This window comes from Hakea prostrata, chromosome 1 (genome assembly GCF_041222555.1).
Source record: "Hakea prostrata isolate BN-2017 chromosome 1, UWA_Hpros_2, whole genome shotgun sequence".
NCBI classification, from domain to species: domain Eukaryota; kingdom Viridiplantae; phylum Streptophyta; class Magnoliopsida; order Proteales; family Proteaceae; genus Hakea; species Hakea prostrata.
The window spans coordinates 67,134,846-67,196,294 of NC_142600.1; the positions used below are offsets into that span (position 1 = coordinate 67,134,846).

A 61,449-nucleotide genomic window follows, 5' to 3' on the forward strand; every position below is an offset into this window, starting at 1 on the left:
GATCAAGAATTTTTAGGGTTTACAATTTGTGTACTTTCCCTTGCAAACGTTGGCCGCTACACAGAGGGAAAGATCAAGATTTTTTAAGGAAAGATCAAGAATTTTTAGGGTTTACAATTTGTTGTGTACTTTCCCTTGCAAACGTCAGCCGCTACACAGAGGGAAAGATCAAGATTTTTTAGGGTTTACGGGGGTATCTTTCCCGTAATAAACATTAGCGATGGTAGAACCAGAAAAAAAAAAAAAAAAAAAAAAAAAAAGAAGAAAATAAACATGGAGATTATGTATGTAAAAAATTTTAATTAAAAAAGGGCAAATTGGTCATAAAATGATAATCTGTCCTTAAATTGACTTTTTCTATAGATCGGCGGCTAGCGTGCAAAGTCTCAGTTATTTTGGACTAAAAATGACATAAAGCAAACCTCAGGGGGTCTAGATGAAAATTACCCTAAAAAAAATTATTCTTGGAGGAAGGCAAAAATAATATGTTAATATGGTAGGAAGATTACATTATATGTTATATATATGAAAGAAATGCCTTCCATGCACTTCTTCATGAATAAAATCATGAATAATATCATGAAACTTACTGGAAGGCAAAAAGGATCTAATTAATAAGCTCATGAGGAACTAGAACCGAACTTGCAACAGGACTGACTGAAACACAATCAAATTTAGTGAACATGTTTTGGGTTCATCACTTGAAGCTCAATGGGTTTGGTGTGGTTTGGGCTAATTCTCCAATAAACTCTTAAGTGCTAGACCTCATTTGAAACAAAACAATCCCAAAATGAAAGACCCAACTCGGTAAAAATGGATAACCATTTTATTTTTCCAGATTAAATTTCATTGAGCAAAAGCCTCAAAGTAGATGAAGGGCTATTTACAATGATATTGACTGGTTTGTCCCACCAGGCTTTGTTTTTCCAAAAAAATATATCCCCCCAGACTCAACAGCACAACGTAATGTCATGGTTTGCCCCATAAGAATAGAGGACGTCTGTGTTTTTCTTTTCTTTTTTGGTTCAAATAGATTTTATTCAGGAGCAGAGCTCGAAGAAGAAATGATACAAAGATCTTTCAACCACAGAATAGAAATATGCACCAAAGTCGTGCTCCTAGCCGACATGATCTTCTTAGATAGGTTATCAGCTATTAAGTTTGCCAACCTAGAAACATGCTCAAAAGCACATGACCCAAATCTAATCTTAAGATACATCATCTAAAATTGGCCTAAATGAGGTATGAGAGGACCGTTGGCTTAGAAATCGGCTAAAGTTCAAAACCATCTATGAGGTGCAGTACGTGTGTAGTGCCGTCTTCTTTTAATTTTTCAGCAACGTCAACTTAAATTAAGCAATCTAGAGAAAGCTATGGATACAATGTATGGTGAAGGAGACTACCACCAAACCTTAGATAAAGAGAATATTCTCAGAACCCTTAGCCAAAAAATATGCTAAAATGTTTTCTAACGTGTGGATAAAAGAGAATTTTAAAGAATGAAAGGTATTTATAAACTTCAAATTTCATCCAACAAACTGCAGCTCGGCCAATCTAAAGAGACAACTTGCTTGTTTAGTGTCATAACCAAGGTCCGACATGTTGCTCCATGTCGCCGTGACCGTGGCGACACGGATGTAACATATTTTATAAAAAAAAAAAAATTCACTTCAGTATACAATATACTGAGTGCTATGTCAATGGCATTAAATGCCTTTACTTTTAATTTATATTTAAAACAAAAAACAAAAAATAAAATATCATCAACATGGTTGCAGCAAAACATGCAATTATCAAATCAGTTTTCAACTTTTACAAAAAAAATCTATTTTTTAATGACATCGTCTTCTTAGTTCTTAGCTTCTTCAGTTCTTCTCGATTTTACAGGAGAAGAAATGGGAGACCGAAGAAATGGGTTTTACAGTTTTACACTTTTACTTAGAATTGCTGATATGCAGGTGGAACCGTGGAAGGCACAGCAAAGACCGAACCTTATGCTAACCAATTCCACAGCCAAGCGACAGAAGGGCAACGCCTTCTACAGTTCTATCGTAGTCCGACCCAAGAGTAGCAGCACTGCAGCAGTAGCAGAAACTGACTTTCTTTTTTCTTCTTCTCTCTGCAACCCAGTCTCTTTCCGGCCAAAACCCACCCAGTTCCTCTCTTTTTATGCAATATCGTCGATTATGGGCGAAATCTCGACCGTCGGTGATATATCGCCGACTTAATGTAACTTTCGGTGTCGCTGGAGGGTTTCGTGTCGCCCCCCAGCGACACGACGATAAATCGCCCCGTGTCGGCAATAAATCGCCGACACAAGCTACTATGGTCATAACGTCATCTTGATCATCATGTTATTAGCATTAAATTTTTAGTTTGTTTTTGAGAAAAAATAACATTTTTGGGAGGTGAAATAAAAGTTGTCTACGACAAAAGAGGTGGAACATGCCACCAACTCTGATTTAAGCCAAAGAACCTAGCTTCACGAGCTAAATGGTCTGTATCAGCACTTTTAGTGTGTTGTGTTGCTCAAATTATGTTTTGCTTTAAATAGATGGAAAGAGGCTGATATTGTTTCAAAATTAAAAAACATTTTACTAAAGATATATCAAACGTATTTTTTTAAATACAACATCTATTTTACCTAATGATTATCAAAAGGTCCTTATAATATAGTAGAAGTACAATCTGAACCCTTCATCTTTTAAAGTTACTGTTACCTTCGTACTTAACAGTGTTAAGTGTCCGTTAAGTATTCATGTAAATGGTCCATTTTAGCCTTCGTTTTAATTACCCATTAAATTGAAAAATAGAAAAGAAAAACTCAAAATATAAGAAGATTCACCCATGTTCAATTTTGAAAACCCAATTTCTTCTTCTTTAGAAATCATCTTTGCGATTAAATAGGGAAGAATGAGTGCATTAAACGCTGAGAGGATTATAAGAAACAAAGAAGATTGTACAATTGAAGAACACTCAGATGATAAGTGTTAGGGATAATGGATGCACGACCACGAACAGAGAAGAACACAAGCAAAACACACAAGGGGAATTTAACATGGTTTGGCAAAATCCTGCCTACGTCCATCAGAAAGAAAAAAAGAGTTCCACCATTTCCAAGAAACCTCACACCACTCTCACACCTACAAAGTATTACCCTTTGCTTTCATGTCTACTAGGTTATCTCACAGAGACTATTTATAAGAAAACCTAAACCCTAATCCCAATGTAATTACAAGTTTAACCCAGTACTAGTAATTGACCCAAACCCTATTTCAATTACAAATACAATCAAAATCATAATTACATGGACTCACAGAATACAAGACACCCAAACCCTACAATCTCCTCATTGGCTTGAAGTCTGCAAACCACCTTGAAGAAAACCGTTGATGATGTCTCTCTGCAATCATTTGTCTCTGCGTATCCACCACACTTTACCGCATGGCCCACATCCCCTCCAAGAATGCTTTTGTTACCGCCATCACTAAACCAGCATGGCGCACACCCCCCCCCCCACCTGGGGTGTCCCGTATAGCTCATCACCGCTATACGACGTGACGTGGCTCCATCTCTCCTGTCATAGCCGGCTCCGAGAGATCAATGCCACTCACCAAATCCAAAGCAAAAGTCACTCGCTTCTTTCCAGGTTTTCCCTCGTTTTGCGCCTGAACAACCTGCAAATTTTGTCTACTTGTACCATTGCCAAAGTGTCAACTAGAGCTCCACCTGTTTCAACACTCCCTACAAGCTTGTACAACTTACTAATCATCTTTCCTTGCATCACAACCATTGATCCCTTGAAACCCTGAGAACTCCACCTTCAGATGACCATCTGAAACTTTTAGAATTTAGAGTACTCAATGAAATCAGATTCTTCCGTAGATCTGGCACATGTCTAACCCCAGTCAAAGTTCGCACAATCCCATCAAACATGCGAATCAGCACAGTCCCAACTCCGACAACCCTGCTTTCCGCATTATTTGCCATCTTGATTGTACCACCTTCACATGCATGATATGTAGCAAACTGATTCCTGACTGAACACATGTGAAAAGAACACCCAAAATCTAAAATCCAATCTGAAGTATTCAAACCTGATGCTGAAGTCAGAAGGACATCATCACTGAATAAGACAGCAATAGATGATTCATCACTCTCCCCGTCCTTCCTTTTCCTATCCTCCTTACACCTTAGACAATCTTTCCTTATATGACCTTCCTCTTTGCAATAGTAACAATTTACTTTGCGACCAGCAGACTTTGAGCGACCCCTTGACTTGCTAGACCCCTCCATTCTCCAATTTGATCTTCCTTTACTATGACCACCCCTTACAACCAAGGCACTACTTTCATCTGACTCCCTATTACTGCTATTTTTCCGCCGTGTTTCATTCATCAGCAATGCAGTAATAACATCGTCAAGTCTCAAAGTATCCTTAACAAAAAGTAATGTGGTCACAATGTGATCAAATGACTGAGGCAATGATGCCAACAAAAGTAACGCCTTATCTTCCTCCTTGATGTCCTCATCAAGAGCCGAAAACTCCGTCAAAATCCTATTGAACTCATCCAGGTGCTTGTCAAAATTTGCTCACTCTAACAACCGAATGCCATATAACTTTTTCTTTAAAAACAACCGATTTGTCAATGACTTGGACTTGTACCTGCTCTCCAGCTTTGCCCAGACTCCTTTTGGATCTGCCAACCCGATGACTTCACGAAGAACATTATCCGCAAGATACAATTGAATCTTACTATTTGCTAGATCCCTCAACTCTTGCCAATCATCTTCCTTTATCGCCTCTAGCTTTTCTGATTTTTTTCTGAGAACCTTAACAGTCCCTTCCCGCGTAAGGATGTTCTTCACCCGTTGTTGCCACAAGGTGAAATCGTTATGACCATTAAAAAGTTCTATGGAGAAATTAGAACTCTTCACCGCCATCTGATTTGTGCCCTTCATACCCGTCAACAATCCAAAAAACATGTTCGATGATCTCTATACGAACTTATAAAATCAATACCAATGGAGCGAAATCTTCTCGATCCGTCTCTTCCATTGAGTCTGGAATGCCCAAAAACCTTAGGAACACTTAATTCTGTACAAAAAACATTCACACAGAATCCTGTGGAAACAATCAGTACGATACGATCCGATAATAAAAAAAAAAACAAAAAGAAAATTCCTTTTTCTTTTTTCCGTCTTTCTCCCACCGAATCTTCCTTTCTTTTTAATCTCTTCCATTCCACTTTTTCCACGCCAAACTCAGCTTTTCAATTTTTTTTTCTCAGACGAATGTAATAATCATTACATTCAAACCAAAGTAAAAAAAAACATAAAAAAACCACGAACAATCTTGACGATCCAAAACCGGAACGCTCAAAACTTCTCCTCCTCTTTTTTTCTCTCTCTTTGAGCCAATCCGCTCAAATCATAAGAAATAAAAAAGATAAAAAAAAAAACTTCACGATTCTAGATCTAAAATCGTACCTTCGATCAATCCATTGAAGCTTTCTCCGTTCTCCTGACACCTATCCACTCCTTTCTGGATCTTCGCACACCTCCGGCGACGATCCACCAAACCTTGCTCTGATGCCACTTGTTAGGGATAATGGATGCACAACCACGAACAGAGAAGAACACAAGCAAAACACACAAGGGGAATTTAACGTGGTTCGGCAAAACCCTGCCTACGTCCACCAGAGAGAAAAAAAGAGTTTCACTATTTCCAGGAAACCTCACACCACTCTCACATCCACAAAGTATAAGTTATCCCATAGAGACTATTTATAGGAAAACCTAAAACCCTAATCCCAATGTAATTACAAGTTTAACCCAGTACTAGTAATTGACCCAAACCCTATTTCAATTACAAATACAATCAAAATCATAATTACATGGACCCACAGAATACAAGACACCCAAACCCAACAATAAGGATAGAATAGACATTGGGTTTATTGGATTTGCTGTAAATTTTCAAGTTCCCCAACCTGTTTTTACCTGGAGCTTAAATAATTTTCCTATGGTGCAAAGATGGGGATTTCCAACTAACTTCAAATTTTCACCGATTCTAGCTGAAAATTAGTAGATAACAGAAGCTTTCTAATAAATTTGTTGTTTTCTAGGTTCAACTCATGAACAATCCCCAGAAATCCAAACTCCTCACGGTAGTTCTTTAAGTTTGTTTTGATCAAGCTATTGGAACCAAAAACTTTTCAGGAGTTACCCCCATTAAAGGAGGAATTTCACCAATCAACCCCAACCCAGAAAGCCTCAACTCCAAAATATTCCGAAGTTTCTCTAAATTTCTAGTATCAAGTGCAACATTTCAGTAATATGAGCAAGTAGACACAAACAATAATTTATTTTTTCATTTTCCATTCCCTCTCTTTTGTAACCTATGGGTTCTAGAGGTCCCCTAGGCTGTATGTTAAGGTCTCTGAGATATATTACCTAGGAACTCTCATGGGTATATGGTGTTCTTTTTATTGAAACTATATTGTTTCTTTCTCTCCATACAAAATAGCAAGTTATTATAAAAAGAGACACACCAAGGCTTGGTTGTTTCATCGAACATAAAATAAAAAAATAAAAGAATTGCAAAGGTAAAGTATAGAGTATTGGGGTGAAAACTTCTATTCTTAGGCCTAAGGGGCTTGCTACCTAGATCTTCTTGGTCCATTTGCAAGAAAGAAAAGTATGCTAGTGGGACTTTGCACTATTGCCTCATAATTCAAATATAGGTGATGTGGATGTCCATTGAGAGAGTATTACCTTACTAGTAGTCGTGCATTCAAGAAATGCTTGAAGGATAATTTTACAATAAAATTCCATTGAGGTTCAATTTGAAAAAAATATGTAGATTCAATGTTAGAACAACTAACATTAGTTAATAATTTGGGGGGGGGGGGGTAACAGTAAACTAACACAAACAATAGGGTTTTCAAAAATTACAAGGTATAAGGTAGAAATTTCATGGCAGTATCGGGAGACGAGTAATTATCTCTAATTTTAGCATTGATTTCCAAAAAGTAGGTCAAATCGAATACGGAAAAGAGCCTTAAAACCATAATAAGTCATTAAAATCAGATCAAGTCAAACCCATAAAGTGTTGAATTGGGTAGCATTCACACAAAGGTGTTTCAAGATCCAAGCCCAAACCAACAAATCCAAAACCAAACCTACCATTTGACAAATTTGAATTCACACCTTGGAGAAACTCTTTTAATGATAACCTAGTAAGTTATAGGAGTCCGTGACATGTAATATTCTAATCCAATGATTAAGATTAATCTAAATTTAGACTAAAATATTACACATAGTTAAATCCTATAATTTATTCGATATACATCGGGAGGTCCCCTCCAATTTATTTTCTTTTAGAGCCATACTAATCTATAGAGAATGAAAAGATTTTACAAAAAAAAAAAAGGAGAAATTTTCAGTGCCATCCCCTGAATTACCCCGTATTATTAATCTTATCTCTTAAGTTACCAATTTAATTCGACCCTCTCCTATTAACATTGTTAGTCTTAGTTAGTTTTTATTTATTTATTTTCATTAACCAACATTGTTAAGGAAAGAAAATGACAAACGAGAAGAAAATAAAGTGTCAAAATATAATCATGAATATTCAAAAATGAAAGAAGAAGAATAGTCATAAATGATAAAGACAAAAATGAATTGAATGTAAGATTTTACTTTCAAGAGTAATCTTGACTTTGTGAAGAATTTAACTAAATTAAGTCACCACTTAACTTTAATCTTATAATAGGAGTGAGTGCCCCTAATGTGTTTTTTTATTTATCATTCACATTAATTTTAGAGAATAATTCAACCAAAGAAATTTCTGAGTAAGGAAAAGGGAACCAATATGGCAATATCCAAAGGTAAAAAATTAGGAACAAAAATAAACAATAATTGATAAAAAAATATTTAATGGAGTCTTCGGAAGTAGGTGTGATGTGTCGACTGTTGAAAATGGTGGTGTTGTCCGTAACCGACCCCCGTTGCGCACTCTTTCCTATCTGTGACACCTCTCTACTGATCTTCCTTCCTGCTGGTAATGATTCAGCATTATCTTTCTCAAGTTTTAATTCTGTCTCTATTTATTTTTTCTTTCCGTTTGATGTGATGAAATATGAGTTCCTGCTTGCATTTTCTCTTGGTTTGTTAATTTTCAATTTGTGTTTTTTGATATGGCAGATCTAAGAAAATCCTGCTTGATTTGGGAATGTTCGTTTGATATATAGCATGCTTAAAACCCTAATTTTCTTTTGGGAAATTGGAGACTTCTTTCATGTATGAATTGAACTCTTGGTTATTAGGATTTGCGTTTGTTAACTGCGGTAACGTTTGAAAGAGCAGATTTCTGGGATAGCAGCTGGTTTATTCTTCATTTTTGATATTCTGAATATGCTTGGTGAGGAATTTAAGGCTCAGTGGGTTTCTTGATGTGATTTTGCTTTTTTTCTTTTTGGGTGGGATCGAGGTTTGTCTGTTCGACTGTTTCTGAGGAGAAAGTTTAGAGGTTAGATTGTATTCTATGGCGTCTCCTCTATTTCAGATGGAGGACCAAACGGATGAGGATTTCTTCGATAAGCTAGTCGATGATGATGAGTTCCCGGTTACAGAATCTGGACCTGGTTTGGTCAAAGTTGAGGACTCAGATGAGTTGAAAGCATTTCGAAACCTGAGCATTAGTGAGGCTGGCACTCGAGTGGATCATTCTGGCGGCGAATCAGGGGTTGTTGACAAAGAATTAAAGCAATCAGAAGATTCTGTTGCATCCTCTGCAGATGCACCTGGACTGGACAATTTGGTTCTACAGGAGTCTGCTCCTCTTGTTTCCTCCGATTCGTTTGCTTTTGAAAATGAGATTGAGACCAACGATGTTGCAGCCTCTGCAGGTGTATCTGAAAAGGATAAATTAGTTTCGAAAGAGGGCGTCAGTCATTCATCCACTGATTCTTTTGCATTTGACAGTGGGCTTGCTGCAAATGTTGTTGTTGACGAGGCAGATGTTTCGTTAAATTCCACAAATAGCAAAAGCAGTGGGTCTAGGGGTGCAAGCATAAAGCAGGTTCAATGGACTGAATTTCAGACTGATTTGACTCAGCAACGTGGCAGTGGGTTTGGGTCATTCTCAGACTTCTTTGACGAGTTAGGAGAAAATGCGGATCCATTTGAGAAGTTGGACAATAATCCAACCACTGATTCAAAGAAAAAAACATCTACCGCAGCAGAAAACGAATCCCCAGATTTGACATCTGTTAACCCTGTGCAGCATCAAGAAGGTGTAACATATGGCAATGCCGTGGAAGGAACTACCAGCGGGCAGGATATGTATGATAGCCAGTACTGGGAAAACCTTTATCCTGGGTGGAAGTACGACCCTAGTACTGGGGAGTGGCATCAGGTGGATGTGTATGATGCAAATGCAAATAACCAGGATGGTTTTGAAAACAAGGCCCAGGCAACAGGTGGTGGTGAAGTTGTTTCTGACCAGATATCAGAGGTTTCCTATCTACAGCAGACATCACAATCGGTTGCAGGGACCATGACTGAGGGTTGCACAACTAGTACCGTCTCTAACTGGAATCAGCTCCCACAAGGGAGCACTGAGTATCCCCCTCATATGGTTTTTGATCCTCAGTACCCTGGTTGGTACTATGATACAATTGCCCAAGAATGGCGCCTCTTGGATTCTTATACACAAACTGTTCAGTCAACAGGTACAGATAGTGGCAGTTTCCCCCCTGACAAGGACCAAAGCCTCTACGGGGATTATAGCCAAGTTAAGGATTATGGATCACAGGTCATGCATGGCGATAACCAAGTTCAGAATTGGTCTGGGACCCCAAATTTCTACGGTCAACAAACTGTGAGTTCATGGCAGCCTGATGTTGTTGCTAAGAGTGAGGATGTGGCTAATTTTACTGAAAACCCACAATCAGGAGGCTTCTATGGGTCTCATGGTCTTGTAAATAATTATACTGATCAGTCAATGGGTGTTAAGTCTGTTGGTGCTATTCCTTCATATGACCAAACAGGTCACAGTAATTATGGCAGTGAGGGGATGGTTGGATTTCATACTTTTGTTCCTTCTGGGAATTCCTCTCATCAGATTACCCAAAAGAAGATGGAGCAGAACCAAATGGTGCATTTCTCGAATGATTACCATGGCAGTCAGCTATCAAATTCTACTGAGCAGCCATTTCAGATGACCACACATCATTCTTACATTCCCCACGAGGGAAGGTCATCAGCAGGACGGCCCCCACATGCTCTAGTTACGTTTGGCTTTGGCGGAAAACTTGTAGTCATGAAAGGGAGTGGTCATTACTCTACCAACTCAGCATTTGGAAGCCAGGTTAGGTCCTGAGCAATTAAACTTGTACAGTTCCAATATTCAAGTTAGTATGTATGAAGCATTGCAGCTATTAATCTTCTTCAATTTATGTTTATTTTTTGTGAAGGACTCTATAGGAGGCTCTATTTTTGTACTTAATCTATGCGAAGTTGTCATGGAGAAAATTAATGCTGCCACAATTGGGGTTGTTGCTTGTGAATACTTTCGTACCTTGTGCCAGCAGTCGTTTCCTGGCCCTTTGGCTGGGGGGAACTCTGGAACTAAAGAATTAAATAAATGGATTGATGAAAGGATTGCATACTGTGAATCACCCAACATGGATTATAGGAAAGGTGAACTTTTGAGGCTGCTTCTCTCGTTGTTGAAAATTGCTTGTCAACATTATGGGAAACTGCGATCTCCTTTTGGCACCGACCCAGCCCAGAAGGTATCAAACCCTCATTCATCGCATGCCCTGACCATATTTTTTTTTACAGCAAGGTTATCTTGTTGTCTTCATTCATTATCAAATCTTTTGTTTTTCTTTTCTTTGGATGAATTCGTTCATTGTTAAGTTGTATGCCATAAACTTTGCAAATTATCTTCTTATCTTATTGTGAGTTTAGCTATTTATTCTATATATAATTATTTGCATTTTATGTCAGATGTTGAAAATGCTATTATTTTGAAAGCTTTTGTTTGTACTGATGGTCCTCCATGAGTCCATGTGCAATTTGCTTTGTTGTGGTATTTATTGTTTATTAGCGTTTCTACTTTCAGTATTTGCTTGTTGCATTCATGGTCCAAATTTCAGTTTCCCCTGGACCGAGACAAGACATATAGGGCGAACCATTTTTCCGTGGTTTTGACTGGATGATGTAAACCAAGTCTAAGATTAGGGGTATTTTAGTAACTTCCCCAGTTTGCCCAGGAAATTACAGCAAAAGGGGGAAAGGTTTTGGGGTTTCTAAGGGGATTTATGGCCTGCTGAAACTGAATTCCTGATCTGAATCCTATGGTAATTAGAATTCCAGATTCGAAATTTGAATTCAAATGTCAAACTAGGATTTCGGTTAGGGTTGGGAAAGGGGAAAGGGCTTGCTGTTTCTGCAATTCAGAGCTAGGGGTGCAACTGTCTGCAATTCAGAATCTAGGTTTGGTGGTTCAAGGGCTAAGGTGTTAGGAACTTAGGGTTTTTCTTGAAGTTTAGAAATTCTGCAGAACTTCTTGAAGAAGATGAGGTGCAGGATTTTTCCAAGTCATGAATAAGCAGATTTGGGCACATAATACTAAGCAGACTTAGGAAAATTAAGTTATGACTATAACCTAGCACTAGGGGTGACCAAAAGGAAAGGGAAAAGAGGTTTAACGGGGCTGGGGTTTAGGATCTGCAGGTGAAGGGTTTACAAGGGTGCTGTGGGTAAGAGAGAGGGGTGGGGAGCCCGCGGGTGCTAATGGGGAAGTGGGAGGAGGGCTGGGGAGGTTGTGGGGCTTGGGCAATGCCTTAGGGTAGTTATGGGGTAGGGGGAATGCTACTGTTAAGGTACAGCAGCAAGGGGAAGGGGGTTCTAGGGTTGCACAAGCAAGGGAACAGGGGGGGAGGGCTGCGGACAAGGGGGAAGGCTGGGATTGGGGGTGGGGGCTTCTCTTACTTCCTTGGATGCTTTGATGAAGGCTTGAAGGCTTTGATGATGACTTGAAAGCTGCTGGATTGTTGAAGAAGATGAAGAATCTTGAACAAAACACTCAACCAAGGCCTACCCAAACAAGGAGACCCTGGTCCTCAACTCAATTGATTTTATTAATCATCAAAACTGAATTTTACATTACTAGAATATGCTATTTATAGCCTGAAAATGAAAGATTGACTGGGGTTGGGAATCCCTAAGATATAAGAATCCCAACTCTAGACCAAAACACTCAAATTGGAGTCTGATTACTACAAGACCACAACCATAGGATTGGAATCTTGTAAAGACACTTGACTTGGGACTCGAGCTACGCTTCCAAGTAAAAGCAAACTCTAAAGAATAGAACTTCTTTGGCTAAGGAATCTTATCTTATCCACAACTAACTCAACACAACGTAAACTCTCAAATAACTTTCAAACTACTTAAACAAAAACAAAAAGTAGACCCATGATCCTTGGATTGAGGGGAATCTATCCAGACCCATATTGAACCCTAAAAAGGGGCTGGAGAATGACCAAAATACCTTGGGTGCATTTGGCCAGCTTGGATTGGCCATTTGGATTTGGATTTTGGGACCCAATTAGGGGGGGGGGGTCCTTGTGTTCACATCACCAGACCAGCCCAGCCAGCTTATAAATGCCTGTATCTCACTTGAGTTATGTGAAATTTCGCATTACTCGAGCCCTACTGCTGGCGATATTTCGACGGGAATCTGCCATTTGTAGCTCTTTCAACCTCATTCTTACTCAGAATCTAACACTCGTTTGTCTTCCTTCACATTATTTGCTGCTCCTTTGGGTATTTTTGAAGATTCAAAGTAAGACTTGTTCAGAACTCTTTCAACCTCATTCTCTTTCAAGATCTAACACTCTTTTGTCTTCCTTCACATTATTTGCTGCTCCTTTGGGTATTTTTGAAGATTCAATGCAAGATTTGTTCAGAACTCCCAAATTTTAGATTTTTTCTTCGTTGATGGCTTAAATGATGTTGAACTGCTTTGCTCTTAATATCTGTTCAGTCTAGAAGGTTGATCCATGATTATGTGTTATTACTTGTATTAAGTGTCAAAATTTAATGAATTTGCCGAAGTGGTATTCCATCTGATCAATGTGTGATTAATCAACAAATTTCTTGGTATAAATCACCTTTTCATTGTTTACCTGTATAAGACTTTCATAATCCCTGCTTATTGGTTTACACACAGTACTGAGTCTACTGCTATTAGTATTAAGTATTAACTACTTGTTAATAAATAAAAGAGGGACTATAAAAGTCAATTTAGCAAATATTGTATCCTTAATTTAAACAGTTTGTTATGGATTTTCTTCTCATAAAAAAGAAAAATAATTAAACAAGCCTAATGCTAAACATTCCCCCCTCCACAAAAAAAGTTCAAAAAGGTTTTTGTATATCCATCTAAATTGAAAGCTCAATGCTAAAACGAGACTAGACAACTATTGAAAACGGACTTGAAAGTAAAATTATTATATTTAGGGTAATTTTCATATGGACCCCCTGAGGTTTGGTCTATGTCATTTTTAGTCCAAAAAAATGAGACTTTGCATCTACCTCCCCTGTTCTATAGAAAAAGTCAATTTAAGGACAAATTATCACTTCTATGATGAATTTACCCGTATCCTTTTTTTTTTAAATTTAAATTATTTTATTATTACATTTTAAGGGGTTAAAGTTTATTAATTTACAAAATCAAACCCTCCTTCATTACCCATTATTCTTTAAGAATACCAAATAGGGCAACTTAGAATCACCAACCAAATCGGAAACTCAATCCTAAACTTCGGAGTGGAAGATAGCAGAAGGCGGGTTCTCTAGATGTTGGCAAACAGGCATGAGAAGGAGCATCATTCCCTGCTGGAGATCCTTTACTAAAATCCGCTAATGTGTTAATGAATCCTGTCCAAGGCGATTGAGATGTGGAATGAATTCTGCTGATGTGCACGGAGTTTAGATGAAATCAGGGTGGACCTTAGGGCTGCTGTCTCTCATGCCACTGCATAATTGGGGGTTCACAACAACTTTGACAAATTGGTGTAAGAGCTGGCAGATCATCCACTCTTCCCTGAAGCAGAGCAGGTTAACATTGAAAAGTTGTGTCAAGTGCGACGGTTTGTAGAAAAAAAAGTAATGAGATGATGAGTGCCGCAAATGCTCCACGATCTACTGCAAAAAACATTCAGCAGTGAAACCCCAGAAAACCTCAACACATCTTTTACATTCGCCACTTCAAAATGGAAAAGCTGCGTCTGTTGCTAGTTGCAAGAACCAGAACACCAAAAACTTCGATTAACAGACTAGAACTTTTCCTTGAATCTATTTAAAGACAACAAAAAATGGGAAACAACAAAAGAACAATGGCTGCAAATGTGCATTACAACTAATAGTGTCTCATACTCAAGAAAGAGTACTAATTACTTGAAGGAGAGAATCACATTTCAGGGAAAGAACTTAGATGAACTTGGAGAAAAATCTTACCTGAAAATGAAGCACTGGTTGGAGAGAGAGAAGAGAGGGTTATGAAGGAGGGTTTGATTTTGTAAATTAATAAACTTTAACCCCTTAAAATGTAAAAATAAAAAATTTTAAATTAAAAAAAAAGAAAGGGCAAATTCGTCATAGAAGTGATAATTTGTCCTTAAATTGACTTTTTCCTTAGTACAGGGGAGGTAGATGCAAAGTCTCAGTTTTTTTGGACTAAAAATGACATAGATCAAACCTCAGGGGGTCCAAATGAAAATTACCCTTATATTTATATCAAAGTATAAGCTGCATATTCATTTTTCTTGCCATCCAGCCAAAGTTCTCTATAAGAGGTCTCGTAGAGACTTCCCATTTCCCATAATTGGGGGAATTTGCAAAATATTTTTTTTGTCAAGGATCAATATTAGCTAAATTGGCATGTGAATTATGGCTGAAGATGAAAGCAGAAGAGTGGGGAATGCATGGTTTCTGAAGAGGGTTTACAGAATTGTTGTGAAGTCCTCAAAACAGTAAGCTGTATTTATATTTTATAGAATTTTAAACTTAACAGATTACAACTAGGAAACTGATTAAATAATAGATTAGGACTCTGCTAAGTGAGTCCTAATTACAATAGGACTCAAAAACCATATCCATTCCTGTCGTGAATTAGCGCCTGGCACTAATTCACGATGGTCCTTTTCTTGGACCATTCTGTCCTTTCCATCTCTTCTGCTGTGCTCAAACTATTTTCATATTTCCTTAGGCATGCAACATTGAGTGCATTTTCCATCTCTTCTGCCATACTCATGTGAGGAAGATAGCTTTCATGCTTTAATATGTGTATGGTGTAAATATATTGTTCTAACATGTTGTGAATTCATGGAAAAGATTTGGGATCTTGTAATGCTACTTGGATAGGATAATAAAGTGGGTTGAGACTTTGGATTGTGTATATACACATACATCCCCCCCCCCCCCCCGGTGTTCTTTGATGCTTATGTTATGGCCTTAATGGGTACCTGTTACCTGATTTGACTTGCTTATCTGTGTATATTTGTTTTGACTTAATGTATTGGGAAATTTGATTTCTCCTTGTTTAACTTCAAAATTTCATGGGAGCTGAAAAATGGACTGAATTTCTCATTACCTGTGGTGAAAAGATAGCTGTCTTATTGTGGTTGGATGGGCCTCCACTGGATCAGTATACTTATATGTTAATTCTTTTCTGAAAGGGAAACTTCATTCTTTTGAAATATGTATAAAACAAGAGGATGGTTTTTTATTATTATTATTTTTTTAATAATTTGTTATATATTGCTCTATTGTGTTTTCCTTCAGTCTGGTGTGAGTTTGCCTTTTTGCATTTCAAAAGGTGCTTGGAGTCTCGTTTTCAAACGTTCATTATAATATGGGGAACTGACATTCCCTCTTCTTTTTTTTAATCTTCTCATAGGTTATGTTAAAATTTCTTCTTCATGTCACCCAATAAATCAGAATTGGAAATCATCCGTCAAACCTTTATTTGTTTCTCGAAATCGCCCTGCTCAAGCAGTTTGTGCTTTATTTATTGTTGATTTATTTTAATCTCTGTTGCTTTTGAGTAATACTTAGATTGGCTCTCTTATTTGTCTTTCTTTCAAATCCTTATTTTCCCTGGTAAACCTATTCATCAAGACCCTTCAGATTTAGAAGTATGCTCTTTGGCCTTCATTTGGATTTCTCCCTTCTTTTAATAGGAAACAGACCGTCCTGAAGCAGCAGTAGCTAAGCTTTTTGCATCTGCTAAAAGAAATGGTCCTCAATCAAGTCATTATGGTGCCCTTACTCACTGCTTGCAAAACATGCTGTCTGAAGGACAGATTCAGGTTTGTCGCAACTCTTAAACAGTTATTATTTCCTGACATAATGCCTAGAATTTGTCTTATAAATGCCATTTTTGTTTTAGGCTACCGCTGTTGAGGTACAAAGCCTTCTTGTCTCTGGTAGAACAAAAGAGGCTCTTCTATGTGCACAAGAAGGTCAGTTGTGGGGACCTGCGCTCGTTCTTGCTGCACAACTAGGCGATCAGGTTCATATAATGGATTTAACTTTCTGCTTTCCAGCAGTCAAGATGTTTGGAATGAAGTTAGCATGTTATTACTGAAGAAATAGGTCTTTGAGTTTTCCAGATGTTAGTGTGTGGGGAAGAAAATCCTACTGGGATATCTAATTGCAGCTGATGTTCTTGTCTCCTTTTGTATCAATGCAGTTTTATGTTGATACTGTGAAGCAAATGGCCCAACGCCAATTAATAGCTGGGTCACCTTTACGGACGTTATGCCTATTAATTGCAGGGCAACCTGCGGATGTGTTTACAACAGACAGCGGAACTATCAGTGGCACACTTCAGGTCTGTTGAACATCTTAATAGATTGTTGGTGATGCTTCAATTTAAACGTTTCTCTAGACATTGGTTTTCACATCATTTTTCTTTTCTGGCTATGCGTGGTGGACATGTAAATAATAGTGTCTGAAATTTTATTTATCCTTGGCAGTATATAACTATTGTGTGGATTATAAGATGCAGTTTGAAGCGTGCTTAAAATTGAAATTTTACATTTTGAGCAGCCTTTCATGTCTATTTTGTGTGCTATAAACTATGAAGATACTTTGGGATATCTTTGCTTCACTGATTTTATAAAGTTTCGAATGGGCAGCAGGGTAAATCCAACAGTATGCTAGATGACTGGGAAGAGAATTTGGCCATTATAACAGCGAATCCAACAAAAGGTGATGAGCTTGTAATTATTCATCTTGGAGATAGCTTGTTGAAGGAGAGAGGCGAGGTAGAATCTTCTTATTTTGATGATCTTTTTTGGTCATTTTGCCCCCTACATGTCAATGTTCTGGAAATCTCTACTATCTAATGCTAAAAAGATGTTAATTTTGACTGTATTACATGTTTAATGATACAGATTTCTGCGGCTCATACTTGCTACTTGGTTGCTGATGCAAACTTTGAGTCATATTCGGATAGTGCAAGACTGTGTCTCATTGGTGCAGACCACTGGAAATACCCTCGAACATATGCTAGCCCTGAGGCTATTCAGGTATTTAGTGATTCTGCTTGTTCTCAAAATTTCCACTATTTACTGGGCATTATTTGCTTCTTTTTTTTTTTGGATGAATAAAAAATATTCATTACCAAAGGAAGAAGGGGGAGGGAAATACAAAGAGAACTAAGAGGGCTCAATATGCAGCATCAAGCCTTAGAAAAAACCTAAAAGGGCGCACTGAGAAAAAAGATACAAAGCATTAGGTATGGAGCAGAATACAAGGCAAAGAGGCCAAGCTCGATTGAGTCAAACTTAGAAACCTCACTATTTCTTTTTCTCCTTAACTTGGCAAGAATCGCAGGTGGCAAAGCATTGAATTAGAGGGGTTTCTTGAGCTAGATGCTACCAAAGTGACTCAGGCAAAATCATAGGATTTGAAAGTTGCAGTAGCATGGCCCAAGAGGGCTATTTCAGTTGTTGCAAGACTGGCAAAGAATTCAGAAGCCCTAATATCAGCAGTATCAGAAGAAGAGGTTGCAGAAGGGACAAAATCTTCATCTTCATCGCAAACAGGGTCTTCAACAGAGTTGACTTTAGAAGCTTCGCATCGATCAGCAGCAACAGCAGTTGTGGGGAGATCAAAGCATAGCACACCAGGGGTGGTAGGGGTAGGGAAGGAGGACTCGAGACTGCTCTCAGCATGGCGAGAAAAGAAGCAGGAAGAAAGGCAGATAGAGGAAGAAAAGTAGGCAGAAGTCGGGGGGGGGGGGGGGAGAGAGTGGGAGAAGGAAAAGAGAGATGGAATGAGAGGGAAGAGAGAGATAGAACCGAAGAGAAAAGATTCGTTCACACCAGGAGGAGTGAGAGAAGGAAGAGAGACCGAATGAGAGAGAAGAAAGGAAGAGAGAATGTGAGAGATAGAACAGGCAGACTTCCCTTCTCCTAGCGGGATTCTCCTGCTCTGGCTCTCAGTCATTCTCAAACAATGGGGAGAGAAGAGAGGGAGTGAGAGAGAACGAGAGAGACAGAGAGACAGAGAGACAACATGAGGGGGGCAGAGAGAGAGAAGAGACGGTAGAGAGGGAATAGAGACAGAGAGGTGGTTTACTGGTAAATCTTTTCTCTCAGAGGTTGCTTTGGCTTCCGACCATCTCGGGCAGATTAGAGAGAGGCTCCAGCTCTTGGCCATCTCAGGCTGATCAGAGAGAGAAGGAAGAGAGTGAGTGAGAGAGAATGAGAAAGAGAGAGAGAGACAGAAGAAGAGAGAGTGAAAGAAGAGACTGTCTAAAGGGAAAAGAGGGAAGAGAGAGAGAGAGAGAGACAGTGTGTGGGATTGGGGGGGTGTCGCAGGCAAGAGGGAAGGGAAGAAGGGTTAGAAAGAATAGGTGCAGTGTTGGGGGATTTGTACCTACTTGTTAGGGAGAGAAGGAATTGAAAAACTTGCAGCAACATCAGAGCAACAACAGCTGCCGCAGGCATCCTTCCTCAGGAAACCCAGGACTCCACTATTTCACCTTCAATCTCAAGTTTGTTTATTAGTCAATTCTGTCCTCTTTACAAGCAATGGTCTATACTTTATAGTCTTACAAGAATTAACTCGTACTAGGACTCAACATTGAAGGTAATTCAGTGTAGGACTCTCGTTCTAACAGGGACTCTACCTTTAACTCATCCTAGGATGATTAAAATTACCAAACATGAGTAGGACTTGACTCCTTATAGAACTTGAACTACAAGTAGGGGAATCTTTCTCTAATTGGGACTCCTAAGTTGACTAGGATTCTTCAATAACTTGATCAAAAGTAAAAAAAGTTCTAAAACAAAAGGAAGGTTGGAATCCTACTACTAACATGCTGGACCCGACTAACCCTAATTGGACTCATCTATAACAGATCAAAATTACCAAAATGCCCTTATGTGAAAATTCTTGTAGGCCTGTAGGGTGTTGGACTGCCACCCTAGGCCCTGTCTGGGCTCCTGGAGTGACCCTGGATCTGGTTCACATCACAGCAACAATGGCCAAGTTTGTTGAAGTGACATCAACCTAAGAATTCTTTATGGTGGCTTGTAGAATTCAAGCCAAGGTGCATCGCGTATCAGATTCTTGTGCATTAAATGGATGTCAATGATCTTGTGTCTATGAACAGTTGCCTTCTCATTTTCCAGCTGCTTGTTCTGTCTTCCATTTGCTTCATAATTGGTCAATTAAATTCTTTGAAGATTTGGCTGTTTTCGATTTTAAGATACTAGGCAGTAGAATTCTCCATTACTTTATATTCAATGCGAATTTCATTGGGTACTTTTTGGAAAATATCGTCTGAACTTAGTTTACTGAAAATCTGGGCAGAGGACAGAATTATATGAATACGCAAAAGTGCTTGGGAATTCTCAGTCCGTCCTGCTGCCATTTCAGCCGTATAAGCTTATCTATGCCCACATGCTAGCTGAAGTGGGGAAGGTTTCAGATGCATTGAAGTAAGTCGATGTTCCTCTTCTGTTGCACTCTGCACTTTGCGTTCTTGTTTCTTATCATGGTGTGGTATCCCAGGTACTGTCAAGCAATACTGAAGTCGCTGAGAACTGGTCGAGCACCTGAAGTGGAGACATGGAAACAGTTAGTATATTCCCTTGAAGAGCGTATAAAAAACCACCAGCAGGTATCCATCTACCAATCCTCTTCAGAACTATTAATGTCTTCATTGATCAAGCTGGTTGTATTGATTGCTTATCAATGTTGTGTTTTATAGGGTGGATATAGCCGTAACTTGGCTCCTGGAAAGCTGGTGGGTAAATTGCTACCATTGATCGACAGTACCATTACTCGAGTGATTGGAACCCCCCCACCACCTCCTGCGCCAACAGGATTACAGAATTTTGTCCAGAATAATGAGCACGATCATACTCCAGTCGTTCCAAGAGTAGCAAATAGTCAATCAACTATGGCTATGTCATCATTGATACCCTCAGCATCCATGGAGCCCATAAATGAATGGAAGGGTGATAATAGAACGATGATACCAAATAGAAGCATTTCTGAGCCAAACTTTGGCAGGACCCCGAACCAGGTTGGTATATCCTTTGAGGTGAAGTGGATCCTAATTTCTGAGAATATGCTTTGAGGGCACATGTACTAGGTGGTAACTGTGGTAAAGCCACATCCCAAGCATGTCTAGGTGACCCTGATTATCCACATGGCATTTTCAAAAGGGTGTTACTATCACATAATGTCATGTAGAAGGAAAAATCTTTGATAACATCTATGGAGGGGGAAAAAAAGTATTATGAAAATTTTAACTTTACATGGCTTTTAGCTAGAAAACCAGCCTTGCAAAACAGAAATATGCTAGCTCTTGACTCCTTCGCCTCAGGGCAAATAAAACCTGCCATTGTGGGAGGTTTTTTGGAGGTTATGGCTGATCTTTTCCCAGTATGTTATGGATTTTTAAGTTAATGTTGAAACCGAACATTTGATCCCTCCAAAGGCTCTTACAATTCTTCCATTGGGGATTGGAGAGCTTCTTTGTTCTTTCTTCCCCCACCCTCTCTTGTTATTAGGATCAATTTCAATATTAATGATGAAATTCTATATAAAAGATAATACACCACCACCACTGCGCCACCTAGAAATCAGGCCCAAGACAATGTAGCACGAGATTCTTTAAGGCCCCATTGCAAGTTTTGTCTAAAACCTCCAAGAGAGAACTTCAGAACTTTTGGGCTATAAATTCTCTGGTGTTGATACACTCTATATATGGTGCCAGGTAAAAGAAGCAGCCTCGTCTGATGCACAAGGCAGGGCATCAGTCTCTGGTGCACAATCTCGCTTTGGCCGATTTGGCTCAAGTCTCCTTCAGAAGACCATGGGATGGGTCTCGAGATCTCACTCTGATAAGCAGGTATCCTTTTCTTATTTTCTCTTACATTGGGCTCTTTTTTCTCTTAAGTGTATTGCCATCTTTGACTCAAACTTTTGGCATTCCTGATGTATTGCTACCACAGGCTAAACTGGGAGAACAGAATAAATTCTATTATGATGAAAAACTTAAGCGATGGGTAGAGGAAGGCGCCGAACCTCCAGCTGAAGAAGTAGCCCTGCAACCCCCACCAACAACTGCCACTCTGAATGGAATGTCAGATTACAACATAAAAAATGCTTTAAACAGTGAAAGCATGCCATTGCCCACTAATGGTGGGCCTGAAATCAAAAGCTCAGCTCAAGAACGTAGTCCTGGAATCCCACCCATCCCACCCAGCTCCAATCAATTCTCTGCTCGTGGACGGATGGGAGTCCGATCAAGGTAGATGGGCTGCAAATTTTTTTCCTTCTTCATGCTTTGGATGTTTGAGTTCATCAATTTTCTTCAAGGTGTCACCTGAGTAATGCAGAGATGCAATCTGAGGTGTCACAATGGTCCTGCTTCTACAGCGTCCACTGTCCGGATAGCTTTAATGGGTTTCTAGTCACCTGTGGACTTAGGGTTTGGAAATCCTCAGAAATCCAGAATCACATAACACAAAGCAGAACCATATTAGTAGAGCATTCAATACCTCAATATAGACATCTGTTTTGGCCAAACTTTGGTAGATTACTCAAATTGATACGTAAAACAAGATTGTAAAACATGATGGAGATCCGATTTTCAGATGACAAGATGTGGTGTTATCCTGCTTCAACATAGAAACTAAACAACCAGATAGATTTTCAGAGTCAAGGCAAGGTCTTTAAGGGTTCAAAAAGAATACACTAATCAATAAACTTGAGGATAATGAAATGAATATACGGAAGCCGGATATAGAGTAGCTAAATCCATTTTTTAGAAAATTCAGAATCTGGAAAGTTGAGTTGAACTAAGATTTTGAAAATTGGTTAGAAACTGAATGTTGGATTAAGACATATCCTGATAAATATTTAGGAAGTTGGTGGTATAAATCAGCAAGGACTAACTATATAAGTTGATAGCTAAACCTAGAATTAAGAAGCTGGTTGAATCTGAAATTTTCTGGTGGTAACAGAAATCAGGGGTTTATAAATTAAAAAAAGTAATTTGGATAATGCAACTTGTGGTTCTCAAAACCTTAGCCTTGGCTGATATGCGCCGACAAATGGCAAATCCAAAGGATGTTGGCAAGTCTATAAATATCAAAAACTATTTCTCTCTTTGGGAAAGAAAACAGAGTCTGGGACTAATCAGTAATTATATTGGAAGGAATAGGATATCTTAAAAGTTGGAGTTATCAGATATAAGTATAAAAAGTGACGACTATTCGGCAGTCACAGGAAGAGTGTGGCCTTAGTTCTGAATAAATTTAAGATTGTTAAGTACCCGAATGAGGCAACTTAACAAAGATGGAATAACTCAAGAAGATAATAGCAATAATGGACTTTGAATAAAAGTTGAACGAGAAACAAAACACACTACTAGAAGTAGGTGAATCCTACGGCTACCCAAGAGCAATAACTCTCACCCAATAACTCAAAAACCTTCTCTCCTCTACTCTTCCTTCCCCCTATTTATAGCAATTTTGTTCTTACAATATTAATCAACAAAATCATCCCAATTCGAATAGGACTCTTCAAATGTAATCCTAAAAAGTAACCTGAATGTAATATGACTCTTCAAATCTAATCCTAAAAAGTAATCTAAATGTAATATGACTCTTCAAACCGAAGTCTTCGCCGCCTGCAACTTGCCGCCGACTGTACCTGGTCTCCTTCTATGCTTCTTCACTTCACCGCATCTCCATTTTATCGCAGAATATTGCTCCTCCACTCTGGTCCGGTAGGTATCTTCACTCAATCCTATCTTCGTCTTTCTGTTCCACGTTTGGTGATGCGTGACTTCCGTAGCCGGCAGTTTTTCATCCTCCGTTCGATACTTCTTTCCAGCCTTCTTTACAGCCCGATTTGGTGATTCAGTCACATTGATACTATACTTTGATCCAACCTGGTTGGTGTCTATCTCCAAATTTGATCTCGGTTGTCTCCCGTCGCTAAACTCACACTTCAGGGCTTCTTTGAATCCTGTCCAAGAAAATGCCGTCCAATTCTTGCGATAGATCCAGTCAAGTGCCTCTCCTTCCAGATGTTGGATCGCCACCCCCAACCACTGCTCTTCCTCGATCTGGTTCTCCCAGCTGAAGAAAAGAACCTCTAAAATCCATCTCTGAACTCCTCCTTCACCAGAAAACGAAGGTAGTGCCATTACCTCCCTGGATCGTTACAGCTCTGATACCAATTTCTAAGTACCCGAATGAGGTAACTTAACAAAGATGGAGTTACTCAAGAAGATAATATCAATAATGGACTTTGAATAAAAGTTGAACGAGAAACAAAACACACTACTAGCAGTAGGTGAATCCTACGGCTACACAAGAGCAATAACTCTCACCCAATAACTCAAAAACCTTCTCTCCTCTACTCTTCCTTCCCCCTATTTATAGCAATTTCGTTCCTATAGTATTAATCAACAGAATCATCCCAATTCGAATATGACTCTTCAAATCTAATCCTAAAAGTAACCTGAATGTAATATGACTCTTCAAATCTAATCCTAAAAAGTAACCTGAATGTAATGTGACTCTTCAAATCTAATCCTAAAAAGTAACCTGAATGGAATATGACTCTTCAAATCTTCCACCCAATTTAGGGGATTTGCTTGCCACACTTTCGTTTATAGACTCGTGATACAGGGCTTATCAAAGATCACCACAAATGGTAGGTGTGGTAGTTCAGTTTTTGTTTCAGGTGAGAAAGATCAGCAATTTCACTCTCAGTTAAGATGAAATTTTAGAATTAGTTTGCTGAATCCTGAGACTCCTGAACCTGTGATCGCATATTAATAAAATTTTTGTGAAGCAAGATCTGGCTAGGAAAACTAGTGATGCGGTTAGTCTGTTGCACACACTTGGTTCCTTGGGGCATGTAGTGGTTTCATGTATTTATTTATTGGGTTATTTCTGTCCATCAATAACTTAATTTTATTTGTCTTTTTCCTGCTTAGTCATAGGAAATAGAGTCGTGTGAGTAGGAGGTTGAGTCAATCTCAAATTCCTGTATCAGGTACATGTATGAGTGATTCTTTTAGTTTTGACTCCTGGTAGTCAATCAGAAAATTAGTTGAATGAATTAAACTTAGTTGTCCTTGTGCTGCTGTGTGTGTAAGGTTTGGTTTGACTGTGTTGTAACTTGTAAGATAGAATCAGGTAGTGATTTGGGGGTTAGATGATTTATTTTTTAGATTTACTTTCTGTGTTTGTGATTTCCTTATTGACGGTAGACTAGTTAGGATCTTTTATTTTTCTTGTAAGATTCCCACATTGGGAAGATTTTGATTTGTTCAGTATTTGGTAAGTTATGAATAAATAAAGCTCCTGCTGTGTCCTTCAGACACGAAAATCATGATTTCTTTAACTCTTTCAACATGGTATAACTTTGATCCATCATTGAGCACCATCTCCATTTTCTCCTCTTTCTTATCTTCGCTCTCAATTAACACCACCTATTCCCCATAACCCATCATTGCAACCACCAGAAGCTCTTCCGCTGCCCCTCAGTGATTATTGACAATCTGCAACTTCTTTCACCGGCAACTTTTTCTAGGTTCTTCTTTCCTCCATCGCAACCTATCTTGCTCCCCTGAACCCATTGTTGCATCCATTAGAAGCTCCACCACCACCCTCTAGCCATAATCGAAAATCTGTCACACCTTCACACAATCACTAGTGCCATGCAACCACATTAAACAGCTCTTCTTCCGTTAAATTTTTTTCCCCTCCTGATGTGATTGGTCTTAGGCTGATCACCTTGCTTTGTGATTCTTCCTAGGACCATCACCTCCCTTTCATGACTTTTTAATTTTTTTCCCCTTATCCTAAAAACATCCTTTGTGATTTATTTTTGGTGGTAAGCTCTTTTGTCCAACGAAAAATATTTTTTCTAGTACCTAAACCTCTTGTGTTCCTACCATGGCGGATCCAGTTACCCTTGCCTCTTTTGGTACATCTGATATTGAGGATCTTCTTGTTTCATTTGTTTTTCAGGATCTTGATTTCCCCCCTTTCTAGATGACCACTGTGAAGCTTAACGGAACCAATTATCTTCGCTGGTCTCGATTTGTTTCCCTTGCAGTGGGTGCTCGTGGTCTGATTGGCCATCTTTATGGAACTTCTATTAAACCTTCTTCTCCTAGTATTGCTTAGGACAAGTGGGAGATTTAGGCAAGGTTTAAAGTATCTCACGGTACCATACGATACTAGCCGGTATGTATCCATATTTGACCCAACCGATACGATACATCTCGATACGTCTCTCCATTAAATTACACTAAAATAATTAGCCAGAGCGATACAATACTTGATACAGGACGATACGTCTCTTAAAATCACCTGACCGATATGAAACGCGATACCGATACTTTAAACCTTGGATTCAGGAATACCTTGTTATGGGATTTCCTTAATTCCATTAAATCAAGTATTGCGGAGAGCTACCTTCTCTTTCTAGATGCTGTTACAATAGGGAATGTCGCCAAAGGGACTTATTTCAAGGTTGGGAATGATGCACAATGCTTTGAGATTAGATGGAAAATTCATCAGTTGCAACAGAAGGAGCTTACTTAGTGTTAGTGCTACAATGCTCTTTGAGGCTATTATCAAACCCTTGACTTCTATGGCCATTGTACTCGATCTTGTGTTGCGGATGTTGTTATCAGAAGTGGGAAGACAAGTTCAAAGTGTATGATTTTTTGGCAAGACTGAGTATTGAGTATTGATCAGATTCGAGCATAGATTCTTTCCCAAGAACGTTTTTCTTCTGTGGAGCAAGCCTATGCAATGGTTGACACTAAGGACAGTCGTAGGGCAGCTATAGTACACACTCAGACATCTGACAGGCTTGCATTAGTGGTTGGTTCTAGCAACAATAAGTCTAGTTTTGGTGATTCCTGCACTCCAGTGTGACTGTGGAAAAAAGTGTCATAAAAAAGACAAGTGTTGGAAGTTGCATGGATGTCTAGCAAATTCCTGTGGAGGAGGTAGGAAAGGATATAGGGAGACGGCAATCAAGCTTTTGCACGCTAGGCTAATTTTGACACACTAAGTACTCCAACACCTCTTTCTTCAGATGAGCTCTAGCACCTTTGCTAGTCGATGTCCAGATTTGATGTGTCTTCTTCAGTGCCGACTTCCAGTGCGAGTGTAGCTTTCTCTAGTGTTCCCTCTATTGATCCATAGTCTTCTATAGGTATCTTGGTTGTACTAGGACCACAAGGTCTACTTCACTAGAAGAGTGATGTTTTCCTGTGTTTATAAAGTTTTAGTAATATGGTTAGGACACAGTTTGGGGCCACAGTCAAAATCCTTCAACATAAATATTTGGATTGAGTATTTGGGTGGTGCATTCCCCTCTTATCTAGCTGACCATGACATCATGCACCACACCAAATTCATTGACGCTTTCAAAATGGGGTTGCCGAATGCAAGAATAGACATCTACTTAAGGTAGCACATTCCCTAATGTTTACTGTGCATATGCCCCCTCAGCTTTGGGGTGATGTGGTTCTTACTGCAACTTATTTGATTAACCAAATGGCTTGTCGAGTCTTAGACTAGTGCTGTCCCCTAAAGGTTCTTCTAGGGACAACAATCTTTGCAGTACCACGTAAGGTTTTCGGTTGTATTTCCTTTGCCCAAAACCACCATGTTTATGGTAAGTTGGATCCTTGTGGGTTACGGTGCATTTGCTTGAATTATCCTCATACATAGAAGGTGTATAAGTATCATCATCCTAGTTCTCGTTGTTTCTTTGTCTCTATGGATGTGTTCAAGGAACAAGTTCCTTCACAACTCTTGTGGGGGGAGAGTCTTATAGAAGAGGTTCCGGTCTTGATTCCTCCTTTAGATATTTTTCCTAAGATTCTTGTAAATTATCCTCCTTTTGAAGATGGAGTGATTGGATAGGAACAACAGGTGGATGATATGCAGGGGCAGCAAAGACCTCTGAAGACTTATCAAAGAAAGTAACAAGAACCCATTTCTGTGTCGAGCCAGTTGGAAGCTTCAACTCCTAGTCATGAAGTACAATCTCTCTAGATGAGCCTATCTCTGAAGGTGAGCTTGTCTTTGACCCCTTTTTTTACCCTACTTTGTCCCTGCCAATTGCATTGAGAAAGCAGCTGCGGACTTGCACCAAACATCGTATTTTCAATTATGTTTCATATCAATCCCTGTCCCAAGAGTTTCAAATTTCATTTCCTCTTTGCCTTCGGCTTTTGTTCTTAACACTTAGCAGGAAACATTATGTCACTCAAACTAGAAGTAATAAATGTAAGAGGAAATGTGAGTTCTAGAAAAAAATAAAACGTGGGAACTTGTGACTTGCCTACAGGAAAGCAGATTGTTGGGTGCATATAGGTGTTCGTGATCAAGTACAAGACAAATGGGAGTGTCGAGAGCTATAAGGCAAGATTGGTGGTCAAAGGCTTCACTGAGACTTATTGGATTGACTACTAGGAGACATTTTCCTGTGTTGCCAAAATGAACACAGTTCGGGCTATTCTTTTATGTGAGTGGATAAGGGGTGGAGTTGACAACAGTAAGATGTCAAGAATGCTTTTCTATATGAAGAACTCCGGTGCACATGGATCTGCCACTTAGGTATTCAATTGTTGAGATTCTTAGGAAAGTATGCAAGTTGAAGAGGGCATTGTATGGGCTGAAACAATCTTTGAGAGTGTGGTTTGAAAGGTTCCATAAGGCCGTGATTTCTAATGGGTACAAGTAGAGCAATGCATACCACACTTTGTTCATTAAAAGTGATGGTTCTCACACTATTGTGCTTTAAGAATATGTAGATGATATTGTGATCATAAGCAGCAGGGAAGATGAAATTTCAGCTTTGAAGACCTTTTTGGGAACTGAATTTGAGATTAAAGATTAAAGATATGGAAAAGCTCAGATATTTCCTAAGGTTGGAGTTGGCATATTTGGCTAGTGGTGTGTCTCTCTCTTAGAGGAAGTATACTCTAGATCTACTTGAGGAAACTGGAATGTTAGGATGTAAGCTTGCTAAAACTCCTATTGAGCCTAACCTACACTTGAAGGCTAAAGAAGGAGAACCGGTTGACAAGATGAGGTATTAGAAGTTGGTGGGAAAGTTTATCCATCTATCTCATATCAGACTAGAGACACTAGACATCACATTTTTAGTCAGTCTTGTTAGCTAGTATATGCGTGATCACTACTTCTCACACTTGGATGCAATGTATCGTATCTTGAGGTACTTAAAGGCCACACTAGGAAAAGGAATTTTGATTTTAGGTCATGGATTGCTTGAAGATTGAGGCATATATAGATGCAGAGTGGGTAGGGTGCCGGATGATAGGAGATCTACCTATGGGTATTGTGTGCATGTAAGAGGTAAGTTGGTGACTTGAAGGAGCAACAAACAGGCTACAGTTGCAAGGTCCAATGTAGAGGCTGAATTTAGGCAATTGCTTGGGGCATTTGTAAGGTACCATAGCTGAGAGAGCTGCTTCAAAAGATTGGTCAGATCCGGAAATTTCTACAGTTGTACAGATGGTAAGTAAGCAGTCAACATAGCTCACAATGCAGTACAACATAGAAGGACCAAGCATATGGAGATTGACAGACATTTTGTAAAAAAAAAAAGATTGAGGCTGGATTGATTCGTATTACCTTTTTGACTTTAGACAGTTAGCGAGCTGATGTGCTTATAAAGAGCTTAAGCACCAAGGTGTTCAGTAGTATCATTGGCAAGTTGGGCACGGTAATTGTATATGCTTCAACTTGAGGGGGAGTGTTGTAAGATAGAACCGGGTAGTGATTTGGGTGTTAGAAGATTTTTTTTTAGGTTTGCTTTCCATGTTTGTGATTTCTTTATTGAGGGTAGATTTGCTAGTTTCTTTTAGGATCTCTTGTTTTTCTTGTAAGATTCTCACTTTGAGAAGATTTGATTTGTTTTGTGTTTGGTGAGTTATGATTATAAACGAAGCTCCTGCTGTGTCCTTCAGACACAAGTCATGATTTCTTCAACTCTCAACAGACTGGTGTGCTTTCTTCCCTTGTTTGGTTTAGTTCTAAATCCTTCCCTCAGGTGGTGGTTTTTTTTTTTTTTTTGGGGGGGGGGGGGGGTTCTCATAATATCGTTCATACTTTGTCCTTTGATTACGTTTTTCATCCATCCTATTTATGGCATTGTTGGATTGTGAAGATGTTGATAGAATCACCTGGTGCTCAAGCCTTTAAACCTGAGATTTTGGGTGAAGGACTCTTTTCCTTGGGTGACCTAAACCTAAGGATATTGCCCCAAAATCCTTTCCTGATGCGAGCATTTACACTGCAACCAGAAATGGGTGCCTTTCTACAACTATGATGAGTTTCAGCAACTTGTTAATAGTTTTGAAGTGCTGAATCATGTGACCATTGGTTGGGTTCAATGATGAATGAATTGGCAGCCTTGCTGTAGATCTACAGGCAGAAAGGGTTTAAACAAGTGAGATATATTCATCCACCCCCAACTAAAATATAAGTCCATACATACCCTTTCTAGACCTAGATTTATTTTAGGTTTCCAGATCGAGTCATATCAATCCAATCAATCACATGCTTCTACACCACCTTATTTCAATGGAAAAATAGTAGTAGCGACGAGAGAAACATCAGATCAGGAATTTTACTGACTTGCAGGGCGAGTATCCGGCGAATCTTTTTACTTAGAATCCATCAGGTTTTCTACCAAGTGTTTACTTAGAATTCATCGGTTTGTCTACCAAGTCTTCAAGAGTCATTCCTAAACATAGTTTTGGCTATTAAACACCCCTAGGCTTTGGTGGGGGCAGTTAGGTCCTAGGCATCACCTAAGTGCTCCTTGAATATGTATTGTAGCAAATGTAGTTTTATATAATTAGGCCTGTGTGCCATATCGATACAATATGATATAATTATCTTAGTAATGACTTGACTTGAGAAAACCATCAGTTAATGAATAAACCATGGGATATAATATATTAGAAGAACAACAACAACAACTACTACTAGTACTCAGAGCATTATCTGACCTAAAACAAGTTGGTTTCATCCATCATTGCATTCAGTCAGCTCTGTAAGAGGTCGTACTTTATACAGGGCTTAAGCTATGCATTTCATTTGTCCCACTTCTCCTAAGGTCATTTTAGGTCTATCCCTGGTTCCTTTAGTTCTTTTGATCTAAACTGAATCATTCATCCATACTGGAGTACTCCAATGTTTGTTGAACATGACCATACCATCTCAAATGATTTTCTTGTAGCTTATCATATAGGAGCTGCTAACAAGCCTGCTCCAGTATGATCATTATTTTCTTTTCCCTTCTAGTTTTACCACTCAACCAACTTCACATCCACGTCTCCACTGCACTGAGTTTTTTCCCCCCTTTATATGACACTTTTTAACTGCCCCACATTGGTCACCATGCATCTAAGCGGTCGTATATAAATTTTAAAATAATACATCTATCATGTAAAACTTTGGATGCACCTCTCGACTTTATGCATTCTATTTTATTTCTATGCAAAGTATTGTCCCCTGTATCACCTTCTTTATTATGATTGAGCCAAGATAGCTAAGTAGTTACTTGGTGGAATTTGCTTTTCATCAAGCAAATAAAGTGAAAAGGTGTACCTATGGCACAAGGCTTCCATGTGTAGTAGGGTCAGGGTAGGTTCACAGCCTTATCCCAGTTCTAAGAGAGGCTTTTTCCAGGAGTTGACGAATGCACAGGCAGGACCTTCATCAAGTAAATAAAGTGACAAATATCAATCACTATGAGCTTGTGGAGTTAAAACAAAACATGCTAGTGCCCTGGATACAGAAAAGAGTCTGGATGCCCGAAAACTGTGTTGCTGAATCTACTAGAGTAGGGTCTGCAATTCATGGCACCAGTCAGGGTGTAGCCCTGTACTCTTGTTTAAAGAGTAAGCTAAAGCCGTTTGGACTCAGAATAGGAAAGAGGGAAACAGAAAAGAAGGAACAAACTTGGAAATTCCCCAAGCACAGGCTGTATTCTGGAGTGTCATAATGTGGCTCAACTAAAAATAATGAAGAAGAAAAACTGGAATCAGGACTTTAAATTAGGTAATATTCGATCATGATTAAACAATTTAATGATAGCAAACTGAAGAGAACATGACTCCATAACAATCCCATGATGGGACCCTGGAATCCTTAAGTGGTCAAGAATTAAGAACTGCAGGCAATAACTTGAGAATATGCAGCCACCGGCCCTGGCTCACTGCAGGAGCTCCTCTTCTTCTTTCTACTTTTGGCATGGCTTAAATTCTGCTTCAGCCATGTGTGTCTGATTGCCATCACCCTTCATGGTCATGCCACAACGGTGTTTTTCAACTCTGAAGGTCAAGGCATGTCTAGGACCTCTAGATAACAAGTTTCATCTGATTTTTCTGTGGAATATTAATAGATAAATCTAGAAAATAAAAAATTGGGAACATAGATAGATCCTAGATGATCATGGTCTTATTGTCATCTCCTCACTTTGGCGCTTTATGCCATTGGTGGGACTTATTATGGATGCCACATTGGTTGGACATATATTTCTGTTTGCTTAACTGAAATTCAATTTGTTATTTAATGCTTGGTTCATTGATTATACACTGCTTTGTTTGCTTAGTTGAAAACATTCTGCAGATTCTTGTTATATTTATGATTCTAACTTGATGGCATCCCTTCGGACTGGATTTTGGACAGGTATGTTGACACCTTTAATAAAGGTGGTGGAACTGTAAATTCATTCCAGTCAGCTCTTGTTCCAGCTACAAAACATGGAGCTGGTGCAAATGCCAAATTTTTTATTCCAACTCCCGTGGCCTTGAGTGAAGGAATAGACAATGGAACAGGAGAAAACATGCATCAAGCTTTGTCAACTAATGAAGTTCCTTCAACATCTACTGCAACAGAGCCGGTGATACCATCAGCAGCATCATCACCAGCTCTGTCAATGCAGCGGTTCCCCAGCATGGGTGACATCACCCCTTCAAACATGAAAATAGGGGCAACAGAAAATGGTGATGGTTCTCTTCCTTACCGCTCACGACGAACAGCATCATGGAGTGGAAGCATTTCTGATACATTTTTGAATGCTCCCAAGACAACTGAAATAAAGCCTCTTGGAGAGGCATTTGGCATGCAACCATCAATCTTTATGCCTACTGATCCATCTCAAATGCACATGCCCATGAGTGGTGCAAGTTTGTCGGAAGATCTCCATGAAGTGGAACTCTGAGCTACATCATTACAGATATAAATCTTCTTGTTGCTTACTGTAATCACAACAGGTCAGGACATACCTCAATTTTCTCCCCCCGAATGGAGAGGAACGGTTGAGCAGTGGAATTGGGATTTGATACAGGGAAAGTGGTGCTCTGTTCTTTGACGAAAGGTGCCTCATCTGTTCAAGCCGTATGGTTTGACCACAGCTGGTTTCTATGTCCCAAGAGCTGCAACCCCCCAGTGTGGGGAATTGATATCCTCCTACAAAGCAAAGATTACTTGTTTCGATCAGCACCACTTGTACAGTTAATTTTTTGATTTATTGGAGAATAATCCGAAAATTGTTTTTGTAGGGTGGCCCTCCGAGGAAGATAAAAGAGAGCCTCTGAAAGAGCACCCCTTCTGTTATCTCTTGGGGGTGAAAAACTTTTTGAAATTGCAAAAACAGGATTTTCTTTTTCCTTTTGAAGTAGCTATTTATGAAAAGTTACAATAGTTTCTGATAGACATATAGTTTCTGTTTGATCAATTTCCTGGGGTCGTTATTTGCTGGTGCTGTTCACTCTTCTGTGATTCACCCCCGTTAATGTGGAGAGGTTACTGTACCTTTGCAAATCACTCATGATTTCTTTAAATATGTCGAGTTCGATAAAAATTCTGATGTACTTTGCTTACAATGGATAGCTTGTTCATGATTAACACTTCCTGGATTTTGGCCATCAGCAATCAACCAGTTGTAACTGTTTGGCATCTTTGAAATGCCTATTGCCTTATTATTTGTTGTAAATAAACATTAGGACTAAAAGTGACTCCATTTTTCTGAAAATTATTTTCTTTACCTGAGAGGTCAACAATGGCTATTATGGTGGCAAAGTTGTCAGAGTCAATTTACTAGTAGCTTAGCAACTACTTCGTAAATTACATCACACTTTACACCGACTGGCTCAAAAATGAGTTTTTTTTTTTTTTTTTTTAGTAAATAAAAACCTTCATATTAAGAAAGAGATCTATATTGGTTACACTTATTACTGTCTTTGTTAGCCAACATAACTAATTTACTACAAAAGTCTAGTAGTGCTGGGAATTTAAATTTGTCAAAGCCTGTTCTAGGGGCATTCATTAGGGTGTTAGCAAAAAGTGGCGTTATGTGTAGTGACCAAGTAGAATATGGTGTTGTCAAATGGCATAGTGTTGTCTTTTGGCTACACCAAATTTCTTGTATAATAATTTGGTGTTTCTTAGCATAATTCTGTCCGTTTTTGATTGCCATGAGAAGTGCTTCCATCTCTCCACCATTTGAAATTTGTCTTGTGTCCTCCAAAAAAAAAAATCAAAAATGAGTTGTTCTAATGTAAATCTTCTTTCAGGTAAATTATTCTTTATAACAATGATGGATCAAAAGCAAGGTAAAGGTTATATACTCCTAAGTCCTAGAATCATGATTTATTTGATTATTCAAAAAAAAATTATGATTTATTCATTTTTGTTGGTGCGGAGGGATCTAAAGTTCAACCGGAGGTTCATCTAGGGCAACTTAGCGTAAATTACATCACACTTTACACAAACTGGGCTCAAATTTGAGTTATTCTTATGTTAATCTTCTTTCATCATAAAACACATGTTAGTCCTCAATGGAAAATACTAGATCAAAGAGCCGACCTACAGCGTAGTCAAGGAGGTTGGGGGTTTGGAGGTTGGACTTAGAAGAGGTAAATTATTCTTTATAAGAAGTCAAGAAAGCTAGGTAAAGGTTATATATTCCTAGAATCATGATTTATTTCTTTTTTTGTTGGTGCGGGGCATCTAATGCTCAGCCGGAGGTTCATCTGGGGCAACTTACGTGCAACCTGACTATATGCTCAATGTAGTTTTTATGTATAATAATTTAAATATACAACATGATCTCACTCAAAGTCCCAAAAAGATTTGAAATTTTAACCTTATATCATGGATTCTAGATCCTCTACTCCCACTACTTTCATATTTCTAAAATTTTCCTCTCACAGTCCACTTGACATACATGGGCCAAGGTGGTTTATGTCAAGTGGGTTGTGAGAGAAAATTTTGGAGGCAAGGGAATAGTGGGAGTAGATGTTCTATTTTCTATACTATGAAGGCATTGATTTTTTTGCCAATTGAGCCAACTCCTTGAAGCTTATGAATATTACTCCCCTAATAGTCTAAATCAATTTAGTGATACTGTGATAACAAAGCTTGTTTTGACTCCATCACATGAGTTTTAAGTGTTGGAAAAGGCATGGGAATATTTTGTAGGAAGCAAATTGTAATTATCCAAACTCCAGGGGTGTTCTTTATATATTTATATTTGTGATAAATATTTCAATTTTCCTTTTAATTAATGGATAATTTTCATTTGGACCCCCTGTGATTTGGTCTAGGTCACTTTTAGTCCTACTTCATTTAGCCCTTCATTTTTCGGTATTAAAGTCTTGGTTTTCAATCCTCGATTGAAGGTTTTGAATCTCCTCTTGAATCCTTTGTTCCATTGTGAAGCTCGATATTGAGAAGTAACTTCAGAGGAGGCACTACTTTTTTTTGTTATTTTCATATATAATCCACCATTAATTTGTTAAGAAACAGATCAAGAGGAGCCACTATTTCTTTTGTTCTGTTGCAAAATTTCAACATGATCATCAAGTCCATACAAATTGCACTTCGATCAAATATGACTATGGTCTGACAAGTAAAGAATCCATCGAAAACATTAATTGAATTTTAATTTTCCTAACCAACCCAACATCTATCGACACTTTATAATTCAATTTCAAGATCAATAGAAATATGCATATTTCACTTTTAGAAAGTATAAATAAATTTGGATTTATCTGGTTCTCAATCAAAAATAGAATGTCAGGTATACAACCTAATACCAATTAGGGGAAATGATTGGTCTCCTTTTTGTTTTTAAATAGAACAAATAAAACTCGTCCTTGTTTATTAGTCCATCATCAATCACAGAACTGCTAATACTCTTGAACAGCTCAAAAAATGCTTCAACTTCATTGACAATGAAAGCCCTCTATGAAGCGAGAATTACAGGTCTTCACGTCCTAGGAAATGCCTTTGGGCCTTGGAGGAGAAGCAACCCATTTATCAAAATGAGAAAGGCCAACCACTAGAATACAACCTAAGCTTATATTTGTTCATCGAGAAGCATCACAACACAAGAAAGAATCCCAGTAATTTAGGTTGTAGCATAATATAGTAGATTTACTTAAACTAAATAGACAATGGATAGAACAACAAAATAAAAATAAAGAAAGCCATAAGTAAACAAAGGTTCTAGGAGGAAGATCAAAGCCCCTATTGAGGGTTGAGCTTCGACACCCAACAATGAAGAGCCAAATGATGGATTTGAAGTTTGTCTTCCTCCTTCGGTTGTGAAGTTGCAAAGCAACTGTTCGTATTCTGTATTTGTTTTCAAACTCTACTGTTTTTACGAGGGAATTAGTTTGGTTAGGTTTTTTCATTTATTTATTTATTTTTGATAATATTTATTTTAGTAGATTAAAATTAAAATAATAAAAAGAAATCTAAAGGACACAATGATATTTTTGTTACAAAATTTATTAAGAGTTTGTTTGGTTACATGAATCCAGAGATTTCAAATCTCTGGATTCATGAATGCAAGATTTATACCCGTTTGGTTTTGAAAATCTCTAGATTCATGAAATCTAGAAATTCATCTTTTTACACTAAAAATGTGAATCCATAGATTTATAGGTATGGGGTGAAATCTAGAGATTTCATCCCTATTATAAAAACGCTAAACATTTGCACATATCACGGATAAATCCACATATTTCATTCCACATATTCAGTTAACCAAATAGTTAATTTTATAAATTATGACTCCGTAGATTTGAAATCTCTAGATATTTAAAATCTCCAGATTCATATAACCAAATAGGCCCTAAACTAATGATTTCTGTTAAGCATGTCTTTATTTAATTATTTCTTGAAACTAAAGAAAGCCTTATGCATAAGGAAACTAAAATTAATTAAAAGTGATAGTTACCAAACAGAGGTCCGGATGAAAATTACCTTGACCCTTCAATGCAAAGATCCTTATCCGCGGCATATGTAATATCCCAACCCCAATTTACCTATACATAAAAAGCGCCTTTGTTACAAAAAAAAAAAAAAAAAAATAAATAAAAAAAAATTAAAATTAAAAATTAAAAAAAAAAAAATTAAAAAAAAAATTGCATTTGCAATGACTTGTTGGTTGGCCCACTAAAAATAAAAATAAAAATTGTTGGGTTGGTCCACCAAGCCCAGGCAGTATAATTATCATAATCTAAGCTGCTTAAATAAGTTAATTATAAGTTTTATCTTTAATTGCAATTTCATAAGTCATGTCGTTTCAGTTTTATTACTTTTCGTTTTTTAGATTCGGAAAACAAAGGGGGCGGGCTCGGGAAGAAAGAACGAAAGCTTGAAGGAAACCCTACGACGTAATCCTCGTTGCAGAGAGGAACGAAACCAGCAATCATGGATCTCTCGACACTCACTGACGCCCAACAGCTTCATCAACAGTTTCAGCAACACCAGCTTCAACAGCAGCAACAGCAGCAACAGGAGCAACTGGCCGAACAACATCAACAGCAAGATCTATCCTCTCAATACTACGATCCATCTCAAGCTCAAGCTTACGACCAAGCAAGCCAAGCTTATTACTCTTATCATCATTACCAGCAACAATCACATCAACAATATGCTGGATATTATCCAGATTACACCAATAATGCTTATCAGCCACAACAATCTCAGCAGGACTCGGCAACCATCCATCCTCCTGGTGTTTCGATTGCATCCGAAGCATCACAAGTTTATGCAGCGGCGCAGGGTCATGGACAGGGCCAATTTCAGGGACAAGCGCAAGCACAGCATCAGCAGAATGCCTATTACTATCAAGGGGTTTTTGAACAACAGCAGCCGTTACAGCAGCAACAACAACAACCACCACCACCACAACAGCCTCAACAACCGGACCCATCGTATCCGGTTCCGACTGGATTGAACCCAGCGGCCGCAGCAGCTGTCGCTGCTTTGTCACAATTGACGCAATTTGCCGGGTCGATGGATGCAGCGGAAAGAGCGATGGCTGGATTGCAGGAGCGGCAATGGCATTCCAATGGGGCTTATGGTCCAATTCCGATGCCGATGCCAATGCAGGGGCCGATGTCACACGGTCCATTTCCTATGCGACCTCCGGTATGGCTTTTGTTTTGGATTTTATTGTGATTCTTGCTTGCGTTTTCTACCTGGTTATATGATTAGTTTCCACGTTAATAGTGAAACGTGTTTATGCATGGTCTTTTTCTGTTTCAACCCTTTGTTCCAACACAAGGTGGCTTAGTTCAATTTAATTGAATGTACAGGCAGGGCATTCTGCTTTTTATTCTTTGTCGTTCTTGATTTTTTCAGTCAACTGTTATATTCATTGACTGCTAATTATGTAATCTCGTAGAATGTACCCTGAATTTCTTTTGCGATTGTTATATTCCATCTTCATTGGTCGTTGCATTATAGTTAGTTTTTGTGAATAATGTCATCCTTGTGAATGAAATAAAAAAGTCAGTATCCAAGCAAAAAATGATATCACCTCAGCACTTGGCAGTCTGGACGTGCGCAATGTCTAAGACACTTGGCCTTGTGTTGCAGTTTGCCATCCAAGGGGGGAAAGAAAAATACAATCTTTTAGCCAAGATACAGGTAATCATATATGTTGTGCCATGGCAACCTGTTGGTTGTAGGTCCATGACCTGGAAACAATCTTTCTTCCAAAGCTGGGGTTAGGGATGTATATATTTGCCTCCTCTAGACCTTGCAGTAGCTGGAGCCTCATGTACTGGTTGCTATCCTTACAGGTAATCAAATCTGTTAAACCTTTGCATTTATAAAAAAAATACAGCAAGGCTCTAACTTATCTGAGAAAAAATATAACCCCACTGATTTTGGAGGATTCACAAGTGCTAGAGAAATACCTACTAGTTCAGAAGACCATAAATGCGTATGAATCTCTGAGAATATCCTATGATGACCCAAGTCCCCAACTCTTATAGGCATCACAACACAAAGGAACACTGGCTCAAATGCTCATAAGCTACCTGTTGATGACATTTGGTAGATCATTTTTAAGGATTGTCTGTGTGTGCTCCATATGCTGTATTTTCCCCTCAAATGAACCCATTCACCTTTTGTAGCTTCGGTAAGTATAATGAAATTTCAACTTATTTATATGTTCATTTATTTTTTCGAAACATGTAAAGGGAACTTGGTAGTGCCTTTCACTTACTGCAGACAAAGATCTAGGTTTGTTACATCTAAACATAGATCTAGATGCTAAAGTCCTAGGGTATTTGATCCTTTATTTTTAGTTGTTGTCACTGCATTGTAGTTTTCCATTTTAATTCATTAGGTTTTATCTTTTTCACTTTGTTATGGTTGCTTGCTCTTGGCATGCTTGCTGAAAACTATTGCCTTTGTTTAATTTTTGTGTTATTTGGCTGATAAATTGTCGTTGGGTGCTCTGTTGGAGTCAACTGACTGAAGCTTCATTCCATTCCCTTGTATTTACTTTTGAATCCTTTGATTTGATTTGTACCATCTGAATATATGTTTCCACTGTTTGATCTTTACTGCACATGATAGAACCTAAGTGCCCTAAACGCTGAGGGAGGATGGCTGGACGTGGGTACACGAGCAAAACGCAAGTGTCGAAACCCTAAATATAAAACAATCTGTAGCCAAGGACGTAATGTTTCATGGAATTATAAAATAAAGGATCTTGAATAACAACCAAAATGCCCTTAGTTTTTTGATCAATTAGATCTTAAGTTTGGACATATCTAACTAAATTAGAATTTTATTTTACATGAGCATTCCTTTAATCTAGTAGCGTTATTTTCTTTAGAGTGCGATCTCAAACATTTAAATCCTGGAATTGCATACAGGAACACCGGACTTTGCTTGTTTGGGAGCCTTCAGGTGCGCCCTTCTTTTTAATGCCGTCTCAGTTTGAGATCATGATTGGAGGATTTAAGCAGGAACTCCACTTCTATGAGAAGAATTTGTTGGAATCCTTCTTGCTTCTTATTCTGTCTTGATTCTACATTCTCTTCTAGTATTCACCCCATCTTGATTCAACCGTGAAACCTGATACCAACCTGGAGCTGACTACATGAACTCTTTTCTGCCTTTACCACCCCCTGGCCGTCTGCAAGGAGGGGTTGTCACTTGCATAGTTGCCAAAGTGCTGCCTAGGTGTTCAGGTGCTTTTGTGGCGCCTGAGCATCAAGGTGTCACCTTGATTTCCCCTTTCCCCTGGGGATGCCCAGCTTGCCTAGACTCTGTGACACAACCTTGGGTCGCTTGTCATTTTTGTTGGTTCTCAGTTCACACCATACAGTCCATTCTCATTTTTGTATTCATTTGGATCTGTTATACGGTTGCAGATGATGAAACCATCTAATAGACTATTGTCCATTTTGTACAAGTTGGCTGTGTTCTGAAATTCCTTTTAATTTATTATTTCTCTGGTTTTGCTGCTCGTGTGCCTTCATTGGAATCTCAGCTGCACTCTTTGTATTCATCTTTGTTGATTTGTCGTTTAGATGTTTTTGGCAGGATTTCAGGATTTCCTTAGATATTTTAGTTCTCCATCTTCCCTATTTTGGTTGATTGTCATTTTTCTAATTAGGTGCCATTGCTCTTCACATGAAATGAATATAGACAGAACTGCCAATCCATCCAATGGGCTGATGAGATTGGAAATGAGGTATTATACTAGGTAACCTTCAGGTTTACACCTTTCAGATCCTTGACCCATTTGTTTGTGCTGTAATATACACAAAGAAAATGTTTATTTGCATTCTTTTGTTGGTATAGTTTCATCTGCGTAGTTTGTGGAAAGCTTGCTATTGGAACCAACACTACTGATGGGAGACTTAATGTCTCTAGTACTTCTGCTGTAAGGTCAATGTGGGGATTGATATCTTATTCTGTTATGTACAATTCATAATTGTCTTACCTTGGATGGTTTATAACCATATTATGTAGTCCTAGATTGGTGGGACCAACTAGAAGCCAATGACCAGGATCTGATCTGAGCAGGGTTTTGGTTGGATCAAAATAAGGTTTTTGGGCGAAGATAGAGTACGGGTTGATGATATGGTTATGTGAATTTGTGGCAAGAGAATCTATCAGTGAAGGTCTTGTTAAGTTCAATGGTTGAAAAGTGATTTGGAACAGAGTTGCAGCAATTAGGGATACGGTTTTGGGTATTTGGTAAGGTAATAATGTAGGAATCTACGGGGCTTGGATTGAGGTTTCCTTGGGTGGGACGGAAATTTGATTCAAGATGATGGTGTTTCGATGGCTTGGTCTGATCTGGGCAGATTTAAGGTCATGAGATGGATCTTAGAGATGGGTTAATGTATGGATTTGGTGGTTTCGATTAGGTAAAGGAGGGTCAGGGTTGGTATGATCAGATTACTGTTGTTGCAGAATTTCTGTGGTAGCAGCTTGTTTGATTGGAGAACTTGGTTAGAAACTTTGATGTTGCAGTAGCCTTGGCCTGGCTGGACTAACATGATCCACTTTGGAAACCCAAACCAAGGTGATGCAAACCCCACACAACCTGCCTGGAGACCCCATAAAAATAATGTGATATGATGCCCAGGAAGGCTAAATCTACAGATTTAGAATTGATAGACTGTGACCCAATGTTTATTAAGAAAAGTGAACCAACAGTATAACAAGAGGGAACCTTGATCAGATGACTATAAACTCTAAAGAGTCATGGACGAGGGTATGGGGAGGGAATGCCACAAGTCAAAGACTTGATAAGTTCATAAAAAATTCATCAAAGAACTCAAGAGGAAACACCTCACAATTTATTATCCTTAATAACACTTGTGTAACAATGTGAGCCGAAGGCCTCTATTTATAGACTGAATTGTCACATAAAAATAAAAAAAATAAAAAATAAAAAGCCAAAAACCGTAATGGTCAAATTTCAAAAAGAAAAGGTAAACCACTATTCCATAGATAAAGTGCCAAAAACATCAAGTAATCTTGACAAAAAATAACAATAGTTTTTTTGTCCATTATTCACGTTTACTATAACCTGCAACTTATCCTGTCCAAAATAGTGATGACTCTAACTTTATTCATGTTCGCTAAAAACAACTTATCTTGACTAGAAATAGAAATTAATCTTCAACATTATGCTTGAGGGATCCCATCAATTATTTGAATTAAGTAAGTTTTAGTTATTATTTGGGCCCACTATCTTGGAATTGGAATTAGACTTGATTTCTTAAAGGGGCCCATTAATTTCTTCTTTGAACCCCTTGGCCCGTGCTCTTGTAATTGATCTAATTTGTACTAGCAATGGATCCCTTGGTGTGGCCACTTGATTTGCATCATTGGAGATCCATTGCTTGTACCAGTTGGACCAATTACAGGAGCAAGGGTCAAGAGATTTAAAGAAGCAATTAATGGGCTCTTTTAAGAAATCAAGTTTGATTCAAATTCCAAGATGGTGGGCACAAATAATGACCAAAACTTACTTTACTTAATTCAAGTGACTGATGGGATTCCTCAAGCATAATGTTGGAGATTAATTTCTAGTCAAGATAAATAACTGTTTTTAGTGGATGTGAATGAAGTCAGAATCATCATTGTTTTGGTTAGGATAAGTGTTGCTTATAGCGGATGTGAATAACGGTATAAAATAGTTGCTATTTTTGGTAAGATTACTTGATGTTTTTGACACTTTCTCTATGGAAGACTGGTTCCCTTTTTCTGTTTCAAATTTGACAGTTATGATTTTTGGTTTATGGTTTACATTTTTTTTAATGTTACATTTTAGTCTATAAATAGAGGCCTTGGGCTCACCGTTGTAACACAAGTCGATGTTTCCTGTTGGGTTCTTTGAAAGTACTTTCTATGAACTTATCGAATCTTTCACTTGTGGTGTTCCCTCCCATACCCTTAAGATTAAATAAAAGAACTTAAGATACTAGGACTCCATACTACAATCTGGTAATAGCATGCACTAAGAAATAAGGTAAATCTCTCCTAATTCAAGCTATCTCTAGCAGAAAAGCACTAGAAATAACTCTATTACCTAGAGTTGTCAGCGATTGGGTAGGATTTCCTTAAGCAGCTTCTTATTTTGAATGTGGGTTCTATTAGTTAGTTTCTTATTTCAGTTGTTGCTATTCTAGTGAGGTTTCTATTTTTGGGACAAGGTTTATTCTTTATTGATTAAGCAATTGTATGAACACTTTTCTGTTTTGAGTTGTTGATTAATGAAAATTTTCAGTAGAAAAATTCAGCGGGGGAATGTGTGAGTCTCCTTCTTCCCCTCCTATTTTCCTAACTCTCTCTCAGTGATTCCCACCTCAGCAGGCCTTCTCAGGCTCTACATTGCTTGAACTTGAAATAGAATTAGAAGTTGAAGACAGCTTTGAAAAATCAGCTGGGCTTCACCCAGCAAGATGTTGATTTCTTCAAACACCAATCCCACCAAGGAAGTACCTGGGCTTCACACTACAAGGCGTCAATTGGATCTAACACTGATCCCATCAGACTTGATCAGACCCAAGACAAAAATCTTCAATAGAGATGAGAGCAGCAAGAAGCTTTCACTAATATCAAAATTCTGTTTTTATGCTTGCCCCCTTGTAACCTTTACAAAATTCCTGAAAACATCAATCAAAAATATTTCTGGCCTAACCCATTAATAACCTAATCACAAGGTTCCTTCCCATAAAGTTATAAGAGCTTGAACAAAAGTGTATATGGCTTACAAAATGGTCAATGCAAGCCAAGGGAAATCTAGTTATCCTTCTGTTGTAGGCTCATCTGCTTCTGAAAGATTTGTTTCCATGGTTGGAAGGGTTTCATATATTGTTAACTCTTTCTTTTCATTCAAAGCCTAAAACCCTTCCTATGGTGGTTCCAAAGGGATACCTTCGGTGATGCCTATCATTTAATTTGTGCTTTATCTGAAAATTAAATCGATCAGCTGATTGAATTTATGATATTTGGTGTATTATCTAGTGGAAGTATTGGTGCCAATCTTGGTTATTTTATCTTTTTGGGTCAGTGGCTGTATATGGTGTTCTTACATGATAATTTTGGATAAAATTATTGAATGCAAATAATTCTTAATATGTTAAGAGTTGCTGTGCCACTATAAGTAGGAAATAGAGGCCTTCGGCACTATTATATATTATTATTTTTTGGTTGGTTCTTTGGAAGTATCTTGTAGGTTTGGTTATTCTATCTGTTGTCTTGCAAGTAAGATTTGTTAACGCACTGTGCTAGTCAGGTTTGCGATTGCAGCCCAAGGCATCTACAAGATACGTTCTTGCTTTCTTCCTCCTTGCTAGATAAAGACGTTGCAAATTCATTCTCTTTGATTGTAAAGTATAAATTCCAGGCTTGGCTGGCAACAAGAAGCTTTCCACTGCATCTTTTGTTGAGTTGGTGGCACAAGTTCTTATGCGGTGATATGTCGATCTTGGTTGGGTTTTAGCGGCATCTCTGGTAAAGGTTTATGTTGAATTGGGTTACACTCATTTTCTGCCATCTAATCCACTGCTAGTGTTTCTCTGGCAAAATACACCTCTTTAATTTCAATCTCTGGCCCATTTCATCCACTCTGGCTTCCTTATTGAAGCACCAAATCTCTTGTGGATGCCATGGGTTGGCATGGTCTTAAGATGTTCGCTTCCTTTTTGGGTGCTGCAATGTCATTCAAGATACTACAAATGTTCATCCCAAGCGTGATATCCTTTCAAGGGAACTTCTTGTAGTGCTTTGAGGGGCCCAAATGGGTAGTGTAATCGACAACTGAGGCTGATATGTTTAGAGTAGAGAGTTTCCATTCAATTAATCTTTGAATAGTTGAAAAAATTGGGGTTGCAGTCACAGCTACAGAAACGTAGGGTGATTTCTCTAAGACAAAAAGAAATTTTGATTGGCCAATTTTCCTGCAGCAAAAAGGAGGGAATTGCTAGAAATGCCAAATTGCCAATGTAGTAAAATAATAATGGATCTTTTACTATGTCATATGATAGTATCTAGAAGACATAGAGCACTTGTTGATGATTGGCACCCCTTCCAATTATGAGCTATTTTTAAGTCAAATGATTCCTTTCATTCTTAAGCTCAGAATGTTAGGTAATGGTTATTGAATCATTTGATTTAGTTTGTAGCTCATCTTTATGATGAAGTGGGGCCACTTCATCCATTTTGCTCCTTAACTGTGGGGCCTCATTTACTTATGAATTGGTGTGCCTTACAGTTGAGGGTGCAGTCTACTCTTTGTATTGTGCTGAAGATCAAATATAAGTTTGGTTTGCTGCAGTCATGTGGTAGCAATATGTGGTGTTCTCCTGATTATACCACTCTTAACTTTTTTATGGGGGAATTTTTAGAGCCATCTTTAAGGATTGTTTGTTTTGAAGTTTGAACAGGGTGTCTCTCTTTTGTACTTAGGTGATTCTATGTCAAAGACTTTGTATATTATGAGTTCTTGTGGAGCGTATATCATTTTGTAGCGTCATTCTGCCCAAATCTTGTGGATGGAGATGGATGCATTGAGGATTTGGTGGAGAATACTGGTTGGTTAATTTCTTTACACTGTCCTTCCTCTTTTAAAGAAACTCTAGGGGAGAAATATATGTAGATATTAGAGTATAAAACTGTAACATAATAATGCTTTGGGAAAGTTATTTTTCTCATTAGATAGCTTCCTCATGTTGCTTAGGTTGGTCTTGTAGAGGATACCAATCTAAGAAACTGAAAGTGAGTATTCTATCATGATATTTGTATCCCTTATTATTTAACAGGGAGGAATATCATTTTTAAACATCAGATAGGTTAATGATATGTACAGGAATCCAACACCATTCAGTGAGTTGCTGGTTTAATTTAAAAAAAAGGGTGTTTGCAAATCTGTCTCGGAACTGTATTTGGGACACACTGCTTGATGTATCACTTCCCAAGTTTGAATCAATTGGTGGTACATAGTTTGAGAAGGAAGCAACCTAAAGTCAGTGTGTTGTCATTCACAATGACTTTTTTAAATAAATGTAACAAAAGAATTCTAACAATTTCAAATCATCCATTAGCATTTATGGATGTAGAAGTGCCTTTAGGACATTAGAAATGCTAAACTCTATGTACTTTTCCACTAGGCAAAGTTGATTCAGGAGCCTCGATCTTCTTTGATAATCACTGCTCTTCATCATCACGTTGGATTGCTCTCTACACGGTTTCTTTGCAAGAAATAGGTACAAATATCTTAACTCTCTTAAGTGCTGTTACCTGTCCATTCTAGGTTTGTCTGTTCTTGTGTGGTATAACACCATGGAACTTGTCAAACTTCTTTTTGGCAGTTTCATGGTTGTGCAATAGGGGGGGCAGAGTACTATCATTCCCTGCTTTGTACAAGTTGACTTCATGATGCTAGCTAGTTAATCAACGGAGTATAGCGATATGAGGATTTATTAATGAATGCAAGATGAGAAGAGCATGGCTTAGTTCAGTTGATCTTGACTGTGTGTCCAGTTAAATTTTGGAAACCTTGACCTGGTCAAGGCCATATGGAAGCTAAGCAAGCAACCTGACCTTTTTTGGCTTGGTTCTAGGGATGACACTTCTTAATTCAACCTGCCAGATTGCTGAAGGATCTAGGATCTACTTCATGCATCATAATGTGTGAAAGGTTGTAATTAAAACCTGAAATCAATTTTACCTGATTATTTTCCAATGAACTAGCAACCCACAATAGTCACTAGGTCAGGTTGGCAGGGTTTCTGATCTGTTGTCACCTCCGCTTGGTAAGTCTCACAGAGGTTTACAATTCCATATCGTGTGAGCTTAAGTCGATGAATACTGACCATGAACTGCAATGGTGGACAGACGGCATTTCAATTCCATCCCCCCCCCTCTCTTTTTCTTTTCTCCCCCTTTAATGGAAGCTGTAGATTAAATTTAAAGATTTGTAGGTTGATATTGGACACGGAGACTGGTATACTTTTCCTCAGTGGTGTTCATCTGTTTCCTTCATGGTTTTAAAAAATGTTTGGTTACAACATTCATGTCACAAAGAAGTGTTCCTACTTCTGGAGTTGACTAAGTGGGATTAAATTTGGAGATCTCTTGATCCATCTATGGGAGTTGATGTGTGATGTACATGTTCTTGTTGACTAGTAACAAAATTGTACGATATGAGTTAATATGGGTCCTGATTACAATTTCTTTTACGATATTAACTTTGTAACCAAGTACAACGGAGGTTCTGTTTGATTCAGAGAATATCTGTGATGACTTGGTGATTTATATGCTGTTTCCAGGCTTTTACTTGTACAAATATTAGTTAATCATTAGATGTTCAAGCTTTATAACAAAGGTATTGCCGGTCCTGAATTTTCGGCCGAGTTTATGCATATTAACATGGATATTTTTATCCACATTGCTAGGCATGGCATATTCTTTTTCCCTCCGAAGTCACTCTGTATTTCCCAGCTAAGTTTTGTTGTAGAAGTAATTCAAGATTTTCAACCTTGAGAGTATTGCTTTTACTCAAACATCTTTTTCTTTGAAGTTATGAAACAACCTCATAGTCATGGTTTAAGGCATTGTACTCTACTGTGTTGGCTGATACTCATCAGTATCGCTAGGTATTGATTCGATTCAGTGTGATATGCATCTCTTTTCCCTTAAAATGTTGCATGTCTATAAGTATTGCACTGTATCAGCCAATACATTGCGATACTGTCAATACGTGCCGATTTCACCAATATGTCAAGGGATTGAAAAAATTATTGAGTATCAGTACCACTTCACTGATACAGTTTGGTGCCATGCAGTACAGCCGATTTGCATTTATACATCTCATCAAGCCATTAATTCTTGTGTTCACATTGTAGCACTCAAAAACAGTCAAAATGAGTCCTGAAGGCAGTATAATCACTGGGACTTTAAATAATTCCTCAAGATCTCCTTTTCTCCATTTTATTTTACTTTGTATTTACATTCAAGCATCAAGTACGGTCCAGATTCCACCAACAAAGTTTTCTTTCAATCATTCAAGTGGCTGAATGAATTTGAACCAACCTGGCACTCTTCATGGCAATAGACTTTTACAATATGTAAGAAACCTCATCTTTGTAGTAATGTCAATTGAATGCAGTTCTCTCTTATAGGTTCTCCATTTAGTGTTTGTGCCTGATACATGTTATACATAGCTTATTATACTATTTTTGCTCCAAAAGTGTTCTTCCATGCGTACCTTTATTATATTTTTGCATACCTCCTATGTGATAATTGTACAATACAATAGGTTACATCTATAACAATAATTTTCCAAACCCTAATTACATGACCATTTTCATGATAGTAGAAAATAACCCTTCATACTGGTTATATGACAGATTCTATTCGCTTTGAGTTAATGCTGTAGAGTAGAAACGCGTAGAACTGCCCCATGTGCGGAAATATGCCAACGAAACAGAAACTTTGCCAAATTTACCCTAAAGGCTGGTCGAAGTTTTTTTTTTTTTTTTTTTTTTGGGGGGGGGGGGGATTTCATATATCTCAATGGCAATTAAGGGGAATGGTTCAGCCTTAAAAAGACTATTAATGAGGCTTGGAGCCGGTGAATGGATTGTGGGTTACGTTGGCATGGTTCATATCTGTGGTTGCTGCATAGCTCCATAAAAGTCAAAATTGGATGTTGAGACCGAGCTGTGTCTACTGGGATTTTGTCTACAGTCAACACAGCTTTTAGCAATCCTTGGATTGTGCTGGGATAATGAATAGCCTTATCGTCACTGATTCTATTAACATAAGATGCACAGCCATTGTTGGGTGTTGAACTCAGAACTACTGTGTTGGAACGGGGCATGCTTAATGAAACCCAGTAATGAGTATGCCAGTAACCTTGTCTCTTTCTCTCTTTCATTTTTGGATTTATACATTCTTTCGTATTTTGTGTCTGGAATATTCATTTTCTCCCCTTGTGTTCTGGAATGTGATATCTCCTCTTAGTATCACTGCTCTTTAGAAGCAAGTTATTATGTCTTCTAGTCCTTAAAGATCCTTAGAAGGCTTCTTTTCAGGTTGGGAGATCTCCCTACAGGGGGAGTGGTAGAAGGGGTGGCGGCCCATTCAGGGGTGGTGGTCGAGGTAATTTTGGCCACCGCCAGTCCAGACCAGACGGCCCAGGTCCACAATTCCGTGGGAGGGGACGCATGGGAAGGGGTGGTGGTAGGCGTCATCCACATGTGGCAGCATCGACATCCCACCAATCTACTGCATCAAACCAGGAGCTTGCAGCATCAGCAGAAGATGAGGGGACCACGTCAGCGGCAGGTCAGGGAGCACCCTCAGATGTTGCTCAAGGAAAGGCTTCAGAGGTTCAAGGGCTCCCAATGTCAGCTTTAGTTCCAGGAAAGGTAGCTCCAACCCCACGCCCTCCGCAGATAGCATGGTGTGAACTCTGTAGGGTTGACTGTACCAGCTTGGAAATTCTTGAGCAGCACAAGAATGGAAAGCGGCATAAGAAGAACTTGCAGAGATTCGAAGAGTTGCAGAATGCTAGAAAAGTTATACCCTCAATACAAACTGAGCAAAAGCCTGTCTCTGCAACACAGAACGAGAAAAAGCCTGAACCATCTTTACCAAGTGAGGGAAAATCTGTGGGTGAAGTACAGAATGAGCAAAAACCTGAACCAGCATTGCCAAGTGAAGGAAAACCATTGGCTGAAGTGCAGATTGAGCAAAAACCTGAACCAGCATTGCCAAGTGAAGGAAAACCATTGGCTGAAGTGCAGAGTGAGCAAAATCTTGCAAAAGTAACAGAAAATGAGGCATTACCTGTCCTTGAAAGTAAATCAGATGTTACTACACAGCCTGAAAATTTACTAGGGATTGATGAGAACAAGTCAAATAGGGAGAATTTAGATACTGAAGTTCCTATTGCTGAAAATAAAATGGACACAGAGCAGCCAAATAATTCTGAAGAGCAATCTGAGGCTACAAAAGTAGAGCAGGCAGAAACACCAGCAAAACGATCGAGGATGGATTGGGTTGACTCTAGGAGGCGTGGTATGAAGCGGAAGATGAGGGGGGGCCGGGGGGGTAAGCGAATGAGGATGTCTGAACAGCCAAGGAGGCCAGTTGAGCCCCCAAAACCAAAAGAGGTGGTGCCCTTGATCTGTGACTTGTGCAACGTCAAGTGTGATACACAGGCTGTTTTTGAGTGTCATTTGGCTGGTAAAAAGCATCTCTCTAAGCTTAAACGTTTTCAAGGGCATCAAGCCATGTATGGGCCGTCAGGGCTTGAGGCTCTTTACCCGCCTACTCCTAGTGCCCGGTCAAGTGTTTTTGTCCCTCAAGGCCATCTACAAAGCTATAATGGTCCCCGTGGATCCTTGCCACATTTGGCAGGATATGGGGTTCCTCAAGCTCTCCAGGCATCAACAGCAGCTGCAGATAGTCAAGCCCAATTACCAGCAATTGCAGCTGGTGGCCCAGAAGTGCAAATTCAAAGATCGGAGCCCCATGTCATGCTTGAACCTGGGGTGAAGAATATGGCTGTAGTCGGACCAGATCTCCAGAAGGAGACTACTGCAGTAGAGGCAGAAGGCCAACCTGCTGCTGCTTCCATGGCAAGCAAATCAGAGATCATCAGTATTTCAGTTTCTGAAGGTAAGGAATTCAGTGCTGCAACGGATAACTCAGTTGTGCCTTCAACATCAGTGAATACTACTAGTATGGTGGCACACAAAATGGATGATCATGGTTCCAGGAATGAAGAACCGACTGCATGATTGGGTAATGCTTTCATGATTGGTACTGTTTCTCACTTATGGTTGGTAACTTAGGAGTTAATGCAGATTATGGTTAAGCAAATTATAGTTGGGGACATCCCACTGTTATTGAGATTTAGACGTATCAAGATCGCATTCAATCTGAGGATTGCTGACCTGTTACTTTTTTTTGAAGATCAGGTTCATCTTATAAATTATGTAGGCTTTATTCTTGGCTAGTGATTTGTACTTTGTTGGAATCGTGGCCAAAGGATTGAAGGTCTGGGCTGATCTTTGTTTGGTGGTTTTTTTGTGCCAAATTAATGGGGGGCTTGGGCTCTCATTGACTCTACAGTCCGAATTTCTAGCTACATACTGATCATGCATCACGTGCAGAATACTGAATCCTGATCATGAGAATGATTTTCACATCTGTAAAATTCCTAAAATGTTCACGTGCAGAATAAACATTCCCATATTTTGAGTCCTCATCATGGCTTTGGTAATCAATGTCAGGATCATCAGCGTATGGGTTGGCTTTGAGTCATGCTTGATTATTGCATGGATGTACCCATGGAACATTATTTTGTTGACCGGCGAAAAAAAAACTGATTGAAACTAAAATGTTTAAATATCACGATTTTCCGGCAAATCAGTTAAAATTGCCGGAAAATTGTTGATTTTTCGGGCAAATCAAACGAAAATCTTCAAGAAGAAGAAAGAAAGAAAGAAAGAGAAAGAGAAGCAGTAGCAGTAGTGGGTGCTGCTGGCCCTGCAACTGGAAGAGAAAGAAACAGAAAAGAAGAAAAAAGAAGCAGTAGCAGCGGGGGTGAGCTGGAAGAGGAAGAAACAGAAAAGAAGAAAAAAGAAGCAGTAGCAGCGGGGTGAGCTGGAAGAGGAAGAAACAGAAAAGAAGAAAAGAAGTAGCAGCAGTGGTGAGTTGGAAGATGAAGAAGCAGAAGAGAAGCAGTAGCAGCAGTGTTGTAGCCGCAGTTGGAAGAGAAAGAAGCAGAAGAGAACCAGTACAGTAGAGATCTCAAAACTTCAATATTTCAGGCAAACTTTGGCAAGATTTTGCCGGTTCGCCTTGGTTCACCAGGTAGCGAATCGGCAATTTCTCCCGAAATTTCTTTCCTTAGGATGTACCTAAGTTTCAACTGATACGAGAAATTATCTAGAAATTGGTATCGTTATCCACGGATCAGACAATCAAATATTGATTGGTTAAACTACGGTGCTCAGTTCAACCACAACTATGCTGATGGTGAAAGACATTTAAGCGGTTAGAAGTTGCCTCTTATGGCTAGAAAATGCTTCACAGTCAACACTGTTATACAAGCTTCAAAGACATTTGAGCTATTGCTTCTCCAATAAGAGAATAATCAAATCTAATCCCACAAGAAAAGGTAAAAAAAGAAGGCCCTATAAATCGTGAATTAAAATTCCAACACTCCCTCTCCTTTTTGAACAAGAATCAATGAGATTATATAATTAATCATATGTTAAATTGAGATTAAGCTCAATTAGTTTGTACTTCAAAGGAATAGTAAAATTTAACGGTAAAAAGTTGTAAATAAAATTTTACATGAAAACAAATAGAGCATTTTGAGCGTTGCCGCATTAAATGGTTAAGAATTGCTTTGCAAATTGTTCTCACACCCCAAAAGAGTCCTTTAGCCCCCCCCTTCTCCCTTAGCCATTGGTACAAGCCCCTGCGCCGCCAAGAGGGGGGGGGGGGGGCCGGGGGGGGTTGCCCCCGGCCGGGGCCCTAATAGTCCTTTCTGATTGTTCCATTAATTATTCCAACAGAATTGGAATCGTAGCTTTTTTAAAGATAAAATAAAGTATCAGTGTTTAAAGGCCTCTTTGGGTGTCTCAAATGTTAGATCCTCCAATATTTGTGGTGGGGAGACGTGAGGGCAGCATATGTGCAACCCACCCCCACCAAGTGCTAAATCTGAACTCATGGATTTGAGAGTTCAGATTTGATTGGGACCCATATAATGTTTGGTGGGTCAGGTAAACAATTCTTAAACCAACTATTAATGAACAAGATTCTACCCATATGGAACCAGTTTGAGCTTTGATGGCTCAAATTAGAATAGGAGGGCAAAGTCCTCACAAGGAGTTTCTATTGAGCATGATTTCTGATCTTCACTAAGATTTTTGATTTTTTTGTTTTTGTTAATTTCCCTTTTTCCCAAATGAAAATCCATATAAGACTCTCTAGAGAAACTCCATAGGTAATTAAAGAAGAGTTCAAACTTGACCATTTTGCAAGATAACCTGCCTGAGAGTTGAATGACCTGGGAATGTAAAAGAACTGAACCAACTGAAATAGAGGAAGTAAACCAGAATATCGGCAACCAGACAATCCAGAGATTGAACATCCCCATTAAGAGATTGAACTGCTGGTTTGCAATCAGAAAATAAAACTGAATATTGCTGAGATGTAAAGATGTAGCAAAAAACAGAGCATCACGAAAATCATGTAGAAGCAGGGGAAAATACTTCCGCTCAAATGATTGATCTGGGTTTGCTTCTGCACCTGTCAAAGCCAAGGGTCTGCAAGTCTAGACTGAAAATGAAAATTGATTCAATGAAAACAAAATTTTAATTATCAGACATTCAATTTAAGTACCAGCTATCAAAAACAACAGACATTCAATAAGAAAACTTCAACTAAAAGCTATACATCCAAAACGTAGCTGGAGAAGAAATAGGTGACGGCGCTAAAAGTAAGAAGAAAGGAAAAAGGAAAACCAGAGAAGAACAGGGAAGGGAAGGGAAAGTGAAGGCAACAAGATTTTAACTGTGCCAAGTATCAACCAGTTAGAAATCTAAACAGCGAGTTTGTACAAAACAGAGAAAGGCAAAAAAAAATTAAGCGATGTGAATGGAAAACAAAATAATTCTAAGAAAGTGGAGGAATTATGATGCTGTCTAGGTCCAGAGTCTCTTGCTGTATCATTCGGCACTTCTTTTTCTTCTTCTTCTTCTTAGGTTTGTCTGTCGTTCCAACTGAAAGAAATCTGCTACAATTAAGGCACTCGAGTATTGATCGATGGGCTTTTGAAGATCAAGAAGTTCCCTGCTCTGTAATAACTTGCAGAATTTAACCTTGACAATGGCTTCATCATGAGGTTTCGGATCAAGTATAGCCATGCATTCAATCACAATGGAATGTTTTTGTTGGAGAGGAATCCCAAACCAGTCGAAGCCTTTGAAATGGTGAATGCAAATCATATCCAGTTTACTAGTATACTCAAAGTCCTCAAATCTCACTGTGTGCTTACACTTTGTTGTTTTATCTTTCTGGTGGATCGTACCATAAATTACAACATTGATGGATATTAGTTGACTCTCTTTAATCAGCTTCTGATAATCCTTGACATTGAAAACAACACACAAAATTAAACCCTTACTATCAGCACACAAGGGATCAACATTACTTTTTGCTGACACTTCTGGTAAAAGTAGTGTTCCCTACAAAACCAGAGAGAGGACACACAGCCGAAGAAATTATTAAAAGTAAAATGGAACAGCTCTAACAATAGCTAGCTAGTTAGTTCCCAGTATTAGAACATACATATAATAATAAGACTTACCTGCCCATGTATATTCCTCTTTGTATCTGCCAGGTAATTATCACAGTAAACGACTTCAATATAATCTAAAGATTCTGCACCCTCAAGGCCTTGAATCTCCTTCAGCTTTCCACAATAGCCAACCTCTAACAACTTCAAATGTCTCAGCCTTGAGATGTCCAAAGTTTGTATCAGTGAATCGCAATAGTACAACCCAAGCTCAACCAAACTTGAGGAAACTTCTGGGAGCTCCTCCAACAGCTTGCATTCTGAAAAGCTTAATATCCTCAACTTCTTAAAGTGGGACAGATCTATTGGGAATGATTTCAGATTCCAAGACATTCTCAACTCCTCTAAGTTCAAGAGCACTGAAAAATCATCAGGCAATTTTGAAATTTCGGTTCCAATCAGAACAAGGGTACGCAAACCCCTCATTCTCCCCATTGATCTTGGCAATCCCACTAGTTGAGAGCACCATGAAATATGCAATTCCTCAAGATTCTCCTTTAGTCCAACACCGTGAGGAACTTTAATTCCTACATCAGAAAATGAACCATCCAAATTGTTTGGAAGCTCTTTTATTCCTGTCTGTGACAAGTTAAGCTTGACCAAAGATTTCAAATTACAAAAGGAATTAGGCAACTCCATGATTCGAGAACAAGCCTTAAGATCAAGAGTTTGGAGCCGACTCAACTGCCCAATGGATTCATCCAAACTTTCCAAACTCGTGCACCATGAGAGATTCAATTGCTCCAAATAAGGAAACCATGAAAAATTTGGGGACTTTGATAGATTTCCAGAAAAACAAAGATTGAGAAATTTCAAACTTTGGAACCGCTGTCATTCGAAAATAAAAATGCACTTCATCAATAAAAAGTAAGAATCAAATAAGGAAAAAAAAGAATTAAGTCCAATATTTTACCTTATTTTTATCTAGAGGACTAATATTCCAGGCTTGTTTAGTCTTGGATTGCGATAGTTCGAGATGCACCAAACTCTTGTGATAAAAATTCATAGGTATAAATTCCGAGTTATAGAATTCCCATTTCAACCATCTTAGCGTTGAAGGAAGTCTCCAAAAGTTTCCTTGGACTCTTGATGAATGAATCTCAAGAAATTTCAAGTTCGGCATCATATCAAAGTGCAGATCTAAATAAACATTTGAAAAGCGATCATTAAGGATCATGCTTGTTACCATGATAGTTCCCTACAATAGAAAAATTGACCAAGTAAATAAAAATCCATGGACATTAGCAATTAAATAATAAAGTAAATAAATAATGAGCAGTTTATTACAAGAATGTATAAGGATCATGCCTTACAAAATGTTAATTCCCTACAATAAAAATAAAAAGTAATCAAAAAGAAAACAAAAATCGGTGGCTACTAGTGGAGTGGGTCCAAATCAACATCCAAGTAGATTTTAACATATAGAGTGCTATCCCTGGCATGAGAAAAAACAAAATAGCAAATGCTCCAATCTTACCGTCTTTCTTTCTAAAACTTGCAAGATTTCATCATTAGACCATAATCTACTGCGCTTACTTGGATCCATACGATTTTCTTCTAGGACAATTTCTCTTCCCATATCTCGTATTTGATCATGCATTTTCAAGACTGAACACCCTTCATATTCATCTTCATCTTCATCTTCAAACTTAATAAGCGATCTTTGAACTAACCTGGATATTGCATACATTGGTTGATAGCCACATGCTTCCCATATGGGAGTTACATCTTCTTTTTTCCATCCAATAAAAAGGCAAGCAGCATCAAGGAACATTTCTTTTAGATAATGCCCTTCTAGTTTATTGTAGCTGTACCACAACCTTTCCTTAACTTTTTCAGGAGGGATTTCTTTCAAATATTGGATTGTTTTTTCCCACTCTTCTATGCTTGTTCTTTTTGATAGCAAAGAACCAAACACCTGTAGAGTTAAAGGTAATCCTCCTGAATATCTTGCCACATCATTTGAAAGGTGCATAAAATTTTCTGGAGGTAGCTCACTTGAAAAGGCATGCAAACTAAAGAGTTGAAGAGATTGGACATGACTTAACTCTTGAGGCTTGTACATTTTATCTTTAGCAACTTTAGCATCATTCAAGATTTCCTCATCTCTTGTTGTTATTATAACCCTGCTTCCTTCACCAAACCAATTGATTCCGCCAACCAAAGCATCTATCTGTTCTGCACTATCTACATCATCAAGAACTATAAGAACTTTTTCTTTACAAAGTCTTTCTTTTATGAATTGCTTTCCTTTATCACAACTAGATATGTCAATGTCTAGTCTGAGGATATCTTTAAGAAGTCGTTCCTGCAAAGACTCCAAGCCCCTGCTTGGCGTTGCTTGTGCTCTAACATCTGAAATAAAGCTATGTTTGTTGAAGATCGAACTGATGCGGTTGTACACAGCCTTGACAATAGTTGTCTTTCCAATACCACCAATACCCCATATTCCCACAAATTGAACATCACTACAATCAAAATCTAATAAAGAAAGCAAACAATCTACAGAGGAATCTATTCCAATCAGGTCTTTAGATAAAGCCAATTGGGTTTTGCTGCATAATTCACCTAGGACCCTTTTGACAACCAGTTCAACTAACTCTGCTTGATCCCTGCAAATTTCATTTATATATCAAAATAAAAACATAATAACAATAATTAAGAACAAATAAATTTATACTTTTCTATGCGAAAGAGATTTAAAGTTTTCAATGGAATTGAAAGCAATAAAATATAAACAATAACAAAGATTTAATATAATCAAATAACAAAAATAGATATCCTTGTAACATTAACATTAATTTCTTGAGTATGATAATAGAGCACACCTCAGTAACTAGTTTATTTCTAATATTGAGTGAATGCATCGTAGGAGAAAAATAAAAAATAAAAATCTCTATTACTCAACAAACCAAATCTTGGGATTAATGCAACATAAAGGAGATCTGCAGGGTGATGAGTCAAGAAAATGGAGAAAATCACAGCCCACTTTAGATCCTTAGAAATCCTGTGCATGGCGACCAAAAGACAGTAATCCTTCAAAGTTTGAGATATGATGATGTGTAGAAGACTTACGTGGTATCATCAACAACTTCTCCTTTCAAATTTCCTATTTCATGCAAAGCATTCCTCCAGCATTTTACAATATGGGGCTCGAAGTTCTTCTCATGTTTCTGAAATGATTTTGCAAAAGCTCCCTTTTTCTAATTTCGAACATTTGATGGGTCAATGTTGAAGAATATAGGCAAGACCAATTGACAACTAGATCTCTGACATTCAACAATCTGAGCAAGCTCAATCAAGCACCATTTGCTGTCGGCATAACGTCTAGAGAAGACAGGGATGGAAATTTTGGATCCTCGAATTGCTGCAAGTAGTGTTGGACCAATGGATTCTCCGGTCCATAAATTTTTACTGTCAAGAAACACATTGATTCCTCTCTGCTTCAAAGCACTGTGGAGAAAACTAACGAATGAATTACGAGTATCCTCACCTCTGAAATTGAGAAATACATCGTAAGTAGAAGATCCAATTGCAGTGGAAGAAGAAGAGGAGAAGGAAGCCATGAAGTATTTTGCCGGTTTAGATTAAAGAAGATGTCAACAGTAACAAGCTCTCCTCTTGAACAAGACTGAACTCCCTAACACATTTCCAACTTTCTGACTCTTTTATTTTGAAATTTCCCGCTTGTTGCAAGTGGAGCCTGTTCTTTGAAACTGGTCCATGATTGGTATGAATGTATGATAGGCGCACAAGTGGATTCCAGCTTGTAAAAAAAGAAAAAGTAACAAGAAGAAAAGAAAAGTTGGATTCCATCAGTTTTTGGGTTTTGAATTTTTTTGACCAACCACTCAGACGTGACCCGATTTTTTGAACTGTTACAATCTTTAATTGATTATAGATCGCTTTTTTTTCCATTAGGGCATTCATTTGAACTCATGAAATTTGACCCAAGTTATTTTTAATTTAAAAGGAGTGACATTTTGCAAGCAATGCAAATCACTTTTTCATAGTTCTTTTTTTTTTTTGGTAATGCTTTTTCATAGTTCTGACAGTAAAAATAGAGGGCAGCAGAAAAAAGTATTGTAAGTTAGTATTTAAAATTAAAAATAAAAATTCTTTTGTAAGCTTTTTAAATCATGATCTATAAACTTCAACCATGTAAGAAAAGAATTTGATGTCCTCCGAAATAATTTTCTCCAATAAGCAAAACTAGTTTCTGAAGAAAATTTCACTATGGATGCAAGAAAAGTTGACGGGGATGAAAGAAAGAAAAAAAAAGAAAAGAGGATTTGAAAGAAAAAAAGAAAAGAAAAGAGGATTTGAATTGCAAGTTGCAACCCACAACATTCATTAGCATTGAAAATAAAGAATCGATCTTTACAAAATATCATAATTACCACTCTAATTCTTCCATACATGAAAAAGAGGAACCTTGTGATGAGATTAATTTAAGGATGAAGAAAATTCTCTTAGCATTGAACACTAGAAAATAAATAAACGACTTTTGAGGAATATCACAACACGCACATAAAAAAGAAAAAGGTAACCACAAGAATAAGGGAACTCGTCCGAGAGTGGAGCGAGTGGGTTTTCAACTTACCTCATATGGTTGAGAATCACAGACGTGATTTGAAACTAAATGATGAATATTATTCTTAGAGTTCTTAAAAGGGTCCATCTTTGTAAATTTAAAAATTTTAAATCCTTGAATGTAAAATAAAAATGTCATCTTTCTATTAGAACCATCCAAGCAAAATTCTCTTCTGTGACATAATCTAATGATTGAAAGGATATAGGGGTATTTTGGTCCAGTTTAACTTTAGTTTTTTTGAAAATTACAGGAGAGGCGAATGCAAGACGTCACTTTTTTTTTTTGGTTAAAAATAACTTGGGTCAAACCTCGGGAGTCCAAATAAAAATTACCCTTCTCATTAAAATGATGATTCATTAGTTTATATTTCACATAATACCCAACATAATATTATTGGTCACCGTTAAACTTGTTTACCCAAAAAAAGAAAAATCAAAGGCAAACTTGTATTTTTAGCCTTTACGTAAAAGCCTCATAAATCGTAGAAACAGAAAAATGTTGTTGCCTTCTTCGTTAAGACATCTTGCTCAAGATTAGGCTAGATGTCTCTTCTTTAGATTCTTGGCTCATCAAACAAATATTTCTTCAAACAAAAAAAAAAAAAATGTTTTTAATGGTTTACCAAAAAGAAAAGGGAAAAAAAATGCAAATGCTTCTAATGACCTTCAAAACCATGATTTTGCCACTCTTCAATGAGACTACAAAGTGAGAAAAGGTTTACTAGGAAGGAATGGAATTTAAGGGAGGATAGTTTAGAAATTTTAGAAAAATGCATTCGATGTTGAATCATCACTTTAATCCCAATTTCTGACAGTAATGGTGCATTTGATATATCATTTGAAGTATAATGAATGTAAACATAATACAATAATAAAGTTCAAGAGATGTAAATGTGATAGTCTAGTCAACAAATCTTTAAGGGTGTCAAAACCTATTAAGGGTGCCAAAACTTAACTCGAACCGTTAAAACCGGACAGAACCGGCCCGAACCAAAGCTTAATGGGCTATGTTTGGGCTAAACAATCTCAGCCCGCACTGGTTCGCGTTGGGCCAGGCCATCCCATGTGTGGCCCGTTACCCTGAACTATTTGGCCCGAAACCAACTCAAACCAAACCTGTTATTAATAAATTAATTAAATTTAATTTAAATGTAAAAGACAGGAAAACCCCCAAGTATCCATTTGTTTTCCTTAATTGTTTCACTTTGGAATATGCAAATAACAAGCTTGTCAAAGCCTTCGCCATTTGGAAGATGGGCTTAGTAAATATTTAGCAAGTGTATTATCATTTGAAAATCTTTAATGCTTTATTTTGATCCATTTTTATAAGTGTCAAGAAGGGGAGGAGAATAAGCAGAAACAACTCACAAAATTCATCAAAATGCCAACTTTCTTTTGAATATTAGTTTTATAATTTTTTTTTTTTATTGAAAAAAAGTTTTTGGTTTTGAACACCCAACCCAAGAGACTTGAGAGAACTTAATGCTTATATGTGTTCACATGCTCTTGATAAATTACACACATCAACAAGGTATTCAAAACATACCGCTAGTAAACCCAAACCCAAACCGCACCGACCCGAAACTGGCCCAAAACCTTTATTTTCTTAATGGACCGTGTTTGGGCTGAGTGATTTTCATATTGAAACCGCACTTAATGGACTTTTTTTTATATTGAAACAAGTAGTGTGTATTGAGATTTTTCTTGTCTTTTTTCCTTTATGAGTGTTGGTACTTTATATTAAGAGTGGGAACTATTATATATATCACAAGGAGCATCCAAGCCGTGAACATCGGTTCTGAGTTTTATATATTTCAAGGGTTGAGCATCACATTTCGTTGTGCTTCTTCTTTTGTCTTTCTTTCTTTTCTATAAAAAGATCAATCATGACAAAATGTACACTCTTTTTCTGAAGTTTCAAGTTGTGGTTCTGTCGTCTCTATTGATCTCTGTAATGGCTATAAAACATGGGCTCGTCCATTTTTTATTGCTTAATGTTTGGCTTTGAGCGGTCTTTGTTTTCATTGTTGCTGAATTTCATACATGAAACTGCATTTTGGAATTCTTGTAGGATATGGGGAGGACCATTTGTCTTTCTGGGTTCCCTTCTAGTGTCACTGTGAAAGAAGTCAAGCCATATTTCTAGAGAATTACACTGACAATGGAACTGTTTCTGCAATAAAATCAGGCCAGAAAAGAATCAAAACAAGGATATGAGTACATTTGCTTTTGTTATTATGCAATTCACAACAGCTAACAGTGCTGAACTTACGATCTCATTGGTCAATAAACGCAGGAGAAATAGAGACTTTGTCCTTAGGGTTTGGAATGCAAAACATGATCGCTGAGCCAAGGGGTTAAAATATATTGAAATAAAGTATAGGGGCTAAAATCGTATGATTAGATTTCCCCCTACAATTTCTTCCTTACTTTATTCCTTTTATAACTTTCTAAAAATTTTAAATGGTAAAAAATCTAATCATTTGATTTTAGCCCCTATGCTTTATTTCAATATATTTTTAATAATTTGATTATAATTGTGTTATCTATATTTTA

General features: G+C 38.1%; 2 protein-coding genes and 1 pseudogene across 7 annotated transcripts; 2 read left to right on the forward strand and 1 right to left on the reverse strand.

Moving 5' to 3' along the window:
• The first annotated feature begins 7,943 nt into the window (after positions 1 to 7,943).
• Positions 7,944 to 33,779, forward strand: LOC149029496 (protein transport protein SEC16A homolog). Of its 3 annotated transcripts, none has more exons than XM_089141901.1 (14): positions 7,944 to 8,065; positions 8,209 to 10,375; positions 10,482 to 10,802; positions 16,263 to 16,391; positions 16,472 to 16,594; positions 16,775 to 16,915; positions 17,223 to 17,351; positions 17,481 to 17,615; positions 19,909 to 20,036; positions 20,110 to 20,218; positions 20,309 to 20,626; positions 21,323 to 21,457; positions 21,561 to 21,859; positions 32,322 to 33,779. In XM_089141901.1, exons 2-14 carry the CDS (start codon positions 8,549 to 8,551, stop codon positions 32,854 to 32,856), a joined length of 4,329 nt encoding a protein of 1,442 aa, XP_088998027.1. In that variant the 5' UTR covers positions 7,944 to 8,065; positions 8,209 to 8,548; the 3' UTR covers positions 32,857 to 33,779. The 3 variants fall into 3 exon arrangements, with proteins under 3 accessions (XP_088998027.1, XP_088998029.1, XP_088998028.1); XM_089141903.1 differs by having other exon boundaries at positions 17,226 to 17,351; XM_089141902.1 differs by lacking the exon at positions 7,944 to 8,065 and having other exon boundaries at positions 8,072 to 10,375.
• Positions 33,780 to 37,229: 3,450 nt separating this feature from the next.
• Positions 37,230 to 51,291, forward strand: LOC149029497 (uncharacterized). Of its 3 annotated transcripts, none has more exons than XM_089141905.1 (2): positions 37,230 to 38,081; positions 48,998 to 51,291. In XM_089141905.1, exons 1-2 carry the CDS (start codon positions 37,359 to 37,361, stop codon positions 50,723 to 50,725), a joined length of 2,451 nt encoding a protein of 816 aa, XP_088998031.1. In that variant the 5' UTR covers positions 37,230 to 37,358; the 3' UTR covers positions 50,726 to 51,291. The 3 variants fall into 3 exon arrangements, with proteins under 3 accessions (XP_088998031.1, XP_088998032.1, XP_088998033.1); XM_089141906.1 differs by having other exon boundaries at positions 49,001 to 51,291; XM_089141907.1 differs by having other exon boundaries at positions 49,013 to 51,291.
• A 2,355-nt stretch (positions 51,292 to 53,646) lies between these two features.
• Positions 53,647 to 57,873, reverse strand: LOC149029498 (TMV resistance protein N-like; annotated as a pseudogene). The gene is made up of 5 exons (XR_016171470.1): positions 57,376 to 57,873; positions 55,778 to 56,912; positions 55,214 to 55,498; positions 54,313 to 55,128; positions 53,647 to 54,190 (listed from the first exon to the last, which is right to left on the reverse strand). The product of XR_016171470.1 is annotated as a TMV resistance protein N-like (transcript).
• Positions 57,874 to 61,449: the final 3,576 nt, after the last annotated feature.

Excerpts from the sequence above, each read along its gene's own strand:
- LOC149029496 (XM_089141901.1), top strand. The coding sequence starts at position 8,549 with ATGGCGTCTCCTCTATTTCAGATGGAGGACCAAACGGATGAGGATTTC. Across the intron at positions 20,627-21,322 it reads TTGGCAGGACCCCGAACCAG|GTAAAAGAAGCAGCCTCGTC; the intron begins GTTGGTATATCC and ends ATATGGTGCCAG. Across the intron at positions 21,860-32,321 it reads CGGATGGGAGTCCGATCAAG|GTATGTTGACACCTTTAATA; the intron begins GTAGATGGGCTG and ends GATTTTGGACAG.
- LOC149029497 (XM_089141905.1), top strand. The coding sequence starts at position 37,359 with ATGGATCTCTCGACACTCACTGACGCCCAACAGCTTCATCAACAGTTT. Across the intron at positions 38,082-48,997 it reads CATTTCCTATGCGACCTCCG|AAGGCTTCTTTTCAGGTTGG; the intron begins GTATGGCTTTTG and ends AAAGATCCTTAG.